We start from the raw sequence: 69,618 nt of genomic DNA, 5'->3' as shown, positions 1-69,618 counted from the left end.
CAGTAGGACATGGTGAGAGAATCTTGCATTCATTCCAGGAGTAGAGGTTATTGTAGAGCAATTGTTCTTTATCCTCCTTGGGTTCTGAATCCTTTTGTGCCTCTGATGGAAGGTATAGGTCCTCTTCCTGGAAAAATGCTTGTGAGCACAACACATATCTTGTGCATAATTCCTGGGGACTTTGCAATCCATATGTGGACCCACCCCCCTTAAGAACTCACCTCTAGGGCAGTATTGTCCAAGTGTGGGACACATATCACTAGTGGGGTCCCAGGTAAGTTCAGCACTATGAAGACAGAACCTTTTATATTCTTTTAAAAATTTCATTAATTAACTATTGGCTGCACTGTGTCTTCTTTGCTGCATGTAGGCTTTGTCCAGTTGTGGTGAGCGAGGGCTGCTCTCTAGTTGTGCTACATGGGCTTCTCATTGTGTGGCTTCTCTTCTTGTGGAAGGGCATGTGGGCTTCAGTAGTTGTGGCCCATGGGTGTCATTGCTTCACAGCTTCTGGAATCTTCCTGGACCAGGGATCAAGTCTATGTCCCCTGCACCAACAGGAGATTCTTCATCACTGGACCACCAGGGAAGTCCAACATTTTATACTCTAATATTATTTATATTTTACAGCTATCTTTTATTTATGATGAATGAGACTAGTTTTCCATTTATGGAATGATCCAGATTTCCCTTTTAAAAATACACTTATTAAAAATAGGGAGTTTAATTAAAGAAAAATATTGAAGAAATAACAACAGAAGTAGGGTGCAGGTGTGGTAAAAATGATGAAGGTAAAAATCATGATTTAGGATATGTCTCAGGGGATTCCACTTGGTGGAGTCATAGTGGGTTTACTGTAGCATCATCTGAACTTCCAGACGACTGTGGAAATGATCTATTCCTGGTCTCTCTACTTCTGATGACATGCTGCTGATCAACCAAAAATGCTGTTGAGTCTCCACTTTCTTGCCTTCTCATGGAACCTCCCCGCCCCCCCAACCCACCACCAAGCCCTGGTGCTTGTGATGAGCTGAACCCTCCCAGCTGCCAATCAAAACTACATCAGATACCTCTGATGTAGCTCTGAGTGCAGGCATTTTGGTGCTGTACCCACTCATTCATTCAGCATCTATTCAGCAAACATCCTATGCCAAGTAGTCAGCATAGGCCACGCTCCATTCATTTCCAGAAAGTGTGAAATCTCCAGCACCCAAGGGTAAATAAAGCCAATCTGTGTGATGTGATGGAAAAAACACTAGGTTTAGAGTTAGATCAGGATCTTCAAAATCTGGTTCCATAACTAACTCACTGTGTAATCACAGGCAGGTCCCTTCGTCCCTTCCCTTCTGTGGTGTCTTTTCTGACATCACTTCTGATGCCATGTTTATTTATTTATTTATTTTGCTGTGCCATGGGGCTTGTGGGATCCCAGTTCCCTGATCAGGGATTGAACCCACTGCCCTCGGCAGTGAAACTGTGAAGTTCTAACCACTGGATCACCGGGGAATTCCCTGTTTGTTTTTATAACATGAAATACTTATTTTTCCACATCACTTCTCCAACAACAACTAGATGTCCAACAATCCCATTCTGACACTAATTCTCAGTGTTAGTGCAGACCCACAGGCTAAAGGCACAGTCCCACAAGACTGCCCCCACTTCAGATGCCAGCTGCAAACAGCGTTCCCAGGTAACCATCACTTTGCCCAGCTAACTACAAATTTGGGTTCCCACAATTGCCTCCTCAGGTGTGATAATTCCCTAGAATGACTCACAGAACTTAGGAAAGTAGTCTACTTACTCTTACAGATTTATTATAAAAGATACAACTCTAGGAATAGCCAAGTGATGGAGATGCATAGGCAGGGTATTGGAGTGGTACAGAGCTCCTATGTCCTCTCAGGGTGCGCCACCCTCATAGCACTTCATGATTTTGGAGTTTACATGGAGAATTCAGTACATGGGTATGGCCACTGGTGACTGAACTCAATCTCCAGCCACGCTCCCCTCCCAGCAGGTCAGGAGATGGGTAAGAAGGGGAAGGGGACATGGGAAGGAAAACAGGGCTGAAAGTTTCAACTCTCTAATCACATGGTTGTTTCTTTCCTTTGGTGACCAGCTATCCAGATATCTGAAACTATATGTATATCCGAAAGCATCTTACCCCCCTCCTCACAAAGCGTCACCACATTACCTAAACTCCAGTCTAGTTGATAGGGGCTCATCATGGTAACAAATGATGCTCTTAGCACTAAAATATTTTCAAAGGTTTTAAGAGTTCTGTGCCAGGATCCTTGGACAAAGACCAAATACACACACACATATATATATACATACACACACACACACACATATATATTTCAGTTCAGTTCAGTTCAGTTCAATTCACTCAGTTGTGTCTGACTCTTTGCAACCCCATGGACTGCAGCACTCCAGGCTGCCCTGTCAATCACCAACATCCGGAGCTTACTCAACCTCATGTCCATCAGGTTGGTGATGCCATCCAACCATCTCATCCTCTGTCATCCCCTTCTCCCGCCTTCAATCTTGTACAGCACCAGGGTCTTTTCTTCCCATCAGGTGGCCACAGTATTGGAGTTTCAGCTTCAGCATCAGTCCTTCCAATGAATGTTCAGGACTTAACTTCCTTTAGGATTGAATGGTTTGATCTCCTTGCAATCCAGGGGACTCTCAAGAGTCTTCCCCAACACCACAGTTCAAAAGCCAAAAGCATCAATTCTTCGGCACTCAGCTTTCTTTATAGTCCAACTCTCACATGCATACATGACTACAGGAAAAACCATAGCTTTGAATAGATGGACCTGTGTTGGCAAAGCAATGTCTCTGCTTCTTAATATGCTGTCTAGTTTGGCCATAACTTTCCTTCCAAGGAACAAGCGTCTTTTAATTTCATGGCCTCAGTCACCATCTGCAGTGATTTTGGAGCCCAAAAAAATAAAGGCTGTCGCTGTTTCCATTGTTTCCCCATCTATTTGCCATGAAATGATGGGACCAGGTGCCATGATCTTAGTTTTCTGAATGTTGAGTTTTAAGCCAACTTTTTCCACTCTCCTCTTTCACTTTCATCAAGAGGCTCTTTAGTTCTTCAATTTCTGCCATAAGGGTGGTGTCATCTGTGTATCTGAGGTTATTGATATTTTTCCTGGCAATCTTAATTCCAGCTTGTGCGTCATCCAGCCCGGCATTTCGCATGATGTACTCTGCATATAAGTTAAATAAGCAGGGTGACAATATACAACCTTGACATACTCCTTTCCTGATCTGAAACTAGTCTGTTTTTCCACGTCCAGTTCTAACTGTTGCTTCTTGACCTGCATACAGATTTCTCAGGAGGCAGGTAAGGTGGTCTGGTACTCCCATCTCTTGAAGAATTTTCCACAATTTGTTGTGATCCACACAGTCAAAGGCTTTGATGTAGTCAATAAAGCAGATGTTTTTCTGGAACTCTCTTGCTTTTTTTATGATCCAACAGATGTTGGCAATTTGATCTCTGGTTCCTCTGCCTTCTAAATCCAGCTTGAACATCTGGAAGTTCCCAGTTCAGGTCCTGTTGAAGCCTGGGGGCACAGAGGCTCATTAGTTGTGGCTTATGGGCCCTAGAGCGCAGGGTCACCAGTTGTGGTGCATGGGCTTAGTTGCTCTGAGGTACGTGGGATCTTCCTGGACCAGGTATTGTACCTGTGGCTCCTGCATTGGCAGGCAGGTTCTTATCCTCTGTGCCACCAGAGAAGTCCTGCACTGTGTTTTAAGAGATGAATTTATGACCAATATTTGAAAATGATGGTATTTACAATAAAAATAATTCCAATTTCTGGTCTCTCTTGAAAATCAGATGATTTAGCAAAATTGTGTCAATATTCCCAAGTGGCAACATGGCACCTTTATTTTTTTGGCCCCACCGCTTTCAGGATCCCCGACCAGAGATTGAACTCATGCCCCCTGCAGTGGAAGTACAGAGTCCCAACTGCTGGACCACCAGGGAATTCCCTGCTTGGCACCTTTATTTATTTATTTTTGCTTGGAACCTTTAAACAGGTTTTTCTGTTTGCCACAGCCCCCTCCACTCCCTATTCTACCTCCTCCCTCAGCTCTTTCAATGTTACCTGTTGGAAAGATTAGGTTATTGTGAACCAAAAACTCGAGGATGGGGCTGTAACTTACTCTGGGTGAATATTTCAAGCATCCAAATCCTGCACAGTACATTTAATTTACAACTAGGAGATATTTATTGCCTGCCTCAATAAATATCCTATAAGCAGATAGTAAATGAGCAATGATTTTGGAAAAATAAATGGTAAAGGAATGAAAAAGGCAGTTAGTTCCTAGAAACAATAACCCCCAAAAGATCTCTTGGAGTTAAACACAGGCCAGAAAAGCATGAGTGTCTGACAGTGCTCTTCCTTCAATTACAAAGGAAATAATTAGGGTCAAGAGCTGGTTGAGATGGGCAAAAAATACAGGAGACTCTGGGGAAGGCAGGTGCTATAAATGGGAAAAAACCTACAGGCATTTATTGAACAAATCCTCTTATCTGTTAGAAAACCTTAATATCATCCCATTTCAATCTCCTTTTCTTCAAACTGCAAGAAAAATGCACACTGTCTCCTTAGCTCCTTAGCTAAATGTATTAGAGTAATATTGAAGAGAAAGGATTTTAGGGTCATCTAGACCTGGAATTTATTCATTAATTAACAGTTTGAGCTTTTAATGAAAGTCAGTTTTCTAATCTGTAAATGGGGAAATAAGACCTGGTGTTTTTAAAAAATATTTATTTATTTGACTGTGCTGGGTCTTAGTTGTGGCACTTAGAATCTTTAGTCACATTATGCGGGATCTAGTCTCCTGACTAGGGATAGAACCTGGGCCCCCTGCACTGGGAGTGCAGAGTCTTTGCCACTAGATCACCAAGGAAGAACCAAGACCTGGTATGTTTAATTCAACGAATATCTAAGTCAATGTATGCCATGTGGCAGACGCTGAATTCGATGCTGAAGATGTACCAGTGAACAAGACAGGCAGGGAGAGAGAGATAATAACCAAGCAAATAAGTACATGAGATAATTCACGTGAATTTATTCTGAAGGAATAAATGAGGCAAGTACCATAGAGGAAATAAATAATAAAGTTATTTCACTGGAGAGCAACTGAATGTGGTGGTAGAGGGTAAGTAGAGATGATTCCCTAGGAAAGGAGGCATTTGTGCCTCCTCCTGCTCAAATCTAAATGAGCAGAAGTTATGGCAAGAGGGAGATGGGAGCAAGGGGTCCTAGGCACAGCTGTTGTGAAGAACAACTAACTGAATGAAAGGAAAGCACTGGGTGGAAGGCAACCACTCAATACACAGCTGCTGTTTTACCTCATCCCTTTAATGACTCTCAGCTCCTTCTGTTCAAACAAGGAGAAGCTGGCCAAACCATAGATCACAGGGAGTAAAACTATATCTGTGAAAAGTAAAGGTCCCCAAGCGAGATTCAGGCTCTGGCATCGTAGTTAGACTCCATAGCTCTGAATCATACACCCAAGTCAGGTAGAAGCACTAACCCAGCCTCACTCCTGTTGCCAATTTAACTTCTTCCTCAAGAGTGACACAAGGTAGAACTACATTAACTCCTCAAATAAATAACCCCACCATTGGAAACCTGAAACTGGGGAAAGCCTCCTAATTTAATTGTTAAGCGAGTGTCCTACCAGAGTTTCTGATTATTCCCACCTGTTTCTCTTTGACTCTTATGGGCCTTTGATCAAATTGTAAGGGGCTCTGGATTCCCTGCTGGTTCAGATGGTAAAGAGTCTGCCTGCAGTACCAGAGACCCAGGTATGATCCCTGGGTCAGGAAGATCCCCTGGAGAAGGAAATAGCAACCCATTCCAGTATTCTTGCCTGGAAAATCCAATGGATGGAGGAGCCTGCAGGCTACAGTCCATGGGGTAGCAAAGAGTCAGACAGGACTGAGCAACTTCCCTTTTCTTTTTTTTCCCCCCTGGATTAATGAGAGTGGGTGGTCAAGTAGAAATAGGCAGAAATATAAACAGAAAGCTTTTGGTTACATGGTTAAACTGTTAACTTGTTTATGGAAGTTGAAAAACACCTTATAGGCATTGAAGTGTTAGTTGTTCAAAACCTTGTCATGACTCTTGGGACAGTTTCCTAAGTTGACAGTTATTGGCAAAATTCTTCCAGCCCTGGCTATGTGCAGAGTACTTCAAATGCATTGAACAAAAGCGTGAAAACGTTAGTCTCTCAGTCATGTCTGACTCTTTGTGACCCTATGGACTGTAGCCCTCCAGGCTCCTCTGTCCATGGAATTCTCAGGCAAGAATACTGGAGTGGGTAGCCATTCTCTTCTCCAGGGGATCTTCCCATCCCAGGGATTGAACCCGGGTCTCCAACATTGCAGGCGGATTCTTTCCCGTCTGAGCCACCAGGAAAGCCTATAAACAAGTTACCAGTTTAACCATGTAATCAAAAGCTTTCTGTTTATATTTCTGCCTATTTCTACTTGACCACCCACTCTCACTAATTCAGGGGAAAAAAAAAAAAAGTGAAGTCGCTCAGTTATGTCTGACTCTTTGCGACCCCTTGCTATGTGAGAGAACTTCAAATGCACTAGTTTATTTAATACTCCCAAAATACCTATGTAGTGGTTTCCTTTTATATTTAGTCCCTTTATAGATTAGAAACCCCGAGGTCCAAAAATCTAGTAAGATGACAGGTCTAACATTTAAATATTTAAAGCCAGACTTGACCCTGCTCCCAATCCCCCACCCCAAGTCTTTTTTTTTTTTTTTTTTAACCACTTAGTGGTTAGTCTCCCTAAACCAGAGGAAATACCTCTGAGGGATGCCTTTCTATTTGTTAGGACACCACTGCCCTAGAGGTAAATCGCCACCAAGAAACTCCCACACCGGAAAAGACTACCTCATCAGAGCAAGAAGCCCTACCCTGGTCACAGCCCACATCAGCACTCCCAAATCCACCCAGAGGGTCCCCCACGCCCTTAACGGAGATCAGCATTGCCCAGCCAGGAGATCCCACTCTTGGGAATAATCTTTAATTTATAAGGAAGCCCTCTTCCATTCCTGAGGATCTCCGACACCCACCCCCCTTGCCCCCTCTATTTCAGAGGCGGTCCGGCTGCATAATTTGCATGGTGCAATGCAATATAAAAATGTGGCGTTCCTTGTTTAAAAAAAAATAAAAAAATTTCAACAGTGAGACACCAGAGCACTAAACCAAACCCTAGGGCTTCTTTTCTGAGACTGCACCGATCACTTGCCCACGAAGCCTTCCCAGCTTAAGAGATACCCTTTAGTGAAGGAACTGACTACCTCAGTCGAAAGGGTAGTTCTTTCTGACCTGGGGGGGCGAGGGGGCACGTAGGATCCCCAACTTTCAAAGACTATCTGGGAATGCATCCTGGGACAACCTCCGAAAATTTGTAATCATTTCTCTCGGCCCTGGCGGAAGCTCCCTTTGCATCTCTCTAGTCCCAGGTACGTCCTCGCCACCCCGCCCCTGCACCATCTTCGAGATGTTTGGGCCTCGCCTCGTGCGGCCCATTGCCGGGGTAACCGACGCCGAGAGCGGTGCATTGTGGTCTGCAACAAAATGCAGGAGAAAGATCCTGAGGGAACCATTGAGTCTATGGGCCAATGGGAGAGTTCTAAGGGCTGCGTCAAGCCAATAGGAACGTTTGGCGGGGGGCGGGGTCGCCGGGAGAAGGGCGGGGCTTAGGTACTAGGCGGCGGCGGCTGGCGTGGGGCTCCTTAGATGCGCCACGGCTTCGGTAGCGACCGCCTCTCTACGCGGGTGTGAGCTTCGCCAGCCCCTCCCCCAGGAGACCGTTGCAGTCGGCCAGCCCCTGCTCCTTGGTGAGAAACTCAGGGGGCTCCGCTCTCTAGCTTCGTCCCCTGCAGGACTTCTCCCGCCTTCTGTTCGCGCGGTCCGCGCTTCCTGAGGAGTGGGGTGGGGGGCGTCGTCCCGGGGTGGCGTGGGGGCGGGCGGAGTGGACCGGGGAAACTGCGCCTCAGCCCATACTCCCAACTCCTCATCCTTTGCCTCGGCCTCGCTCCTCAGGTAACCATGTGTGACCGAAAGGCCGTAATCAAGAATGCCGATATGTCGGAGGAGATGCAACAGGACTCGGTGGAATGTGCTACTCAGGCATTGGAGAAGTATAATATAGAGAAGGACATTGCGGCCCATATCAAGAAGGTGAGGACGGGGCGCGGGCGGGGGGCTCGGGCAGTTTGCGCACTGTTGGGGCGAGTCACAACTTCCTTCCCCTCGATAATGCGTCCCCAGAGCGCTGGCAGAGATCCTTGGGGGCACGCAAGGTGGCGCGGTGTAGAGGTTTCCAGAAAAGGACGCAGATGAATTTTGCACTTCTCTTGAAGATCGGCCCCTCAGCGCCCGAAGTTTTTTTTTTTTTTTAACCCAGCTCCACGGGGAAAGCGCCACCTAGCAACGGTTTCTAGGATCAGGGAGCAGCGGTTCCCCCTTCTGCAGGATTGCTGCGCCCAGGATCCATCTGGGTGTTGGAGAAGGGGGAGCTGCGTGGGTGTTTCCAGCAGGGCCGGAGGGAGATCTTGCCAGCCTCCATTGGGGAGTCAGTCGGCAGTTGAGGGAAAGTGGGTGGTGGTGGTTGGGGACTGGGTTGGGGGATTGATAAATGGCAGTCTGTAGAAAGCTGGTAGGTCTGCCAACTTCTCGAGCTGTGTTTTCTAGAAGGGAAGAAAACTGGCAGCCTAAGTCGTGGGAGGGTTCCAGTCGAGAATGAGAAGATGAAAGATTTCAGATGGAACAGAAATAAATACCTTTTCTGACAAAGGCAGCAACAGCAGTGCGTTTGTCTGGTCTGTAAGAATGTTATTTACCTTAATCTGAAAGACTTTCCCACTGTGTACAGTACAGTAGTAGCCAAATTTCGCCTAACTGGTCAGAGACTCGTAATACTGATTTATATAGAGAAAGATTTCACAGAGAAAGACTAGCGCTGACCCCTACCTAGAGCTACCTAGTGATGAAGTTAACACAGGCATTCTAGTTCCTAGAGCTTCTGGGGGTGGGGAAAATAGGGGAAAGTTGTTAGTGCCATTTGCTAGCTTTGAGGACCAGGTGGTAGGGTAGATTGGCACCATCAGGATAGATGTGGGAAGAAGGGCTGTTGACAGTAAAGATAAAATTTGCCCAGGTGGCTGTCAGGTTTTGCTTCCAGCTTTCTTTTTACAGGGACAGCGGAGCGCCAAGTGTCTTGCCTTTAAATTTTGATCTCCAGTGGTTAAGCTGCTTACTGAGGCTCTGTTCTTTCTGAAACCTTTTCTTTTCAGCAATACTAAAATGAGTTACAATGGTGGTATTTTGGGCTAAATACTATTCTCTTGGATTTGGGGGTACATGTCATACAGTAGGATAGCTTAGTTCTTTTAGACATAAAACCTAGAGGGTAAACTATAACTGATGTCACCTGCTGTCCCTGAATATTATAGAAGTTAGAAGGTGTAATTACCATGATAACAAAGCACTCTCAGAGGCTGCCCTTTCTGACTTTTACCTCCCCAGCCCCCATTCCCAGTTTAGCTCAGACTGCAAGTATGTTTGCATTAATGCACTATGTAGGCGATTTGGAGCTGGGGAACATTCTTTCATTCTAAGAATTTGCAGATGCCGAAGTTCCTGCTTTCTGCTCCTACAGGCTCTGTTTATCTAGGAGGCAAACTCTGACCGCAGGTTTAGCACTAAAATTCTGTTTTTTTTCTCCACCTCCTCCCCCCAGGAGTTTGACAAGAAGTACAACCCCACCTGGCACTGCATCGTGGGGAGGAACTTCGGTAGTTATGTGACACATGAAACCAAACACTTCATCTACTTCTACCTGGGCCAAGTGGCCATTCTCCTGTTCAAATCTGGTTAAAAGCATGAACTGTGCCACACACCCAGTGATCCATCCAAAAACAAGGACTGCAGCCTAAATTCCAAATACCAGAGACTGAAGTCTTCAGCCTTGGCCTAAGGGAACACCTCCATCTTTGAACCTTTATTGTGTTTTGTACAGGGCATTCTCTGTACTAGTTTGTGGTTATAAAGCAATTAGTAAAACAGCTTACATTTGTATTTATTTTCTATTCCATACCTCTCTGCCCCATGTTTTTTCTCTTCAAAATCCATTCCTTTAAAGAAATAAATCTGTTGAAGTGTGCGTTAATTACCGTTTGTTCAAACAATCTGTTGAAGATGGCCTATTACTTGATCTTGGGTAGGGTTGGTGGGGGTGTTTCCTTGGAGTTTCTGTGGGATGTAAGACTAGCCTATTCAGCACTCTTGAGTTTCATTCTTGCCCATCCTGTTCCTGTTGTGCATGGAAGACTACTACTCAGAAATGCATGTTGAGGAATGCATGGCAGAGAAACTACTGAATTAACTCTTACTCCTAACCTGATAAATACATTCCTTAAGTGCTCCTTTTGTGATAACTGCTATAGAGTGTTCTAGGCCTTAGGCCTCAAGAGATGATGAATGTGTTGTAGAACTCCTTTAAGTTTACTGTGGCTGTAAAATGGAAATAAGCTGGTGAGAAAGTTGGGCTAATGAGAAATTTGTTGGGCTCTAGACATTTACCCTCCTCTGCCTTGGCCAAAGTATACTCTAGAGATTAAAGGTGAGCTTAAAGGGAAAAAGCTTTTGAGCAGCAGTCCTCCATGTGATTCTAGTAAAGTGCAGGAATTTAAACTTAGAAACCTGCTGTGCTGTGCTTTTAACTAGCTGTGTTCACATGTGAACTGAAGCTTTCATTAAAAGGCCCAATTAAAGTTGTGGATAAGTAAAAGTTTTCCTGCTATCAGTTTTAGGAAGACAGATTTCTGAATAAAAGCAAGTACAGCAGACAGCTTTTGTAGATAAAGGAAATGATCCAGAGCCTAAAACAACCCACACCATCTTGGGAAGCTGCAAGGAAGGTCCTGGCTTTTAGTTTGCCTTTGTTTTCAGTGTTTTTGTTTTAGACCTTGCAGCCAGGCTACAGCTACACAGAGGAAGTGATAGATCTGAATTGATCAATGACTCCATCTTAAGAGTGGAATTAAGTCTGTAACATCTTTGGGAGACTTTTTCTTAATGAGAACTTGGGGTTTTAGAAGTTCTGATGAAGCTGAACAATGTTAGGACTGGGAAAGTTTCAGGGTAGAAAGCAAAGAATTGTTTTAGGATGATAAAAATGGAAGAAGAGTTTTTCCTGCTTTCTGCAGGAAAAAAATAAGGAGGTGCTGTGGAAAGGGGCTGCAATTGGGGTGATTTAGGTTTGGATTTATGTGAACAGACTGAAAGGGTTCCTGTAATTCATCTAGCTTCTTTCCCACTTTTGTGATCTGGCCATATTTGTTTGAAACCTGACGGGTATTAGGCCTCCAAAGCTGCATCAATCTTGTCGATTTTAGCTCTTCTTAGAAGTAGTCCAGCAAAGAGCCTAAAGCTGCTTTCAGGCCATAAACAGCTGGACAGTGGGAGTTCTAATTTGACCTGGCCCATATCACCAGGAAGTGACAGCTTTTATTTCTTGATTCAGATATAAGAATCACTGCCACTGAGATAGGACTGGGTTGATGGCCTATGAAAATTTTTCAGCGCCTGATCCTTGTTAATTTCAAAGGCTCCAACTGGCTGAAAACGAAATCTAAGCTGAAAGTTTTTCTAAGGTTTAGCATTTTATCTAAAGTTCTTAGGTGCTGTTCTTTGAGACACTTGTTTATAGAGAACTGTATCTGGAAGCTTTTCAATGACAGGGCAAGATCTTGTGAGTCAGTCAGTCAGTTCAGTCGCTCAGTCGTGTCCGACTCTTTGCGACCCCATGAATCGCAGCACGCCAGGCCTCCCTGTCCATCACCAACTCCTGGAGTTTACTCAAACTCATGTCCATTGAGTCAGTGATGCCATCCAGCCATCTCATCCTCTGTCGTCCCCTTCTCCCGCCCCCAATCCCTCCCAGCATCAGGGTCTTTTCCAATGAGTCAACTCTTCACATGAGGTGGCCAAAGTATTGGAGTTTCAGCTTCAGCATCAGTGAGGGTACATAAATGACCCTTCTGTGCTGGGGCGAGAGGTAGCACATCTGAAGACATTTCAAATAGCCTTGAACCGAGGTCTCTGCAGGACCTCCCTGGTGGCTCAGCAGTAAAGGATCTGCCTGCCAATGCTGGAGATGTGGGTTCGATCCCTGCATCAGGAAGATTCCTTGGTGAAGGAAATGGCAACCCACCCCAGTATTCTTGCCTGGGAAATCCCATGGAGAGAGGAGCCTGGTGGGCTAGAGTCCATGGGGTCGCAAAGAGTTGGACATAACTTTAGTGACTCAACAACAATAGCAAGCTCTCTGAAATTAAACTGCCAGCAACTCCTAGGTTGACTTCTGTAATTTCTTACCAGCCCTTCTCCCACCCCTACCCCCTTGCAAAAGAGAAAACCCTTAAATTTCATCCACACTGAAAATATTTATGGTTTGATTTTAACATCAAACAGTGGACTGTATTAAGGAGACAAGCTCTGCCCAGCTCTGCTGAGTACTGGAGGGGGCTTCGCTATATAAATAGTTACCAAACTTTCTTTTTTTGGCTATAAGATCTTTCTTCAAATGTATTCTGACAGGCTCTCAATTTTTTAGATGTGAAAGCAGAAGTCTGCTGGTACATTTATTCTTTCAACAAGGATTTGTCAAGTTGTTTTCTTCATGACAGGCACTGAGGACACAATAGTGGCTTTTGGTGGAAGAGTGCTGAATGAATGATGAAGAGAGTGTATTTCTTTCACCTCCCTCAAGAAGAAACTGACAAAATCCATGAAAATTGTAAACTCATTTAGTGTTTCAACTGCACAGTTCTAGTTGTGATCCTTAGCCCTATACTTTGGGCCTTGGCTTTTGGCCCCAGACTTAGTCCTAGGCTGAAAGGTATAGCTAGCAAGTTTTCTGGTTCAAATAATCATTGAATTCAAATAATTCATTATCCCTCTGGAAGGCAGCACTGGCAGAGAAACTACAAATACACTTCAAAATTGAGTTTCAGTGCTGGTTTTACCTTAACCACATACTGCACAGCCAAGAGAAAATAGGACTTTAGCAAAAGTACAGACAAATAACCCTGGGAGAAGGCCTGAAGCAGCCCCTAAGGAAAGCTGCAGTCAAGTGACAGGAACTTGTTTCTTTCACTTCGAGATTGGTCAGATCAGAACATGGGTCCAAGGCACACAGCCTTACGCAGAGATGTTCTGCTGCTGGTCACACTAACCAGATTATCCTCCAGCTCCAGACTTCTGACAGGATGTGACTGGTTCACGCTTCAGAATCTTAAAGGAGTTACAGTTTGAAACCAGAATGAATGGCTACAATGCCTGATGTGAGATTTTCATAAGTCACCTTCTGAAAACCTGCATCTTCTATCATCTCCTTGAATTCCTCCTAAAACACAAAGAAAGATACAGCAGAAATTACCTGGATTTTAACTGTGGGGCCTTGGGTTGTAAGCTATAGATTTTTTTGTACCTGAGATGGGAACTGTCGGATACTCTCTACAAGGTATTGGTAGGACTTCCAATCTCCTGCAATGACTTCTCCCAGGACAGGAATGACCTGGAAGCTATATACATCATAGAGCCTAAAAAGGCAAAAGATTAAGATTAGAACATGACCGTTAATAAGCAAGAAGGTCTAAGCCTGCAATTATAAACTCAAAAATGCCTATAGGGGTCAAGCAAGTACCTGAAATAAGTGACCCAGTTGAGGGTGTGGTGACAGGCACAATTAGGAAGGTCCAGAAAAGTGGGGAAGGGGCAGCTACTACCCAGCTCTGATTATTGCCATGTAGGAATATGGGCTTAACCAGGGTTGCCATATATCTGATTTTTCAAGTGAAGTTGGAAATCCAAATTTTTATGTAAAATTTCTCAATTTTAAAATACAGACATCTGGGACTTCGCTGGTGGGCCAGTGGCTAAGAATCCATGTTGCCAATGCAGAGGGGCCCAGGTTCCATTCCTAGTCAGGGAGCAAGATCCCACATGCTGCAACTAAGAGTTCTCATGCCACAACTAAAGACCCTGCATGCTGCCACTAAGACTGGTGTAGCCAAATAAATAAATATTTAATAAAAAAAATAAAATAAAATAAAATACAGACATCTAAGTCAATTTCTAAAATAACCATGAGCCAAACAAAATACATATGCAGGCCCACTTGAGTCTCTGGTTACTGGTTTGAGACTCTTCTGGTCTAGGTGTTATCATTCAGAACTGGCTGACCATAGAGATGGCACCGTCCCTCAGGGACTCAGGGACTTTGAGGTTCGTGCTTAAAGCTACTGGTTATTTTCTATCCATTTGGGGATAGGAAGCCCTTGGCTGGATGGTGAAAATCAAGTCCTGTTAACAATACCAACCTGGATACAAGGGGATTGTTTACTTGGCTGAACTCCAGACAGAGAAACCTTCCTCCTGGTTTCAGGACCCGATGGGCTTCCTGTAGTGCCTGAGCAAGACAAGAACAGGACACACTCCTCAGCAGCCCTCACTCATCTCTGGGAGGCTGAGGCGGCACTAGCTTCTGGGGGCATTATAAAGAATGTTTCCCATAGATCCCATGTTCAATCTCAGCTGGGAAGCTGTAACAGCAGAACAAACCCACAGTCTCCTAAATCTTTTAGCCATTCCGCTGCCCATGACTAGAGAAGGTTACCTGGAGTAATCTAAACTGACTCAGATTGGGGGAGGGCAATTTTTGAATTACTTCTCAAGATCACGATGGATATCCCTCTTTGACCCAGCAATTTTCCTTCAAAGAGTCCATCTTACAGAAATGCTTCTACTGTGGAAATGACGTGGGGTTATTCATTACAGCACGATTTGAACAGCGTAAGAGCAGAAGCATCTTAATCATCAATGAGAGACTGGTTATATTAGGGAATATGTATACAAATGGAATCGATGAAGCTATTTAAAAAAGGAAGAGCAAGAGTTCTTTATGTGCTGACATGGAAAAGTCTGCAGACATAGATATATATTTTTTGCAGGTATATCTTTAAGGGGAAAAAAAAGCAGTGGGCAAAATATTTCATATGCTAATATTTGTATAAAAAAAAAGAAAGGAAATGAATACACTTAATATGCACAAGACATCTTTGCAAAGATATGCCACTCGGAAATTGGTGATCACAGAAAGAGGAGGCACTGAATGGTTAGCACACAGGGATGAAGATTTTTTAGTGATATATCCCTTTTGTGCTGCTTGAGCTTTGAATTTATTAAAATTTATTTTTTTTAAATTAAAAAATAATAATAAATTGGCTATGGACACAGGAAAAAAATGAAATTAAAGTACCCCATAATCGACATCCCACCCAAGGCAGGCAACCACGCAACTGGAGTCCACGTTACAGAAATGAAACTGGGGGCCTCGCCTGTCATCTTCAAATGTTTGGACAGAATGTTCAAGTAGAAATAAAAGAAGAGCTGCATCAAATTAAGGGCTGAACATTCCCTTCTTCCAACAGAGGATCTGTGAATCTAGCCACCTTCTGCCAAAATAGGGGCTGAGTGCCTTTTCCTGTGTCAGCCTTGGGAATTGCTCTGATCTGCAAATTCTGAGTCAGGAGGCTTCATGGAGAGAGAGGAAGCAGATGACATGAGTGAGCAAGACTGACAGGCTCGAAGATGTGAATACCGACTCAAGCAACAAAGGCTTCTATGGGGATCTGCTCTGTGGTTTTGTTTTTTTCAATTTTGTGAGCAGGAAAATTGGCAGTTTAAAGGATTAAGACCTCTCAGCCTGAAACATTCAACTGAGGAGCTGGGCCTGGAGAAGAATCTCTCCCTTTCCTCATTCACTGTGGAGCTACCCCCAGAGAGCTAATATCCTGGGTCACGCCAGCAGAGGCGGCCATTGGTTACCTGATCAATGTGTGTGACGTTCCGGATCCCGAAGGCAATGGTGTAAACATCAAACTTGTCATCGTCGAAGGGCAGTTCTTCTGCATCTCCCAATATCCAGGCAAGTCCTGAAAGAGAAAAGCAGTTCTGGCCTCAGCCTGGGCTGCCGTCTCCTCTGCACCCAGGGAACTGTCAAACCTGGGTAGGGGGTTGTGGGAACCCCTGAATTTGTAGTCAGCTGGACAGAAGTGTGGGTACCCTGAACACCCTGTTTGTGGCTGTCTTGTGAAGTGGGGGCAGTCTTGTGGCAATAAGTCCTTAAACCTGTGGAATCTGATGCTAACTCTGGTAATTAGTGTTAGAACTGAATTGAATCGTTGGACAGCTGGCTGGCGCTGGAGAATTGGAGAACTGTATGGTGCTGGGGGAACATCACACGTGCGGTATCTGAAGCGGTGTCAGAAAACACACACCTGCCTTCTCCAGTGGATTCCTGGCCACCGTCTTCAGGGTGTCCTTCAGTCCTGAACACTTGAAGTTTCTGGTGTCCTTGAAGTTTAGAAGAAAGTTTCCCCCAAGGTTCTCAGAGTAGACACTGGTTACTTAGTTATGCCTTACTCTTAAGCAATTTTTATCCAACTAGGTGTAAAGCATTGTGGTTAAGAGCCCAGGTCCTGGTGTTGCCTGGGTTCTAATGCCAGCTTCCCCAACTATTAGCTATATAACCTTTTTTTTTTTTTTTAAATAATACAAGTTTTTGAATAGAGTTACTTTTTATTTCTGGCTGCGCTGGGTCTTTCTTGCTGTGGGGGCTTTTCCCTAGTTGCAGAGAGCAGGGGTTACTCTTTAGCTGTGGAGCACGGGCTTCTCATTGTGTGGCTCCTCTTGTTGCGGGGCGCAGACTCGAGGCTCCCAGGCTTCAGTAGTTGCAGTCTATGGTTTCAGAAGCTGCAGTTCCCGGGCTTTAGAGCACAGGCTGAGTAGTTGTGGTGCATGGGCTTAGCTGCTTCACGGCACGTGGGATCTTCCCGTACCAAGGATCAAACCCGTGTCTTCTGCACTGGTAGGCAGATTCTTTACCACTGGGCCACCAGGGAAGCCCCTAGCTATATAATCTTGGATAAACTATGTTGCCTCAGTTTCCTCATGTGTAAAGTGGAGTCAATAATAAGTAGTACCTACTTCAGATAGTCATTAGAATTTATTCTAAGTACATAATTTGGCATAGTTATTCATTCTACTGGACTCACAGAGAAGCAGGGTGTCTTGACCCCAAGTCTGGTCATGAATTCAGAAAACACCCAAGGGAGCTCCCTATCAGGGTAGCTATATCCTCTGAGAATCCTGATTCAGCTTCAATATTATTCAACCTGCAGTGAATCAGACACGAAGTATGATTCAATGGAGAAGGAAACGGCAACCTACTCCAGTACTCTTGCCTAGAAAATCCCATGGACGGAGGAGCCTGGTGCAGGCTACTGTCCTGGGGGTTGCAAAGAGTCGGACACGACTGAGCGACTTCACGTCACTTATGATTCAGAAAGGAGGCTTCATAGAGGAAGGTAAATGGAAATAATCTTCCTGGGAAGCACGCTAACAGTATTTAACAAGAGCCTCAGCAATGAGCATGCCCTTTAACCTAGTCATTTGGTTTTTTGGAGGAAGACATTAATGACATTATCATCAAAGCTACTGCTTACTAAGCCCAGGAGGATGAGGTCTGTGTAATCACTTTACATACATTATCCTCTACAGGCCCTCTGCAGTGAGAATGCAGAGTCCTAACCACTGGACCACTGGAATTCTTTATTGAATTTGGTTACGATATTGCTTCTGTTTTATGCTTTGATTTTTTTGACTGTGAGGGGCATGAGGGATCTTAGCCCCCTGACCAAGGATCGAACTCCCACCTCCTGCATTGGAAGGCAATGTTTTAACCCTGGACCACTAGGGAAGTCCCCAGAAATTTTGAATAACATGGAAAAATCTCATGATACAATGCTGAATTAAATAAAGCAGGATACTAAATTGTATCTCCAAGATGTTGTCAATATTATAAAAAGGAAATGATTGGGAAAAAGATAGGGAGGAAATATACTAAAATATTGAGGGTCATCTTAGGATGCTGGAACTATGGTTAATATTTACTTCTTCATACTTTTTCAAATGTTTGATTTCTTTTTTTTTTTTTTCCAAATGTTTGATTTCTAACATCCCAAATTTTCCCGAATATATCACTTTTATAACCCATCAAATCTTTTTAAGGTTTCTGCCCTCCAAGCTTCTACTTTGGGAGGAAGTGCTACATGTAAATAAAACACATAATAGTGCTACACAAAAATGCCTTTATAAAAAAAAAATGCCTTTATACATTAACTTTTATAACTGTTAAATCATTTCTAGGATCCTTCTACTTCGTTTCAACTTTATTTTGGCATGATATGTGTTGCAAAGGCATTATTATTGGAGACTGGTACCTGGTAACTCAGCTGGTAAAGAATCTGCCTGCAATGCAGGAGACCCTGGTTCAATTCCTGGGTTGGGAAGATGCCCCGGAAAAGGGAAAGGCTACCCACTCCAGTATTCTGGCCTGGAGAATTCCAAGGACTCCATGGGGTCGCAAAGAGTCGGACATGACTGAGTGACTTTCATTTCACTTTCAAAGCAAGGAGGAAAAACAAAACCAAACTAAGAAGCACGTAATGATTCTTACACAGGTGGATCTGTCTTGGCTGTTAGGAGAGCCTGAAGGGCAAGCTATGCTATGGCAGAGATGATTCCAGAAGTGGAACGTTACCCATCATTCCCATCTTTGTTCTCCACTCTTCATGGCTGAGCACCAGAGAGAAGGGAAACACGTTTCTCAGTAGGAGTAAGAACACAGTGCCTTTGTCTAGAAACACTAGTGACTGTTGGCCTTCTGATCAGTGTTGATGGTTAACAAAAGAGCCCTTCATCTGTGGGGCCAAGTGGGCTGCAGTTCGTCTAGGCAGCTCGTTCTGGGGGTGGAAGTAGGAGGAGGAAGAATTGAGCTAAAATAACCATAGACACTCGTGGTGGGGAGGTGGTGGGGGAGGAGAGAAGTGCTGATGCTGACCCAAAGGCCTTGGGTTCTTTGTTGGGTACCACTGCCTCTCACCAGGGCTGCCTGCAGCGCTCGGCCAGGGTGGAAGAGGGCAGTACAGTGACTCTGAAAAGCCGGGTAAACATGCTGCAGCTGCCAGATCAGTACGTCTACTGGGGCAAAATACTGGGGGCAAAAGTATTTCAAAATATTAAAAGAGAAAGCCAAATATAAAACGGGTATCTTTAAGCTAGAGCAGAAACTGTCTATTTGGGAGCTGCAGCAGCGGCCTGGAGACACCCAGTCCCTTCCCCCTTGGCTGTAGAGTGGACCGTGCGAGGGAAGTTTGAAGAGTACCATTTACGGCTGATTCTTCAACTGCATCAGTTGCGCCCTCTGAGAAACCCATGCTGAAACAGAGGTAGGAGGGCAAAGTTTTTTTTTTGGTGGGGAGTTGGTTGGGGGGTGAGGGGAGGCACCTGGAAAAAAAATAAAAAGAAGAGGAAGCAAGCATGTGTGGGAAGAGCCATAAGACCTTGATGCAGACCTGAGAAAGCCCCAGCCAACCCAACAGGGGGCTCTGGAACAAAGACTGCCTGTGAAGAGAGCCCCACGTGGCATATGTTCAGGCCCAGGAGCCCCACTGTCCTCAGTCACTGGCTGGGTGCTGCCAGGGTGGAAAGCTGAGGCAGAGCTTAGTTTTGGAAGGGGGATGAAACAGCTCAAGAATAGGGCATTGGGGTCATTGGAGAGCTGCTGGAAATTGAAAGCCAAACTTCTGTCTCAGGGTTCAAGAGCTGAGACCCAAAGAGTCAGTCCCCATTTTGGATCTTCCATTTAAACTGCATGACTTGAACAAGATACTTAACCTCTTTGGGTCTGGGTTGTCTCCCCTGTCACTTGAGGCTGATAACTGGTTGCTGAAATAATGTATGTAATAGTACACATGCTGGGCTCGGCCACACAAATTATCTTCCACTCCTGTGTATCTGTAAGTTTTTGAAATCTGGAAAAGAAAGCACTGCAGCACCTGTACACCTTCCATCTTATAAACATCTCCTCCAGGTCCACTTTCTGCAGGACTTACCAGCTTTGTATCCTTGGGCACGGGCTTTCTGTTTTCCAATCTTTAGCATCTCCTTGTTGATGTCACAGACCATGACACGAGAACCGCCCAAGGAATCCTCTTCATTCTGGTACTTTCTGGCAATTTCTTCCCAGGATAAATTTTGTTGGGCCCTTAACTGCTTCTTCTGCTTTCTCTGATGCTGCGCCTGAACATAATTAAGGAACCGGAATGCAATGTCACCTGTGGGAAGCCAACAGGAGGAAAGATCAAACACAACTGCAGCATTTCTTAAACCCAAAAGGAGCAACAAAGGTACGGGGTTGAGGAGTGTATGAAAACTGAAGGTTGTACTCATTTCAACAGTTAATGTTTTTTTTAACAGCAATTTTTTTTAACTGCTAAGATTCTTTAAATAAAAAACCTTTAAAAACTGCATATGTAATGCATGGACACATTCTTACTCTAAAAGCCTCAAACTTAAATATATAGAATAAAACACAAAAGTTGCCATCTCTGTCCACACTCTCCAGATACAACAAGTGTGAAGAGCTGAGTGTACTGCTTCCTAGTCTTTTTCTAATAATTTTTGTGATGGTAACATGAAGGTACACTCACAAGCAACAACAGCTCACTGCCCCACCACTTCCCATAGCCAGCTCAGTTCCTCACAGACTGTCTTTCCCAATCCCTTTAGCGGTTTCTTCTGTTGGTTACAGCTATTTCTTTACTCACAAAATTTATAAAGCGATCCCGCCCCCATCTCTGCTTGCCTCTGTCCTCCCAATATATTTATATCACTTTTAATAGTTCCTCACAGATACCTTTGTAACCTAGAGTAATGAATTAATATGTATTTTCTTTCTTTTTTTAAATTTTTATTTTTAAATTACAAGTACAGTTGATTTACAATATTTCAGGTATATAGCAAGGTGACTCAGTTATACATATATTTTCATTTTCAGAGTCTTTTCCATTATAGCTTATTACAAGATATTGAATATGGTTCCTTGTGCTATATAGTAGGTCCTTGTTGCTTATTTTATATGTAGTAGTATATATCTGTTAATCCCACTCCAAGTTTATCCCTCCCCCCTTATTTTTTTTTCTCCCCCCTTATTTTATTATTCCATCAACTATAGATAGTATCTCTTGACTCCTTTCAACCTTCCATCATATATATATTTGCTCACATATATATGTGTGTGTATATATATGTGTATATATATATATATATATATGTTCTATCAAGCCTGATAACATTGTATTTGTTCTATAGCTCTAAGGTTTCTGTGCTTTGTTGATGGTTTGAGTTTAAAAGCAGAGAATGAAGTGTTTACATTATTGTGACCATGTTGTAAATACTGTTTAGGCAAAGCCAGTGCTTTCAGGTTCATATTTCCCTTTTTATAATGCTGTTTCCTTGTCTTTGTTTTCTTCTTACACTGTTTGTAAGAAATACAGCCTTAGGTTTTTCCATTTTCTCCATACAATTAGGTATTCTCCAGTCACTTTCCTATAAGTTTAAATATATGTACTCACATGAAACAACTTAAAAATATAAATGAGGGTTATATTATATCCATTGTAAATAACTTTTCTTTTTTCTTCCCACTTAATATGTCTTTGATACTGTTCCATCAGTATTTATAGGCTTTTCTCATTCTTTTAAATAGCTACCTATATAGTATTGACGTATCTTAAAGTCATTTCTTCATTGAGGTAGAAATAGGTTACTTCCAACTTTTCACTATTACTAAAAATTATGCAGTGTGAGCATATTTGTTACTGTATGTTTTAAATGTCTTTTTAAATATATGGGCTTACTTTTTAATTGCATTTTCTAAATGGGCAGTTGTTGGCATGTGGTAATGTTACTGGCTGGGGTGCACTGGAGATGGTGGCAGCTCTGACTGAAACTTTTCTGTAGCCATATCTCTGTGCAAGTTTTTTTTTTTTTTCTTTTCAGATTAAATGTCTAGGATTGGAATTGTGGGATCCTAGACTAAAAAGCATTTTAGATTTTGACAGATTCTGCTAATGTCCTCTACCTCACTGCTCTCTGTGCTTCCTTTTGGGGAGAGGACCACACCAATAAAGCCAAACATAAACATGGACATTATTCTATTGCCATTTATTATTATACATTATTCTATTAGTATAGATTATTACATTATTACATTATATGACATTTTTCTCTCCAAATGCCTAGTGTGTACCAAGAAACAAAGGACCATGCATAAATAAAAAGAGGTTTTTTTTTCTCCCCAATAAAAGAGCTTTTGATATCTGATATGATAGTAGATTAGGCAGAAAAGGCTGCCTTGAAAACTTATATGATAAAAGCCCCTCCCCTCCTCAGCAAAGAAAGAAGGCAAGTGGGCTAAAGGTTAAACAGAAAGCAAAAATAGTTGTTTAGATGGGGAAGGGACACTGGAGGAAAAAAACTGATTAGTTTACTTTGTAATCCTCTGAATTTTAGAAAAATGACAGGCACAAAGTTGATATTCTGTGTTTTTGATTGGCATTCAGTAGGGCTTCCCTGGTGGCTTAGTTGTAAAGAATCTACCTGCCAATGCAGCAGACAAGAGTTCACTTCCTGATCCTGGAAGATCCCACATGCTGTGGAGCAACTAAGCCACAACTACTGAGCCCATGCTGTGGAGCCAGGGAGCCACAACTGCTGAGCCCACGTGCTGCAACTAGTGAAGTCTGTGCACCCCAGAGGCTGTGCTCTGCAACAAGAGAAGCCCCCACAGGGAGAAGTCCATGCCCACAGCTAGAGAGTAGCCCCTGCTCGCTATAATCAAAGAAAAGCCTGAGCTTCAGTGAAGACCCAGCACAGCCTAAATAAATAAAACTAAAAAAAGAAAAAAGAAAAGAGTAAATCTTTCTGAGAGGTGTATTGATTTTCAATCACCATGTTCAGCCTAATGGAAGGTGAGCTAGCTCATTACAACAAGAAAAATTAATTTTTGTAAGAGGAGCTCAGTGTTACCCAAGGAGACCAAACTGGACATTACCTGTGCCTCCAGCAACATCCAGCAGCTGGGTCCCAGGAAACGGGCGCATCTTCCAGAGCAGCAAATCCTTCCAAACTCGATGGATACCAAGACTCATCATATCATTCATCACATCATACTTCTTGGCCACACTTTCAAACACCTGATAGACTTGACATGAGAGAAACACAGCATGACTGGGCTACTAATAATATTAACCTGGAAAAGTCCTAAATGTAAGAAAGTTCCCCATTCCCCCCATAAAATAACTATCTGCAAGGTGGAGCCAAGTCATAATGCTTGATGCCCAAATCTGCACGTTACCACTTTAAAAAAAAAGGCTTAACTAGGGACTTCCCTGGTGGCCTAGTGGCTAGGACTCCACACTCCCAATGCAGGGCACCCTTGTTTGATCCCTGCTTGGGGAACTACATCCCACATGCCACAGCTAAGAGTTTGCATGCCACAAGGAAGACGGAAGATCCTGCCTGCCGCAACTAAGACCCAGTGTATCCAAAAAAATAAAGAATTTAAAAAGGCTTAAATTTCTTCAAGTAAGAAATAAGTCAACCTCTTTTCTGTTATCTTAGCTTCACATAGGACCATTACCTTGCAATAATGCCATGCACATACTTAGTAGTAAATCGCTTTCTCTTTTGGCCACACTGCATGGCTTGCGGGATCTTAGTTCCCTAACCAAGGATCAGACCCAAGCCGAGTCCCAGACCCAAGCCGAGTCCTAACCACTGGACCGCCAGGGAGTTCCCCAGTTTCCATTTCTTAGAGGAAGGGGCGGGGGGATTGGAATTTTTCTAACAGTATCATGATTAAAGACAACAAAATCCATTAGAAAGACATGAAAAATGAATGGGAAGACCTCAGCTCATCTCTGCCTGTGTCACTGAGAAAAACCTCAGGTTCAACTTGGTGGGCAGATGAATGGTAGGATGTGAGTCAGGGCCAAGTTGAATTGTAGAGGGTTCTCGTGACTCTCCACAGGACCAAGGAAGAACGTGGAATATGGACTGGCTGAAGAGTTAAGGAATTTACTATCAAAGATGCTTCAAAGCACAGGCTACATTTAACTTCTTTGTATCTCCATTTCTGTTCATGAGATAACAATATCAGTGCGAGCCTCCTACCTACCTGCCAAAAGGACTGAATCAGGTAAAGAAGGGGAGATATGTTGAGTTCCTCAGATGAAATGTGCTGCTAAGACCCAAAACATTACTGTCCTCTGCTGAATCAGCAGACAATAGAGCCCTCCTCCTTTCATTCAATTTTGAACATCTATTCTCAACCCTGGGATCCTATAAGCTTGCTCTTTGCTTTTGAACATCTGGGATATTTAGAGGGACACTGAGGCTCAACCCACTGAGTATAAGCCCTTCTTGCTTTATGTGGTTCTAATATGCAAGAATTTCAGTTATTGTGGTTTAGTTCAATAACAACAGTCCTCTAGCAACATCATTCAAATACAAAGGTATATTAACTGTGAGTAATTGCATGAAGTACAAATCTTGCTAGTAGCCCTTCATTCCACAAATCATGCATAAATAGATATGCATCATGATCAGAAACCAATTACATCACTTCCCTCACAGTTTGTAGGGGGTTGGTCACTATACATCCCTTATTCACATGCAGACAGCAAAGCATGTAGCTGTGTGTGTTACCTTCTGATCTCAGTTGTGACTCTCTGTGGCATTTTACAAAACTAGATAATTGAAAGAGGAAACTGGACTACAAAAATGAAAGTGCAACAAAATAATGAAAAGGGATAAACTTGGAGGTGAAATTTGAACAGAATGTCAGTGGAATCATAGGAGAAACATGACCATGGGGATGTCGATACTGCCACCCCAGACATTTTGGAATTGCAGCCACAGGAACTCTGGGCAGATGAACTTATGAAGTTTACTATCATTTTACCTGGCTCCACTTATTTCACCCCACAACCAGTTATCAAGCTCCTAATGTGCATCAGATGCTGAGAACACAGTTATGAGCGAGTCTTAACTTTCTGGGGATTCACAATGAAATGTGTTAATTTAAATTTGATATTCAAGGAGTTATAGTAGAGCTATGCATTTAGTAAGGTTGAGGTAAAAGATAATAAAATATACTAGCCTATAAGAGGATAAAAAATTCAGTGGTAGGCTCTTTTCTTATTTCCTGGGTGACTACAGGCCAAGTTAACAAATCTCTCAGAGCCTCACCTTATCCATCTGTAATGTGAGCATAATACCTTTCTCATTACAAATGGTACAGCTGGAATTTTAAAACAGGTCTTTTCCTTTCCCAAGTCTTATGGTGAACACAAAAAAGTGCTGAACAATATCTAACACTTATTGAGCAATTATGAAGTGCCAGGCATTATTCAAAATTCTTCAGTGTATGAAGTAACGTAATCTTCACAAGAACTCTATGAAAGAAATTACTATCTTCCCTATCTGGCAAATTTGGAAGCTGAGGCACATATTAACAGAAAATAGTTTCCTTCTTTCTTTCTATAAAAGACGGCCTATCCCTTTAGCAAGAGATTAACAATATGGGCTCAGTAGTCAGACCGAACTGGGTTAGTGCCACCACTTACTATGTTAAACTGGGCAAGGTTTTGCTTAACCTTTAAGTCTCTATTTCCTCATGAGTAAGATGGAATAACAATACTCACCATCAGGAAGTTGAAATGAGAATAGTAAATAATGTCTGCACTCTGCTTGGCACATCATAAATGCTCAACTGATGGGGTTCTGTGATAATTACTTGAAAAGAGGAGGCTCTAAGTTTGGCAGAGACAGACTAAGGGTACTCCTTGGAGGTCAGGACTGCACAAGTTAATGCATCAGAGGCGCGTGCGTGCGTGCTAAGTGGCTTGAAGTAGTCGTGTCCGCCTACCAGGCTCCTCTGCTCACGGGGATTCTCCAGACAATAATACTGGAGTGGGTTGCCCTGCCCTCCTCCAGGGGATCTTCCCGACCCAGTGGATTCTTTACCACTAGCGCCACCTGGGAAGCCCCTCAGCGGAGCTCACAGGACTTCAAATCAACCCTTGGTTTGGGCAGAAGAAACTAGATCGTAGACAGTCAGATCCTCCCCATTCACCCTCTCACCCCTTTCACCTTTGCCTCCCTTCTCCTCTTCCGACACAGTCTCAAACCCGAAGTGCGTTTCGGTTGCCTCCTTCTCTTGGGACAAGAGCCGTGCACCCAGGGGGCCCCTGGGCGAGGAGCTACGAAGCCCAGGGAGCCTGCAGCCCGACACTGCCCGCGACCACCCACGGCTGCAGGAGCTCCATAGAGCCCAGCTCCCGAGGGCTGCCATCTTGACAGTCGGGTGACCGCTGTCAGACAGGACGTAGCGTTGCATCGCTAGACGGCTGACGGCGGCCGACCGGAGACACTATTAGCTGAACGCGTCTTGAAACGTGATGTTCAGTAGCTCTGAAGGATCTCTGGGATCCTGAGGCTATTTCGTCTTTGAGTACGCGAAATCCCTTTTTCTCTGTCTTCAAGTTAAATATAGAATTCACAAGGAATCAGCGGACCTTAGGGAGAGCCCCCGGTCACCTGGTCGACACCAGGTCTCTGAATCCTGCCCATCTGTAGGGTGTTCGTGTCGCTCAGTCGTGTTCGACCTTGCGATCCCACGGATTGTAGCCCGCCAGGCTCCTCTGTCTGTGGAATTCTCTAGGCGAGAATACTGGAGTGGCTAGCCATTTCCTTCTCCAGGGGATCTTCCCAATCCAGGGATCAAACCCCCATCTCTTACATGTCCGGATCGAATCCGCGTCTCTTGCGTCTCCTGTATTACAGGCGGATTCTTTACCATTTGAGCCATCAGGGAATCTAACTCCGGAGATACCAAGTAGCTCCCTTTTTCCGGTGCGGAAGAGGGCAAACAGAGCTTTTTAATCAGTAAATGACACTGGGAATGGATTCTAGGAATCCCTTTGATCGAAATTCTCTGGTGATTCGTATGAGAGGGATGTGCAGAATAATCTTGAGAAACATATGCTAGGTTACTCTGAATGATAGACATAGGAAAGACAGTTCTTTGGTCTTTCCATCTTATGAACCTGGGAAGTTCATAAATGGGAAGGAAAGCTCTGGTATGTATTTAACTTACTTTTATTTATTTACTTTTTGGCTACGCCCTGCAGCATGCAGGATCTTAGTTCCTGGACCAGGGATCCAATCTGTGCCACCTGCAATGGAAGCTGGATTCTTAACCACTGGACCACCAGGGAGGTCCTTCTGGTATCTATCTATTTAGTAAGTCACAACCAAGCACCATTCAGCCTGTCTCCTACTATCACAAAGCTACATTTCTAGCTCCAGCTGGCACAGAATGAGTGCTTTCCTTTAACCTCAGACTTTCCCATTATTTTCTATGGAAAGGGTAACATAGACCATCTTGTGGAAAAGAGGATAGAGGTGGTGAGTTTTATTTGGATTTCTATGTGCTTCTGCTTTACTTCTTGTAAATGTATGTTTCCTGTAAATGTTTCACAAGGAGAAAGTGCCAAGGCCCCTAAGAAACTACTTTGAAAGTGGAAAATCTTTTCTTGGTTTAATGTAGCCTAACAGATGGACACCTACTGCTTATTTTGGAAGAACTGCATGGGGCTTTCTCTCTTTTTCTCACTTTTAAGAGTGATAGAAGAAAGAAATGATTTATCCCTGTCATCAGAGTTCCCACACCTTTGTTAAAGGAAATAAAAAATCACCCAGGAATCTTAGTGTATCTTCCAAATCTAGTCATACATAAAAATGGACTTTTAGGGTTTTCTAGACTTAATTTGCGGAGAAGGCAATGGCACCCCACTCCTGTACTCTTGCCTGGAAAATCCCATGGACGGAGGAGCCTGGTAGGCTGAAGTCCATGGGTCGCTGAGAGTCGGACACGACTGAGCGACTTCATTTTCACTTTTTACTTTCATGCATTGGAGAAGGAAATGGCAACCCACTCCAGTGTTCTTGCCTGGAGAATCCCGGGGACGGGGGAGCCTGGTGGGCTGCCGTCTATGGGGTCTCACAGAGTCGGACACGACTGAAGCGACTTAGCAGCAACAGCCTCAGACTTAATTTGATGCATCATGTAGCCACTCTCTCATTTCACTATGATTTGTGGGGGGTGGAAACTGGAAAAGAAAAAACAAGATAAGGACTGGTGGAGGGCGTTTAAGAAACGTTAAAATATATGAGATTAGTATCTAATTTCTTTTATCCCAGCTAAAACTGTTAAGTTCAAGAAATTGACTTCTATATACTTATTAATGTTTTGTATAACATATGATGATTAAAAAGAAACCCCAAAGGGCCTAATTAGGTGATGTCTAGGATTTTGTCTGTTTATTTATTTGTTCATGTATGACTGCCAAAATTCCACTCATCTTTCTATGCTCAGCTCAACTAACATCACCTCTGGGGAAGCCCTCCTTTATTCCTAACTTTTCGTACTTTTCTCCTTCAGGCCTCTCCTCTGGTCAGCATTTTGTGTTAACTTTATTATAGTCTTATCACATTCTCCCATTAATATATTTTGGAATTCTTTGTTCTCAGCACAGTGCCTGGCATATAATAGGTTTCTAACTAGCTAAGGTTAACCTTATTTACTGTTATAAGAATTATTTATCTTTTTCACAGTGTTTTTCTGTGATCCTTTGAATCTCAAACTGCTGTGGTTGGAAGGAGTCATTTATAATGTTTCAAAGTATGGGTGGGTGTCATATGATTTCTAAAATACCTATATAATTTTCTAAGTCTCAATGTCCTTATCTGTAAAAGGGAGAACAGCTTATCTTACAGGTAGTTGAGAACATCACTTATTAGCTGTGTGATCCCATTTCCTCATCTTTAAGTTTGAGTTATTGTGAGGAAACATGTGATACTTCATATAAACTGCACAGAGCAGTGTCTGCTAATAATAAGCACTCAGTGATAACTATTAGGGCTTCCCTGGTGGCTCAGATGGTTAGGTGTCTGCCTGCAATGACGGAGACCCGGGTTCAGTCCCTGGGTTAGGAAGATCCCCTAGAGAAGGAAATGGCAACCCACTCCAGTACCCTTGCCTGGAAAATCCCATGGACAGAGAAGCCTGGTAGGCTACAGTCCATGGGGTCCCAAAGAGTTGGATAACTATTATTATTAACAACAAAATGAAATATTAATAATGATTTATATTAATAAGTGACAATAATAAAATGAAGTAATTGTATAAGGAAGTGATATTAAATGTATTGTCATTATTGTCACTATTATCACTATTATTAGGAGATTGAATAAGATCCATAAATAAATTGATATTAATATTAGAATAAGAACTATAAAATAATGAGTCAGTAAAGGAATTCCACGGTAGTCCGATGTTTGAATGCATTATTATAAGGCCTGATGCTGAAGCTGAAGCTGCAATACTTGGGCCACCTGATGCAAAGAACTGACTCATTAGAAAAGCCCCTGATGTTGGGAGAGATTGAAGGCAGGAGGAGAAGGGGACGACAGAGGATGAGATGGTTGGATGGTATCACCGACTGGATGGACATGAGTTTGAGCAAGCTCTGGGAGTTGGTGATGGACAGGAAAGCCTGGCATGCTACAGCCCATGGGGTGGCAAAGAGTCGGACACGACTGAGCGACTGAACTGAACTGATTAGTAGTTTATATTATTATTACGTGCATTAGTGTAATAAGACTAAAACCTGGGCTGCAAGTCCAATCACTCTGTAAGCTCTCTCACACATTGAGGAGGAAGGAAAAAAAAAAAGTCACTGGACCCGGATGTAGACAGAAAACTACATCTCCCAGCATGCTTCACTCTCACACCTCCACTATATATATAGTCCATCCGGGTTCTTCGAGATGCTGTTTGGCGACTCGTCGCCATTCCCGGAGCAGCTCGGCCTCGGCCTAGAGGCGAGTGTCGGTCGCTGTGTCGGAGACACCTGTCCCCGACACCAAGACAGCCAGCCCTCTCCGCTGCCCCGCGGCGGGAGAGCGTGTCCGGCCGGCCGGCGGGGCTCGCGCACCCTCCCTCCTCGCCTCCCCTTCCCCCGCAGCCTCCGCCCCGCCAGGCCCGGCCCGGACCTCCGAGCCCCGGCCTCCTCCTCCTTCTTGGTTACCGCCGCCGTCGGGCTCAGCAGCCCCTCCAGCCGCTTCTCCTTCCAGTTTGAGAAGCCGAGAAAGGAAACAGGGAAAAATGTCGCCATGAAGGCCGAGAACCGCTGCCGCCGCCGACCCCCGCCGGCCCCGAACGCCATGAGCCTGGGTCCCTGCCGCGCCCGCTCCGCTCCGACCGCCGCCGCCGCCAAGGCCCCCGTTGATGCCGCAGAGCTCTCCCAGCGCCGCCGCCACCGCCTCCGACATGGACAAGAACATCGGCTCCAGCAGCTCCTCCGCCTCTTCGGGCAGCAGCAAAGGGCAACAGCCGCCTCGCTCCGCCTCGGCGGGGCCGGCCGGCGAGTCTAAACCCAAGAGCGGTAAGGGCGGGTTCCCAAGGCGGTGGGGGGGCGGGGGCGACTGCCCCTAATGCCGGGGTGGGGGTGCGGAATCCTTCCTCGGATGTCTGCTGGGTCACCTAGGGACAGGCTCCGCTTTCTACTGTTCTGATCTCTTTTCCATGGCTTCCATTACTTCCAGTTAACACTTAATGAGAACTGCCTGGTTTACATAAATCCTTGCATTAAAGTTGTAAACACCTCGGGGAAGTAGTTGCTGTTTCTGTTCCCATTTTGCGTATGTGTAAACTGAGGTTCAGAAAAGGTCAGGTCACCCAGCTAGTCTGTGCAGCCAGGCCCGAAGACCGGTTTGCCTGACGCATCAGTGTACAGCTCCTAAAACCACCAAGTTGATCTACCCTTAATGTTGAGTTAGCATTGAATAGTATTCAAGTATAAATAGAGGAGGCTGGCCTAAATATTTGTTAAACTCAAATTTTCGTGTGGAATAACTTGACCCCAGAACCGCTCAGACGAAGAGAACTCGTCTTAGAATGGCTTTGTTTAGTGTGGAGTAGGAGTTAAGAGCACAGGCTCTGGATTCAGTCTTTTTAGGTTGAGACCCTGAGTGAATGTCTCAGTTTTCTTACCTGTAAGTTGGAGATGGTGAGAAAATAAATTAGCAAACAAATGAACTAACTGATGGCTCAGGAGAGTAGCTGACACCTGTTAGGCACCAAATATACATGGACACAACCTGTTAGGCTAGAGTTGTGTCCTTGTATGGGAAAGATTTTGTCATTTCTGAAACCATGTCTCTCAGTATTGAATTTCGACCATCATGATGGTTATAGCTACCATTTATTGAGGGCTTACCATGTGCCAGTACTGGACTAGGCTTTTACGTGTTTTTTTCCAATACTGCAGTCACTAACCTGTCCAGCAGGGTGGAATTGTTCACATCTAAAGAAGGAAAAAGGTGAGAGGCCAGGAGTTCAGGAGTCTGGAGTTGAATATTCTCTGCCTTACTTCAAAGGCAGAGACACTTGTCTCTGCTCTTTTGTATTTCTGATTATATTAGCAGTAATAGGCAAATGTTTTCCGTGGGAATAGGGGGGATGTATGGCAGAGAGGGGAACATTTGGAGCCCTGAAATGTGGAACTCCGGTTGTTTAAAGCATAGAAAGATTAAGAAAACTGCAGAGCTAACTTAGAAACCACATAAACAGCTGTAATGTTGACTTTGGTTCAGAGTTAATCCACTTGATAGAGCGAACTTGTTTACCTGGTATGTTGAGGGTTTCTAGAGCTTGCTTTTGGAACTCAGGTGGAAACCAGTTGTCTTGATAAGAAATGAATGCTTTTAATATCTTAAGCAGAGATTAGTGTAGATTCTCAGGCCACATCAGGCAGTATTATGGAGACTGCTTTTGGAATTTTACACATGTATAGGTTTATCACAGATCCCCCAAGATCTAGAGATTTGCCAGCCCTCTTGGCTCATGTTGGAGCTGGTTTAGAGTGAGTGGTCATTGTAGTTGATAAATTACTTTTGCATTCTGTTCCTAGATGTTAAAGATTCTGGTTCTCTAGCTATCTGAATTCTCAGCTGATTTTTTGGGGGGCTCCTGTTTAAGCCACTAACATACGGTCATGAGTCAGTTGCAGTAAATGCCTGAAGTTGTTCTACTGTTCCGTGAGGTGGCAGGTGAAAGTTTGCCAGAACCTAGACAAAGTAAATTGGACAAGGAAATGGCAACCCACTCCAGTACCCTTGCCTGGAAAATCCCATGGACAGAGAAGCCTGGTAGGCTACAGTCCATGGGGTCGCAAAGAGTCAGACAGGACTGAGCGACTTCACTTTCACTTTGACAAAACAGCAACAAAAAACGGAGGCATGTAAGGCATTTCCCTCTTGTGATCTCTGACTTTGTGACTGTTGACTAGTGCAGCTGTCCTTAACCAATAGGATGATAACAGTTCTGTTGTGGTTTGACCAAAGCAGGTATTTGTCAGACTTGTACAGAGTAAATATAAGTTGTTGGGTTCATTCTGACTAAAGTGAAATTTTTTTTTAACAAATACATAAAGGGACTTCCCTGACTGTCCAGTGGTTAAGACATTGCTTCCACTGCAGGGGCACGGATTTGATCCCTGGTCTGGGAACTAAGATCCTGCATGCCGTGTGGCACGGCCAAAAACCAAAAAACTGCCCCCCCCCCAAAAAAAAAAAAAAAAAAAAACACTCTATAAAATACTCTTAAAACACTATTCATTCTATTAATTGAAAGCTTCTGAGGAAAGAAGTAGAAACTCAGTTCAAGGAGTTCTTTGCTGGGTTTTGTGCAATACACAGGCGTCCCCTTGTAGCATTAGTTTTTCTTTAATGTGTTTGTGAGAGAGCTTGAATGTTTGCCATTGCTATTGCCCACTTTTCTGACTACTGTTATTTATTAATACATTCCCTTAGCAAAAAGGAAGGATAGGTCTGTAGCTAAATAGAATTCTTCATAGCATATTCTGCTTTAAGAACATTACAGCTAAGACCAGTGCTACCACAGCAGATACCACTCAGCACCTCTTACTCAGTGACTTGTAGGTGGCCACTCTAACAAAACACTAGATTCGAATTCGGCACAATTCCGTAAAAGGATTTCTGTAGGATTTCAAAAGCTGACTCAACACTTGATGTACTTGATTCAGCTGGAAATTGTTGAAAGGACCTCTTGAGTTTAAGAGTACTAAGTTGAAGGAAGAACAGGAAAAGGTGAAAAGACATAACTTGTCTTTCTGTCACCAAAGTAACAACAAGTTTTTCAGTTTTTAACTATTTAATTCCCTTTTCCGCTTCCCTTTCCCTGCTTGCCATGAGAAAAAAACCTTTGGTTTCTAGTCTCTAAACCATGCGTGTCATAAATGGTTATTTGCTTCCTAGTTACACGATTAATATACTTGAGGTTTTGTTCCTGCAATTGGCTCAAGTTTGTCTTTCATGCACACAGGAAATAAGTCAATTTGGCTACCAGGATTTACTTGATCTTTCCGGCCAGATTGGCATACCAGTTTCTTTGCTTTGATTAATTGCTTCAAACAGTCACATGATACTTCTTTACTTGGCTCTCTTCCTACAGTTTTGTTCCACTAGGGTTAAGATGTAGTTCTAAGAACATTCAGCAGTGAATATCCCAGGATGTAGCCCAGAGGAGAGAGGTGGGTTAGAGTTTGGGGAAGGTTTAGAAGAGCAAAGAAAGCAAAAAGAGGCGAGAGAGACCTGGATGTTTATGGGCAAACAATGGACCCTGGCTCAGAACCAGGTTCTTGCTTCATCCTCTTGGGTGGGGGATGGTACTGCCATGGAGGTTAAAGGAAGGTCAGGTATTATGAAGCAGTTATTTTGAGGTTGGCAATATGAAGCACTGTCCTGACCGTCTTCCTCTTGTTCTGGTACCAGAAGCCGGGTGACTGGTGGTAATCTACCTTGAAGAAAGCCTTTGAGCTGTAAATGGACCTGGAGGTTTAGATGGATTTAAAAATTGAGGTGACTTGAAACCTTCAATAAACACCATTTAGGGAAGTTACAAGAGTTTGCAAGCTGCAACAGCAGGCTTTCGGGAAAAAAAAATAGTAGACTTTCAAATGATAGTAGCAACTGTGTGCCAGCCACCATAGTAGGCATTTTACAGAAATTTTCTCTTAATCCTTATGACCCAATGAGGAGGGAGGACAAAGGATTAACCCTATTTTAACTGATAAGAAAACCAGGGCTTAGTTAGAGTACTTGTCCAAGTAAATTCCTAGGAAGTCCCAGGCAGTATTCCTGAATACACTTTGTATAAATTCACTTAACAAGCATGTAACTTACTGGCATATGCATATTCCTGATATCTGCCCCGCCCCCTTCCTTTCATTCAGAATGACTAATTTCAGCTGGAGTCAGTTTGTTATCAGTTGATTCTGTAGTAAACCATATACTGCCCCTCTGGAGGTGCTTGTCAACCACTCTGGATGATGGATAAGCAATTTGCTTGTGGCTACAGTATGAATCAGCAGCAGAAACTTCCTGGCTGGTATTCTGACCTCTAGGTTGTGCCACTTGTTACAACTACAACTAGAAATGTTGATGATGCCAATTTTTTTCACTGAAAAATTTATGGGCTGTGATTTGGTAATGGGGAAGAGACTGAGATATGCTTCCTTTTACCTGGAGAGACCTTTCTCGGAGGGAAATGTGGAACAGCTGAGACACATTGGATTAAGTTTTCAAGTCTCTTGTTGACTCTGAGATCCTGAGTGCTGAATTTGAGCCATTTAACTAATGGTCCTGTTTGGAATGTGTCTCGACGGTAGTTTTTGGCAGTTCTCAGCTCTGGGTGTGCATTAGAATCTCCTAAGGACCTTCTTTTTTTTTTAAAGTAAGGATGTGTGGGAATGTTCTCTAGCAGTTTTTTCTGATTCTTTACGTCTAGGTTGGGCCCTGACATCCATAGTTTTATAAGTTTCTGCAGGTGATTTCTCTTATGCAGCTAGGACAACCACTTTGAAATCTAAAATTTTCAGCAGAGAATATGTTTGTCCTAGGAGCTTTAGTTTGACTGTTTTGTCTGTTTTCCAAAATCTAAAGCAGATCATCTCATTGCTATCTCCTATCAGAGAAGGGAGGCCAAGTTCAACCCCCAAGTTATTCACATGTAGATTCTGGCAAGTTGCCTATAGGACACCTCAAAAACAACACTCTTGAGTTTTATCTCTGGGGCCCAGGCCTGACTGTTCCTTCAATCTTTAGCTGCCTGTTGCTTGGGTCTAGAGATAAGAGGCAGCCTCTCACTTCAGATGTCTGACTTCATTGCTGTTGTTCACTTAGTCGTGTCTGACTTTGTGACCCCATGGACTGCAGCACGCCAGGCTTCCCTGTCCATCTGACTTCATACCTGTAGGTAAATATAAGATGAAAGAGTTGGTTTTAGCAACTAAAATCATGAGTCCTTATGTGGTCAGTTGTTGAAATGTTTTAGGAGTGAGCAGTTTTCACCGTCAGAGAGCAGTTCTGTAAGCGTTATGAAACAGTTTCCTTGCAAGTGTGGTAACAAGTGAAGAAATGAAAACAGCCCTTCTTCAGAGTGCCAGCTTGCTTTCTTGAGCCCTTGCAGTGTAGAACCTGACTTTACCTAAATCTGCAGTCTAAGTCTGTTAAGTTTTGAAAACAACAGGGTCAAATGCCAGGTCATCTGAAATAGTCTTGGATAGTAAGGTTTGGGGAACATACGTTTTCTGTATATGCCTGTCCTCTTCATAAAACCTCACTTATTTTCATGGTAAAGTTAACTGGAAAAAAAAAGTTAACTGGAGTTCTGTATCCCTGTGAATTCTCTGTTTATTTGAAATGTTACTATGAACTAATTAATTCCATGGGTTGAGAGCAAGGCAAAATTTGTATGAGATTTGAAGCCTTACTTTGTAGTTGTTACTGCTGATGGCCATGTTTGACAGTAACTGTTGCTAACTGAAATAGTAGGTAAAAGTCTAGTTCTTAAATTCTAATTTAAGATTAAACTCTGGTCACTTTCCCTGACTGGGATTAAAAGGTGATGGACAGGAGTGAACCCTAGCCTGGCAGTGTTTCTTGGACCATCTGTTCTGTTTATAGTGCTGCCATCTCACGGGACTGTTTGGTCAGGTTGAAGAGGATGGCATACCTCTCATTTATTTTCTATGCTTCTGGCAAACTGAGTGTGAGGTGGTTGCTTTCAAAATATGGATTCTGGTGAAGATATGCTTCACTTTGGATTTATTTAGTCTGCTGTAAAGAAGCTGGTCATCTTGTTAGAAATAATTTCTTCTAGGTACTTACAGTTACTAAATTATCCAAATTATTAGTACACAGAACAGTAAGACTTTATTTAAGTCAGAATCTTAGAGGGTGAGGCCTCAACACAAGAATCCTTTGAAAGCTCATCTCGGTGATTCCTGCCAGCTGTCAGGATTGAGAACTATTGTATTAGGCCAAAGTGAATAGTTTTGTTTCCCAAAGGTTACTGTCATCAACAGCCTGCTGTGTTGTCTTTGCAGACATGTTTCTATTAATTGTACATTTTAACATAAACAGGATTAAACTATGGGGTGGGGGGTGAGGATTTGTAGTTTCTGAGGCTCATGCTGGAGTCTCCTTGATGTTGAAATTAACCACCTCCTTAAAGTTTGAGGGTAAGCCTAGTGGATTTCATTAATTGTCCTTCCAACTTCTGGTTTCTGTTTCTGTTAAATTAAAAAAAAAAAATCTGTTGAAGTATAGATGACTTACAATGTTTCAGGTGCACAGCAGGGTGGCTCAGCTGTACAAACACACGTTATTTTTTAAACTTATTCTCCATCATGGGTTATTACAAGATATTGACTATAGTTCCCTATGCTATAGTAAACCTTTGGTGCATATCTATTTTTTAATTAGTAATCTAGCATTCTATTCATACTAAGTCAAACAAAAATTGGTAAGTTTTCTAAAGTATATATATTATACATATTTATATACTTTTCTACTACACTTGATAAAGGCTTGAGAAAGAACATCAAAAAAAGAGAAATTGGAGAACATAAACTAAATGAAAGGGGAGCACTGAATATGAAATAGAAAAATGAAACAAATTAGATAAAAGTAAAATGTCATATAGTCCAATTTAAACATGACTGCTCATTAGAAACATATCTGGAGCTCTGGAGAAAAAAAGCGACACCTGAGTTTGTATTTTTCAAAAGTTTCAAGTTAATTCTGAATCTGTTTTCACAATCAATATCTAGAGAAAAAATAAGAGATAGTTACAGTTGCACGCCATAATCAGAACATGATTAACTTAACAATATAATTACCTACATCTTGGAGGGGGTCAAGCAGAGTGATGTGGTAAGTGGAAGTGCATACATGCACATGTTTTCATCCACCCAGCCAGTCTGTGTCTTTTGATTGGTGCATTTAGTCCATTTACATTTAAGGTATTTATCGATATGTATGATCCTATTACCGTTTTCTTAATTGTTTGGGGTTTATTTTCTGTAGGTCTTTAACTTCTTTTGTGTTTTCTGCCTAGAGAAGTTCCTTTAGCATCTGTTGTAACATTGGTTTGGTGGTGCTGACTTCTCTTAACTTTGCTTGTCTGGAAAGAAAGCTTTTGATTTTCCATCAAATCTGAAGGAGAGTTGCTGGGTGGAGTCTTCTTGGTTGTAGGTTCTTCCCTTTCATCACTTTAAATGTATCCCACCATCCTCTTCTGATTTGTAGTTTCTGTTGAGAAATCAGCTAGCCTGCTGGGAGTTCCCTTGTATATTATTTGTAGTTTTTCCCTTGTTGCTTTTAGTATTTTATCGCTGTCTTTAATTTTTGTCAGTCTTTGTGTGTTCCTCCTTGGGTTTATACTGCATGGGACTCTCTGTACTTCCTGGACTTGATTGACTCTTTCCTTTCCCATGTTCGGGAAGTTTTCAGCTCTTATCTCTTCAGATATTTTCTCAGATCCTTTCTCTTTCTCTTCTCTTTCTGGGACCCCTATAATGCGAATGTTGGTGCATTTAATGTTGTCCCAGAGGTCTCTTAGGCTGTCTTCATTTCTTTTCATTCTTTTTTCTATATTCTGTTCTGTGGCAGTGATTTCCATCATTCTATACTGCAGGTCATTTATCCATTCTTCTGCCTCAGTTATTCTGCTGTTGATTCCTTGTAGTGTATTATTCATCTCTTTGATCTTTAGTTTGATCTTTAGTTCTTCTAGGTCTTTGGTAAACATTTCTTGCATCTTAATCTTTGCCTTTATTCTTTTCCCGAGATCCTGGATCATCTTCATTCTCATTATTCCGAATTCTTTTTCTGGAAGGTTGCCTGTCTCCACTTCATTTAGTTGTTTTTCTGGGGTTTCATCTTGTCCCTTCTTCTGAGACATAATTTTCTGCTTTTTCATTGTGATTAACTTTCTGTAATATGGTTTTTGTTTTAGCTACTGTGAGATGGTGCTTCTTGCTTCTTCTGTCTGCCCTCTGATGAATGAGGCTAAGAGGCTTGTGTAAGCTTCCTGATGGGAGAGACTGGTGATGAGAAAAACGGTCTTGCTCTGGTGGGTAGGGCCTTGCTCAGTAAAGCTTTAATTCAATTATCTGTTGATTGGCGGGGTTGCACTCCTTCCCTGGTAGTTGTTTGGCCTGAGGCGACCCAGCCCTGCGGTCAGCGGGCTCTATGGTAGGGTTAATGGCAAACTCCAAGAAGGTTTACGCCTGGGGGGACCTTCCAGTGCCCCCGTCCCTGTGGTGAGCCCCTGCCAACCCATGCTCCACAGGAGGCCCTCCAGCACTAGCAGCTGTGGGGTCACTGCTCTTCTCCTCTGGGTCTTGGTACATGCAAAATTTTGTTTCTGCCCTCTGAGACTGGAGCCTCTGGTTCCCACAGTCATGAGGGAGTCCTATAATCAAATGCCGCTGGCCTGCAAGGTCAGATTTCCTGGGGATTCCCAGTCCTTTTGCCGGATCCCCAGACTGGGAAGCCTGACTTGGGGTTCAGAATCTTCACAGCAGTGCGAGAACTTCTTTGGTATTACTCTTCTCCAGTCTGTGGGTCACCCACCCATAGGTAGGTATGGGATTTGAGTTTATCGTGATTGTGCCCCTCCTACCATCTCACTGCGGCTTCTTCTTTGTCTGTGGACGTGAGGTATCTTTTTTTTGGTTGGTTCCAGCGTCCTCCTGTTGATGGTTGTTCAACAGCTAATTGCTGTTTTGGTGCTCTTGCTGGAGGAGATGAATTCATGTCCTTCTGCTCTGCCATCTTGAACCAGAAGTCCTGTTTTTGCTTTTGAAGCCATTGAATTAGTGTACAGAATTGATTTGGTCAGATCTCTATGTTGAAATAAGGCAAACTGGAGTGAGTATTGAAGGGACAAGAAAAAATTAGTCTTTTTTTTTTTTTTTTTTTGTCCAAAGACTAATCTGGGTTCCTTCCACCTTTATCCACCTTTACTTACTTGGTGTGGTTTTCAGGTTTTATTTTGCCCCACTTTAAGCTGGTAAACTTTGGCACATGTTAACTGTGTCTGGTCAGGGTTATTTGTTCAATTTGGGATGAAATAATCTATGCAGTTCAGCTCCCCAGTAGAAAAAAATGGGGCAAAAATTACAGACGGACTCTACACAAAATACAGATGGTTAATAGAAAAAATGTTTGTTGCTAGTCTTCAGAAATTCACATTTAAAACATTATTTTGACCTTTCAATTTAGCAAAGTTTATCCAACTCAGTATTATAAAGAGTGCAGTAAGATATTCTCTCTTGTAGTGTAGTTAGAATATAAATAAACTGGTATGGTGATTCTAGAAAACAACTTGAGGATTTTGTAAAAGGCTTTATGATCATACTTGATCTGATAATTCTACTTTTGAGACTTTGACATAATCATGCACACAGGTCTGTGTATGAAGAGGCTCCCAATACTGTTGATGGCCTCGTGGTAAAAGAATCCGCTTGCCATGCAGGAGTTGCCAGAGACATGGGTTCGATCCCTGGGTCAGGTCCCTTGGAGAAGGAAATGGCAACCTACTCCAGTATTCTTGTCTGGAAAATTGCACGAACAGAGGAGCCTGGCAGGCTACAGTCCATGGGGTCACAAAGAGTTGCAGCCCAAAGCTACAAAGCAAATTGGTCATGTTACACTGTAAGCATACAGTAGGTACAGTGTGGCCGTTAGTCTTGCTTTTGAAGCCTGGGGCTGTATGAAATAGCTCATGGATTAATAAGTGGAAGACAGTATATCTTATATGCCTATCATTTTTGGAAGTGTGTGATGAGTGTGTAAAATGGAGAATAAAAGGAAATTAAACACTATAATTTGGTATACTGTGGGCACTGGCGAATTTTTTCTTTCTGAATTCCAAAATTGAACATATGTTCTGGAACCTGGAGGAAAAAAAGCAGGGAGCAGTTTTTAAAAGGCCATAACTTAGGCTGATATACTGTTGGAGTCCTTCGTTTTGTGAATTTAGTAGCCTCTCAGTTTGACCTCTAAAACATTATGTAATTATTGTTTTGTTTTTGTGCCTCTTGAATATATATGTGCTGGAAACTAGACCACACTATTGCAGTATAGGATCTACCTGTGCTAAGAATGTTTTTTTCCTGCCTCCAGATAAAGTACTTTTTCCTGATACAGACAGACTGTTCCTTTTCTATCACTGTGTCTGAATGGACTTTTGCAAGAGCAGTGGTTAAGCTCTGTTATAAAGAAAGGCATTGTGAACTGAGTCTACCTGGTTTGATCTGTAGTGTGTCCCTTCCCAGGGAGGGACCCTTTAGGCTTCATTAAAATAAAAAAGGAAATCCACCTTACTGTGTAATGTCTTGTCCAAAGCACTAATGGTCTGGGCCAACCCAGATTTCTTGGAGGTCATGGAAGGGACACAATTTCATTGGGAGGTGGAGGGTAATTGGCCAAGTATGTGTATCATTTCTTTTTTGGTGTGTGTGTATCATTTCTTAACTAATTTTTTCATATTTCTTGCTTTCAGATGGAAAGAACTCAAATGGATCCAAGCGTTATAATCGCAAACGTGAACCTTCCTACCCCAAAAATGAAAATTTTATCAACCAGCCCCGTCGCTCCAATTCACAGAAAAGCAAAACTTTTAATAAGATGCCTCCTCAAAGGGGCGGCGGCAGCAGCAAACTCTTTAGCTCTTCTTTTAATGGTGGAAGACGGGATGAGGTACGGAATTTTAGAATGTCCTTTCTACAGCATAAGGAGCATGAAGTCTGACTCCCCCACCCCCAGTTTATTAGTGGTTGGAGATGTGGAGCAACAGGTCCCCATTTCACAAACTGTTTGAGTAGTTGAGGAGCCAGAGGAGCACTCTTGAGTAGTTGAGGGTTAACTTGGTTTGGAACTTTGCCTCCTTTCTTCTCTTAAAGATTATGAAAATTTTCCTCAGAGGAAGGAGACGTATAATCATGGATTGTGAGACATTGTAGCAAGTTTGTTGTTGTTGTTCAGCGCCCCAGTGGTGTCCGACTCTTTGTGACCTAATGGACTTCAGCACGCCAGGCTTCCCTGTCCTTCACCATCTCCTGGAGTTTGCCCAAGTTCATGTTCATTGCGTGGTGATGCCATCCAGCCATCTTATCCTCTGATGACCTTTGTAGCAAATTTAGGGCACCTTAATTTGTATCATCCTTTTATTACTACTCTTGATTTGTAGGTACCCTTTGGAATAGGTAATAAAATAGCATTACTTAATGACATTAATTTGCCATATGAAGTGAGGTGAAAGTATTAGTTGCTCAGTTGCGGTCGACTCTTTGCAACCTCATGGACTAAAGCCCACCAGGCTCTTCTGTCCATGGAATTTTCCAGGCAGGAATACTGGAGTGGATAGCCATTCCGTTCTTCAGAGGATCTTCCATGATCTAGGGATTGAAAGTGAGTCTCCTGCATTGCAGGTGGTTTCTTTACCATCTGAACCATGTGTAGTATCTAGCAGTCCCAGGTACTCTGATTTTAGGAGTTCCTTAGATATCTTCTGAAAGTGCATGAAGATTTATGTACAAGGGTGCTCACTGCCACATGTAATTGTATGATTTAGGAAACAGCCTAACTGCTATCAAAGTTAAATATATTATTGGTTAAATATATTATCCTGCTGTTCCATACTGTGTTCCATACGTAACATTCCATACTGTGTAGCCAGTATAGAATAAGATTTAATGGAAGAATTCATTCATTCACCAGAAATTTATTCCTCACTTACTGTGCACTAAATACCATTTACAGCTTGAAATACAACATTGGGTGGAGTTTATATTTTAGGTTGGGGAGACAAATCATTTTGTAATAAATATAATGGTAAGTGCTTATTAAATTGAAAAACAGTAGACTGAGAGGTAGAAGGATAGAGTAATAAAGACAAGTTTTAGGAGGTGAGCGAGGAAAGCTGCCCTGAGAAGGTAAGAGCTTCTCTGAGGATTCTGAGTCCTGAAAGAAGCAAGGAGCACACAGTACAGTTTTGAGGAAGGGTGTGTTAAGCAGAGTGAATTTATAAGTACATAGGACCAGATTTGGTAGTGTTTTTGCTGTGTTCAAGGTAAAGCAGATAGGCTACTGTGGATGGAGAAGTGGAAATGAAGCCAGAAAGAGAGAGAGAAGGGTCAGATCACATGGGCCCTCAAAGAACTTTGGCTTTTGTTCAGAGAGATGGGAAACTGTTGAGTGCTTCAGAAGAGAAGTAAGGTAACCTGCCCTTGAGTTTAAAGGGGAGAGTGGGAACAGGGAGACTGGTTAGGAGCTTATTAAGGCATCCCTGGTTCGAGTGATTAAAGCAGAGTGGTAATGATTAGAGATGAGCAGACTTGGGGAGATACTTGCAGAAAGAGCCAGAAGAATTTTTAGATAGGCTAGGTGTGGGGTCTGAGCAGAGAAATAGTGACTAATGTTTTTGACAGGGGCCCGATTCGGGTACCATGTGCTGAAATGGGGGCAGTTTCAGGAGGTACAAGGTTTTGGGCTGGGGAGGAGAGAGGGTGTTGAGATAAAGAACTTCATTTAGAAGTGTTGCCTGTTGGATAGTCACTGAGTCTGGAGTTCAAGAAGACCTTGGCTAGAGAGCTGTCCAGGCACACTTGGTGTGTGCAACTGTGGAACCAAGTGTGATCATGAAGGAGTGAGTGTTGCAAAAAGGGAGTGGCTTCAAGGACTGAGGACTGGAGTCAGGATGATAAGGAACCTGCAGAAAAGGGGGAAGAGAACTAAAAACCATTTGGAGAAAGTGATCAGTTTCTGTCCTGTGCTTCTAGGCTGGGTAAGAAGATTGAGTTGGAAAGCTGACCATTAGATTTGGAAATATGAAGGTGGATTAGGTTGTTGGCCTTGTGCTGCTTTGGTGGAGTGGGCGAGGACAAAAACCTGATTGACAGATTTAGAGAGACTGGGAAGAAGAAAGAGCAAGTTTCGATCATTACTTTCTGGTGGTTTTGCTCTTGTAGGGGACCAGAGAGGTGAGGCAGTGGCTTGAGGGGAATGTGAGCTCAGAAGATATTTTAAGGTTCAAGAAATTGCAGCATACCTCTGCTCATGGAATTGTTCTGGTGAGAGGGAAAAGGTGATGGAGAGAGAAGGGGAGAGAGTTGCTGAAAGTGACCCTGAGTTTTTGTGGAATTGGCTTAGAAGCTTCCCCAGTTCATCCACAGTAATAGAGGAAGGCAAGCAACTGGAAGGAAGGCGTAGGAGTTCTTTGATTGTTCTTATTGTCTCAGAGACATATCAAAGAGGAGCTGAGAGAGAAGGTTTGGAAACCTGAGGACTGGAGGAGTTGTCTCGGGGACTGGGGGGAATCAGTGGAGCACAGAAGTGTAATCGGATTGTAGTGTGACTGCCGAGCAGCACAAGAGTCTGCTTTACTGAGGCTGGTTGGCACGGTATGGTTGGCACAGCACAGCTTCAGCTGTGTTTACTTGCTGTGATGCTGGTGTGGATTAATCAGGGGGAAGTTTTGCTAGATGAGTACAGTCAACAAGGAGAATGGGGCAATGGACCATAAAATCAGAGCCAAGGAAAGAAAATTTGGGGAGAAGGGGATTGGATCACTGGTTTGGAAATCCCACTGGAGGTGAAATTGTTCTCAGAATCAGAAGTAACAGAAAGAAGCCGGGAAAGGAGTGAGATTCTGGTAGGGTGCTCAAAGCTAAGATGGTAGAAGAGGTGGAATTGCTACCACCATGGTCTGGACTGTAGAGCAGTACCGTCCAGTTGAGATGCTAAGCCATTGGGGGAGGGGAGGGAGGGAGACTCAGGAGGGAGGGGGTAGATGTATACTTACGGCTGATTCATGTTGTTGTACAGGAGAAACCAACACAACATTTTAAAGCAATTATCCTCCAATGCAAAAAAAGAAATGAAAGGCTAAATAAGCCACATATGTAACAAAGTTTTCTAGTTGCCACAGTAAACAGTAAAAACAGTGAAATCAGTGTTAATATGTTAATCCCGTTTAGCTAAAATGCTGTTTCACAATGTGGTACTGGCCACGTATCAAGTGCTCAGTAGCCAGCAGGCCTGGATAGCAGTGGCTGCTTTATTGGCCAGTGCAGCTCTAGGTGGTGTGCTCGGGGGAGTGGGCAGCAGAGGTAGGGTAGAGGGGGTGAGCAGTTCAGAGGAGATGTCAAGGGACTGAGAGGTGACAGGTTGGAAGCTGTAATCAGGAATTATGATGGGCAGTGTCAGAGACAGTGGGCCAGTTAGAGTAAAAGATGAACGTAGAGGATGAGAATGTGGGGGGTTTTGTTGAGTAAACACAAGCTCTTATCCAAGTTTGGGGCATTGGAGTAGAAGACTGATCAGGGGAAGTGGAGCCAATTGGAGATGAGAATCTAGGGAGTAAGAGAGAAGGGATGACCAGGAAGTCCTGGGCTTCCTGTGGTGAGTTACATAAACAGTGATGGGGTGGATGGGTGTGTGGGTGTGTATGGTGTTGTTTCCCAAGTTATATTGTTATGATAAGAGCTTGTCTGACTGTATCTTGTGCTGCTGTATTTAACCTGGGCTTCCTGTGGTGAGTTACATAAACAGTGATGGGGTGGATGGGTGTGGGGGTGTGTGTGTCTGTCTGTGTGGAGTGTTGTTTCCCAAGTTATATTGCTACCATAAGAGCTTGTCTGACTGTATCTTGTGCTGCTGTATTTAATCATAAAGGTCATATACTCTGATTCCATAAGCATAAAAGATCTCAAGAGGGTATATTGGTTGCCTCTGGAATGGAAGATATTTTCAACTGTATCCTATCTTGTACTCTTTAGATTTCTTTATCATGTATGTGCAAGTGCTGCTTATACACTAATAAGCAGCAAAACCCTTAAATTTGAATTTCCTTTGATTCAATAATTCCTACTATACAGTCAAAAGAAATAATCGTAGGCGCTCAAATATTTCTGCACAAAGGTCTGTCAAGTGTATTTATCATAGCATTATTTTGTTAACACTGGAGAAGCCATGAACAGTCTGCATCCGATACTAAAGCATAATAGGAGACTCATGTAATGGTATATAGTCTTGTAAGGCGGCTGTTTACTAGTATTTAGTGACAGGGCCAAGTGCTTTTGACATTTAAGTGGCAAAGTGGGGTTAGAAAATGCACTGACTGACTCACAGCAGGTACCTGTACCACTTGAGTCTGGGAATTTCAAGTGGACTGAGAAAGCCCCTGCACGATAAAGATTCCATCTCTGCGTGCAGCGGCATTTCTTATGGCTGGTTTCTTGCTAAACTGTTTTGGAATGTGCTGATTGGATTTATTTCTGGACACAGAGCTAGTCTGCCTACGTGTTCTAATTCTGTCAGTTTTAATTAACAGTGAATAGCAGTGTGTGTCTTAGATGGGAGGTCTCTGGCAGGATCCTGAAGCCTTTGGTAGTTAGCAGCTGCCTGCAGGCCGCCTCCAGAGTGTAGTTCCACAGACTCAACGTTGGCCAGAAACAGACCAGGGAGCAAGTAGCTAGCAAGAGTGAGGACTGTGGAAACATTAATCTAGTAAGTAAATCTCTGTGCTTCAAGATAGCTAGAGGAGTTCATGCTGGGTTTTGTCATGTAGTGGTTAATTGCCACTTAGGGTAGACTAAATAAGCTTATAAGTATCTGTAATTGTATGTTAGAGGCTCTTTTTCTCTTTTTCCACCCCCATCTAGATCTTGGGTGGCCTTTTCATTACCCCCTCCTAGGAAGATTGTTTACTAAATACAAGCCTGTGTTTTACTTAGTTCATAGTTTAAGCCGTGTAGGAGGAGGGGTGCCCTGGCTTCTGCTGTCGTGTAGCAAGTGTCATCCTAACTGGAAATCCTCTGCTTCGCTCTCATTCTCTCTAGGTAGCAGAGGCTCAACGGGCAGAGTTTAGCCCTGCCCAGTTCTCTGGTCCGAAGAAGATCAACCTGAACCACTTGTTGAATTTCACTTTTGAACCCCGTGGCCAGGCCGGTCATTTTGAAGGCAGTGGACATGGCAGCTGGGGAAAAAGGAACAAGTGGGGGCATAAGCCTTTTAATAAGGAACTCTTTTTGCAAGCCAAGTGAGTACCTCTACTCTTAGGAGGGGAGTGAAATGGAGCCTCTGGGCGTTTGTTGTGCTGAGAGGCTTCCTTTAAGCAACTTTTGGAGAGAGGCGGAAAGGGAGTTGATTTCTCCGTCTCTTTCTCACCTGGCCTTGAAAACGCAGATGTGTTTCAAGCAGGTGTTCTTGGTGTTTAAAAGAATATAATACTTAAATAAATAAAGTAATGCTTCAGTATTGTGATGAGGTAGTAAAAATGTTTCCTTTGGAATTGAATCCAGATTTGAATCTTATTTGGCTTTAGACCTTGAGTAACTTACCTAACCACTTTGAGATTCAGCTATTCCTCATACATATAAAGGAGGAGAAATTACTTAAGGGAGAATTGAATGCCACGCTGGAGTGTTTGGCATGCCTTTGTTCAAATACTGATTCTCTTTTGTTTCCTTTTGTGTTACCTTAGTTCATGTAAGGTTTGACCTTGGGTCTAGACTGAAGTAACCATTTAGTATTCTATGTAAAAAAACTGGTGGGAGTTTCTGGTGGTATAGTGGTTAGGATTCTGGGCTTTCACTGACGTGGCCTGGGTTAAATCCCTGATTGGGGAACTGAGATATCCCCAAGCCACAGTGCGCGGCCCAAAAAAAACCCCCAAACAAACAACAACAGCAAAATCCTGGTACTCAAATGATTGAGTGGGGATAGTCGTTTCTACTGCCTTGAAGACTAGTAGTTTCTGGTGGTGAGGAATGACATCTGGCTTCCCTTCTGTTGATGGAGCCACAGTCTGGGTTAATTTTAGTTCAAGGGGAGGGCCTGCAGGCAGCCTGGCTGGGCCTGGAAGCAGAAGAAACAGTTCATGGATTTGGACTCCTACCCGCTGAGTCTTTGGATTCCCTCCAGAGCCAGGACTTGGAACTCAGGCTGAAGTCCTAGTTCAGTGCTTCACAAACCCTGGCTGCTAATTCCTGCGTTTGATTTCTAAGTGAAGAGATGGTGACTTTCTGCTGAGGGCTTGTTGATGATTTCTGACAGTCCGCCCCTTTCTTGTCTGTCCCTATTTCTAGCTGCCAGTTTGTGGTGTCTGAAGACCAAGACTACACAGTTCATTTTGCTGATCCTGATACCTTAGTCAACTGGGACTTTGTGGAACAAGTGGTGAGTAGCTCAGCTCAGCTTGTGAGCTGAGAGTGGCAGAGTGAACTAAAGAGAGGGACTGTGGTGACAGCAGCTTTTGGCTGAGTTTACTGCTGATCCATCTTTCTGTCTGGCCTTACTGTGGGCATTTTCCAGAGATCACTGCTGGTTTCGTGTAAAGTTGATTTTCTGCTGATTGGCTCCTGCAGGACTTGGCTGCTGCTGCTGCTAGGTCGCTTCAGTGCAGGACTGGGCATTGGAGGGTAATAGGGTAATAGCAGTCCTGTCTGCTGCCTCCTCTCTTCTGGAAAGACATAACCAGGGGACTAGAAAACTCTGGTTATCCTCCTGACCCTGGATGGGTTCATTGCATGGGCACTGCTTCATTGGTAGCCATGTGTAGTCATCAGTATGAGATCGGCCTTGGCCTTGTGACAGGTGAAATGAGCCCCACAGCTGTATTTCCGTCCAAGCTACTGCTGCATTTGTCTTCTCCTGAAGTTACAGGCCCTGGGTATCCTTTTGTCACTCCTAGTTATATGATGTAGAATACCTTTCAAAGTGGTAGACTCCAAGGCCTGCACTCTCATTACTGTGAAAATTCATAAAATCATCTGAAAGTGACATGGAAAGCCTATGAAACTTAAGTTCTATATGCATTGGTTTAGGGAAAAAACAGACATAATGTGGAAGTCTCACTGACTCCTCTGTTGGAAGTTACTGGTACATTACTTCTAGACACTTTTTATGCATGTGTGTGTGTGTGTGCGTGAGTCTCAGTCGTGTCCAATTCTTTGCAATTCCATGGACTGTTAGCCCACCTGGCTCCCCTCTCTGTGGGATTCTCCAGGTAAGAACACTGGAATGGGTTGCCATTCCCTTCTCCAGGGGATCTTCCTGACCCAGGGATCAAACCTGGGTCTCCTGCATTGCAGGCAGATTCTTTACCATCTTAGCCACCAGGGAATCCTGCCTTTATGTATGTGTACATATAAGTCTTTTTTGTAAATGGGATCCACTTTGATTGCCATTTTTTCCTTTTGATGCGGAACCCTGAAAATACCTGCTATATGGTGGTTTTATTATATTATTATTTTGGTTTCCTTAATGACTTGCTTGAGGTGCTCTTGTGCATATCCCTGCACGGTTGAACAGTATTATGAAGATGTGTTGTTAGAGATGTATAGGGATGAGGAGGAGGACGGAAGAGGCTTTAGCAGTCCCCAGTCGGTTCTGAAAGCAGTTTAACCTGTGGTGGCGTCTGTTTCAGCGCATATGTAGCCATGAAGTGCCATCTTGCCCAATATGCCTATACCCACCTACTGCGGCCAAGATAACCCGTTGTGGACACATCTTCTGCTGGGCATGCATCCTGCACTATCTTTCACTGAGCGAGAAGACCTGGAGTAAATGTCCCATCTGTTACAGTTCTGTGCATAAGAAGGATCTAAAGAGGTAAGATGGAGGTGTTTACTAGATTAGACCCCAATCTGCCAACTGCTTGCCCTCTGCATATGAATGTCCATGTTACAGTGTTGTTGCCACAGAGTCACGTCAGTATGTTGTTGGCGATACCATTACAATGCAGCTGATGAAGAGGGAGAAAGGGGTGTTGGTGGCCTTGCCCAAATCCAAGTGGATGAATGTAGACCATCCTATTCATCTTGGAGGTGAGTTTCGTTAATTTGGGGAACACATAATGGGTATATCCGTTAAGGCTACTTGAGTATGTCTTTCTACTGTCAAAAACTGAGCCTTTAAGCTAGCCATTTCTAGCATTTCCAAATTAGACATAGGATTCCAGTAGGTTGGGGGTGAAGTTTGCAGAAAATGATATAACTTTTGATTCGAGTTTAGTTCATTTGTGAAATGAAAAATTAAAATACATATAAGGCTTTGTTGAGTAGTGTCGAGCACTGTGCCCAGTTTTGGGGGGATTCCACAGTCAGCCAGTCTTGGCACCTATCATCAAGGAACTTGGTAGTCTAATTGAAGAGACAGACTGGTAGCCAGACATTGGATCTAGAGTGTGGTCAGTGCTTATGGTGGGGAAGTGCAAGGGTTGTATTCTCTATGTTCCATATGGAGATGAGCATTAAAGTGACATTTCCATTTTTGGGCAAAACAGGATTTTCAATAAATAGTATTGAAACAATTGACTCTTACGGAAAAAAAATTAGATCCATATCTGGTACCATTCATAAAAATCAATTCCTGATGGATTATAAAATCAAGTATAACAAAATTCAAAACTTTTAAAAGAAAATATAGGAAAATATCTTTATAATCCTTGGGGTTTTACCTGGGAGGGTGTTTGAACCAAGCTGAAACCATCAGTGCTATTAAATAAAAGATTGATGTTTGATTTTATGAGAATTAAGATTCTACAAAACTCCTAAAGTCAACAGGTGATAAATAGGGGAAGATTTTCACGTTTAAAATACAGATTAATGTCTAGAACATACAGATGTTCTGTAAATTAACAGTCTAGTAGAATAGGCTAAGCATGTGGCAAAGGATTTCCCAGGAGAGGATATCTGAATAACCTCCCAAGTATCTACAGAGGTTTAACTTTGCTTAGAGTTACACAAATGCAAATCAGAAAAATGCCTCTAACAGTGACACACACACACAGGTTGAGGCAAATACAGGCATACCTCATTTTACTGTGCTTCACAGATACGCAGTTTTTACAGATTGAAGGTTTGTGGCAGCAGTGCATTGCCAGATGTTGGTTAGCGTTTTGCTGCTTTTTGCCTGTGCCGCGTCTTCACTGCTGCGTGGGCTTTTCCCTAGCTGTGGTGCACGGGCTCCTCATCGTGGCGGCTTCTCTTGTGGAGCACGTGCTCTAGGGTGCTCAGGCTTCGGTGGTTGCGGCACATGGGCTCAGCAGTTGCAGCTCCCAGGCTCTGGAGCACAGGCTCAGTGGTTGGGGTGCTTGGGCTTAGTTGCTCCGAGGCACGTGGGATCTTCCCGGGCCAGGGATTGAGCCTGTCTCTCCTGTTTGCAGGTGGATTCCTTACCACTGAACCACCAGGGAAGCGCATGGTTAGCATTTTTTAACAGTGTTTTTTAATTAAGGTGTCTACATTGTTTAGACATAATGCTATTGCTAGCATATAGACTACAGAATAGTGTAAGAATAACTTTTGTATGCACTGGGAAACAAACAAATCTGTGACCTACTTTATTGTGATGCTCACTTTATTACAGTGGAACCAAACAAGCGTATCACTGAGGTATGCCTGTGCTGGGTTTTGGCAGGGGTGGGGAAGTGGGTACTCTTGTTCTTGGTAGGAGTTTAAATTGATATAGCCTTTAGTGTGTATGTGGGGGGTGGGTAGTATATAAAATAGACCCAGCATTTGATTCAGTATTGTAAAGAAATCATTTGTACCAAAGAGCACCTATAGGGATTTTTTTGTTAGAGGAGTTTTTCTGTTTGTTACAGTCGTAATAGAAATTGGCAATAACCGAAATGTCCACAAGAAACTTACTCATTAGAGTATATCTTCATATCTAGCACAATACAGAAGGTAAAAAAAGAAATAGGTCTAGACCTTTATTTATGAACGTGGATATGTAAATGTATAGGAAAAAGTGTAACAAGGACACACATTCAGATTTGTAAATAGTTATCTCGGGGTTTTTTAAGTCCATAAAATATGGGAGATGGACATGAAGGAGTAAATCATCCTTGATCCTTTTACCCAGAGGTACCCCAAAATGTTAATTGTAGAGTTTTTTCCTATACATGTATGTTTTTGTGAGATTGGAATTGTTTTCTTGTTTGGCATCTGTTTTTATTCCCCCCCCATGTAATGTGGATATTTCTCGATGTCACCAAATGCTACTTTCTTAGAAAAGCATTTTTAATGTCTGCAAAATTCTCTTTAATGAATATACCATCATGTCACTATTTCTTTATTGGACTTACTAGTTGGTTGCAGCTTTTCTGTTACTAAAGTCTTTTTTGTGGGGGGGCGCGGGGGCACATCATATTACCTTTTGAATCTTAGTTCCCAACCAGGATTTGAACCCAGACCTTCAGCAGTGAAAGTATGAACTACCAGGGAATTCCCAGAACATTAATTTTTTCCCTACATCTTTGGTTTTCTTAGGCTAGCTTTCTTGTGTTACGGAGTCAGAGTTGTAAACTTAAGGGTCATTTCTAAATATTTTTCTTTTAAGGAAAGCACACTAAGGCATTCTATTTTCACCTTAGAAAAAAAGCTGTATATGAAAGTTGCTATTTAGCCACACAGCCGTGGGCTCTGAGTTTTGCCTCTCTTGACCTCGTTGGCATTGTTGCAGATGAACAGCACAGCCAGTACTCCAAGCTCCTGCTGGCCTCCAAGGAGCAGGTGCTGCGCCGGGTGGTGCAGGAAGAGAAAGCGGCACTGGAGCGGCAGCTGGCAGAGGAGAAGCACACGCCCGAGTCCTGCTTTATTGAGGCAGCTATCCAGGAGCTCAAGGTGAGGGGAAGCCCTGGAAGTGGGGGTAGGGGGTGGAAATTAGCTACTTCAGCCCCACCCACGTTTGAGATGATGAGCAGGGAGCAGCTAAGAAAGCAGGTTTGCTTTGGGCTTTGGTGATAGGAGGGAAGGGGTGACCTAATGGGACAGGTGCTCCCTGGAACTGAAAAGATCAAGTCAGGGTGATCTTCCACCTCTGGAGTTTCTTAGATTAGCTATGTTCTTTTTTTTGTTTTAAGATTTATTTATTTTTGGCTGCTCTGGGTCTTCATTGCTGTGCGTGGACTTTTTTGTAGTTGTGGCCAGGAGGGGCTACTCTTCACTGAGATGTGTGGGCTTCTCATTGCAGTGGCTTTTCTTGTTGCCGAGCGCAGACTCTACAGTGCTCGGGCTTCAGTAGTTGTGGCGCACAGGCTTAGTTGCCCCGTGGCACGTGGGATCTTCCCTGACCAGGGATTGAACCTGTGTCCTCTGTACTGGCACATGCATTCTTAACCACTGGACCACTGGGAAAGCCCTAGCTGTGCCCTTAATTAAGCAACATACGCTTTTGTTTGTTTTTTAGGAATGCGCCTGGATTAATTTTTGGAAATGTTTTATTTAAGGAACATTGTGAAGAAATTTTTATGGCCTCTCTAGCAGGCTCTACCAATGCCTGCTGAGGATTTTGGAGCAGCAGTATCCAAATACAGAATTCCCTATGTCCTGTGTCCTCTACGATAGGAATTTTTAAACTTTAAGAGGCCCTGCTGGCTCAGAGGTTAAAGTGTCTGCCTGCAATGTGAGAGACCTGGGTTTGATCCCTGGGTCAGGAAGATCCCCTGGAGAAGGAAATGGCAACCCACTCCAGTATTCTTGCCTGGAGAATCCCATGGACGGAGGAGCCTGTTGGGCTACAGCCCACGGGGTCGCAAAGAGTCAGACACGACTGAGCGACTTCACTAAGAGGCAGCAGAATCGCTAGTTGTTGGGCTCTACCCTGAGAGACTGATTCAGTAGGTCTAGGCTCAGTAAGGTTAATAATTTGCATTATAAGAAGTTCCAGGGGAGTCTGGTGCTGCTCACCCCCAGATCACACTTTGAGAATCACTGATCTGTATCAGAACAGTGGAAGCCCTGATGAAAGGGCATGTGACAGGCCCTGTGCTGACATACTGCTCTTGTATTTATCTCATGTAAGCTTCATAACCGGGTGTGATAGAACAGCTGTCCCCTTTCACGGATAAGGAAAGTGGAATCATGGGTTAGGTAATTTACTTGAGGACATACAACTAGTAAGAGGTGAAGCTGGTATTTGAATTCCTCTCTCTCTGACTCACAAGTCCTCTTTGGGCAGGATTCTGTATTTACTTTTTATTTTCTTTCTGTAATGCAGGGCATTAGTTCAAATGCATTTCAGGGAGAAGGAAAGCTTCATATAAGTAGATCTGTCCAGGTTGAGGTGGAGGTTGCCCAAACCCTTGTTTTCCTCAGTGGTTCTCTCTCTCTAAGCTTAGTTCATAAAAACTAGAAGACCACTTCTGTGTCCTTGAATTTCTGTTCAGGAAGCTTTTGTGTAGTGTTGTCATTATCACTTGTCAGAGATGGTAAGCAGAATACCATCCCATTGGAGTACCAGATGCTTTTGCTTCCTGCTTTCTTTAAAGATTGAGAATTTTAAGTACTTAGACTCGTTCTTTTTGCCTTTAACTTTTGTCCTGTCAAGAGGCTGTTGTAAACTTTGGTCCTTCAGACTCAATACGTTCCTGGTTTTCTCTCTGGTGCTCTAGGCTCGGGAAGAGGCTCTGTCAGGATTGGCTGAAAGCAGAGGGGAGGTCCCTGGTGTCGTGGCTGCTCTGGAACAACTGGTGCTGATGGCTCCCTTGGCGAAGGAGCCCGTTTTTCCACCCAGGAAGGTTGGTGTCCTTGTTTTACCGACTGAGTGGCCGCCATTCTTCTCCAGCTGGTAGGCACTGTTAGATCTGGAGAAAAGGGAACTATGAGTATTTCCTATGTGCTTTTTTAAAAAAAAGTTATTTTTAAATTTTCCCTATGTGCTTGTCCCGTGTGTGTTCTCTCCTCCGCAGTGTTAAGTCAGTGACAGCTGAGATAGACCTCGAGAGCTCGGCTTCTGCCTTTGCCACATGTTCTTTCTGTAAGCCGCAGTTTGTCCCTACAGGGCGTGTTGGAGTACCTGTCTGCCTTTGATGAAGACACCACCGAAGTTTGTTCTCTGGGTCCTCCTCGTCCTGTTGCTCTCCCTCTGGTAGAGGAAGAGGAAGCAGTGTCTGAAGCAGAGCCTGAGGGGTTGTCAGAGGCCTGTGAGGACCTGGAGTTAGCAGAAGACAATCTTGGAGAAGGGACCATTTGTACCGAGTCCAGCCAGCAGGAACCCGTCACCAAACCAAGCATCACACACCTGAGCAGCTCTCCTTGTTACTACTTTTACCAAGGTGAGCCTCCCTGAGGGGGACGGCTGGGTGCCGCTGGATGCTTCGGAGAAGTGGTCTGGCTCTCTGAGCAGAGGGAGGGAGCGGCACGAGACCCTGGGTGGTGGGGCCTGTTGTGCCTTTCGGCCTGGGGAGGGAGAGTCGGGCCGGAGTGAGGAGGGCCCTGACTTGAGGACTGGCCGAGACCGTGGTGTGACGGGTCCGCTTGTCTTCAGCGGAGGACGGGCAGCACATGTTCCTGCACCCCGTGAACGTGCGCTGCCTCGTGCGGGAATACGGCAGCCTGGAGCAGAGCCCCGAGAAGATCTCGGCCACGGTGGTGGAGATCTCCGGCTACTCCATGTCTGAGGTAAGGGCCTGCCTTTCGAGGTGGAGGGGCAGGGAGCCTCATTAACCTCATCTCTCTGTGCTGGGCCTAGCCGATACAGGTTCACAGACCTTCAAAGACCTTTAGTTTTTGTGTGTGTGTGTGTGTGTGTGTGTGTGTTTCGGAGCCTGTGAATTTTTAAAAACTTAAATGAGGCTCCCCTGCACGCGGGGGTTCTGTTAGGTCAGTCCACCACTGCTGTCTGTTTCACAGGTTCCATTATTGTGGTTTGGGGGTAGAGATGTCTCCTGCTTTCATTTGAGATGAGTTTGTTTTTGTTTCTCTTTCTTCCTACTGCTTGGGAGAAATGGCTAAGAAAACAAAGTCCTTGGAGGCTTTAAAGATAGCTTATGCATTTTGGCTTAGCAGATACCTGTGAATTATTATCTGATAATTTACATATGTGAATATTTGCCTTTCAAGAATTACCCTTGTATTGATCACAGTTTAAAAGCTTAAAATTACGAGACTTTTTATGTACTATAACCTTTCCATCAAATGTGAAGAAAAAGGATAAAAAGAAAATTAAATCAGTGAGCTTCATTTTTTCATTATTGTTTTAGGCCCAGCTTTGTTCAGTAGGGAAACCTGCTTTATCTGCCTTCCCAGTTGCCATTAATTCTGTTGGTAGTTCCCAGATTTTTTGCCAATAAGTAACTCTTGTCTTCCTTATTCTCCCTGTGTGTTGTGGACCCCCAGAAAATCAGAAACAGCTGATCAGCTTTAGATCATTCATTACTGGGCTTAATTAAATCATTTGCATTACAAACTCAATAATTGCTTTTGGTAGCTTATTCTACCTTATTGTAGGTTAATTGACAATTTCTGTTCAGCTTTGAAAATGGCGATAACTTGAGCACTGCTCTGAGCCGCAGTGCCATCTGAGTGAGTGTGTTTCCCTGCTGGATGTCTGAGTGGGAACCTCTGCTCTCAGAGTCATGGCTGGCCTTAGTGGAGCATCGGCCCCCTTTCCCTTGTAGGATGTGCGACAGCGTCATAGATACCTCTCTCACTTGCCGCTCACCTGCGAGTTCAGCATCTGTGAACTGGCTCTTCAGCCTCCTCTGGTCTCTAAGGAAACGCTAGAGATATTCTCAGGTGAGCATGCTTTCTACTTTGCTTCCCTTTTTTAGTGTAATTCAGGGATTCTTATATGACTAAAAACCCAGTGTAGAAGGAAGTAAGGACTTCCGTCATGAGTCTCCGAATCTCCTGATACTCTCCATGCATTCATCCAGTCCAGCTGGGCCCTCCCTTGTGCCCTTAACTGCTAGTCACCTGGGAGGAGTTAATTGCCAGGTTGTCCTGGGTCTGCCTCCTGACCACCTCACCACCCCACAGATGACATTGAGAAGAGGAAGCGGCAGCGCCAGAAGAAGGCCCGGGAGGAGCGCCGCCGAGAGCGTCGGATTGAGATGGAGGAGAACAAGAAGCAGGGCAAGTGTAAGTTCAGGAACGCTCCTCTGTGACGGGCACAGCTGTGCATCATTGTGCAGAGGCCCCAGGCCTGGCCCCGTCAGAGCTCGGCTCTGCCACTTGCTTTCTTCAACTCTTAAACATGAGTTGTGAGAGTACCTCCCTCACGGGCTTCCTGAGAGAATTGGAGTTGGCGCTGGTCAAAGTGTGTAGCATGTAGTAAGGAGTAAGAGTAAATTCACCCTTGGCAAAGTGGGTGAAGAAAACCTGGGACGGGGGTGTGGGTGGGGAATTGGGCGTCTGCTGAATGCTGGGGATGGTTGGCTGGTGTGCTTTCCGGGTGCATTGTTGGCCTCGCCTTCAACTCTGGAGACATCTATACATAGCTCGTCTACCAGAAGAGTCTGAAATAGTAGAAACCTGTTGACATACTAGGAAATACATGCAGGGAGTTAGACTTGAGCTCTTTCATACCAGTAAGTAGAGTCTTTTAATCTGGTTCTGCAATATAAGCTTCACTGAACTTAGGATTGTGTGACATGAGGGCCTCCTTAACCTCCAGAAACAAGGAGTTGAATCTTTGGCTAGGGAAAAGACTTGACTATTTTGACTCCACGTGGTATGGTAAATATAAATTTTACTTCTCTAACTGGATAAGTATGTAGCTGGCATCCTGGTCTTGTGTAGCTGTTTGGCACAAGTCCTAAACAGTTGAGAAAACTGATGTTTCAAGAACAAAGACTTTTTTATTTTAACTTTTTTATTATGGGAATATTCAAAAACAATTACGCAGAACAGTATAATTAACCCCCAGGTTTATCACCCAGCTTTAACACGAATAGTTAAAACAGGGGTTTTATATTAAAGAAGAAATATGACAGATTTGGGTTTTAAAGCCGTCCCCACCCTTCATACACCTGGGAGATTCATATTCACCACCCGTAACTGTTGGAGAAGGTTCGACGAGTTCTGCAAATGGGCCTGCTGTTCTCATCTTGTCTTCGCAGATCCGGAGGTCCACATTCCCCTGGAGAATCTACAGCAGTTTCCTGCCTTCAATTCCTACACCTATTCCTCTGATTCTGCTTTGGGTTCCACCAGCACTGAGGGCCGTGGGGCGCTCTCCCTTTCTCCTCTTAGCAGAAGTCCAGGTTCCCAAGCAGGTAAATGGAGTTGGGATTTAGAGAGTAAAGTTGACCACCAGCTGTAGACCTTAAGCCGAGTCCTAGTGTATGAATTTACAACAGTGACCTCAGCATGGTGGGGTCTCTAGGGGACTTGATTTTATTTGGGTAGTTAATAGATTCCTGAGATACACTAAATTCTTACCATTGGATTCACTTTTCCATTGGCTGTACCGACTGCTTTATGCCCTGCTAGCTTCTAAATACCTCAGGCAGCCCGTACAGCAGGACAGTTAAACCTAGATTCTTCTCTGCAGCCCAGCTGCTTTATTTCTAGTTCTGCCTTTGAAGTACTCCCTCTGTGTGTGTGAACATCTTTATATATGTCTTATTGTAACATTGTGTATGGTGGGGGGTGGAGGAAACAGCCTATGAAGTCTACTGGTAGGGAAGTGGCTCAATTACAGCATTTTTACTATGAAATTCTTTACACCTACTGAAAAGGGAGATAGCTCACTTCCTGAACCTTTAAGATGAAAGGAATTTGTGGAAAAAGACAAAGCATGACACCATTTTTGTGTTAAAAAAGTCACACAAAACAAAGCATTTCAATGTAGGTTTATGTATCTAAATGTATAGAAAAATCCTGGGATGAGTGTGTTCCGGATCACTAACAGTGTTCCACTCTAGGGACTGAGCTCAGGATTGAGAGGCTGTCACCTTCTTAAAAACAGTTTTGCTTATATATAGAATATATTATTGTGTTATGAAATTAAACAGTTATGATTTCAGAGAGCTGTCTTCTGATCTTCATCCACCTGGCAGATAGTTTTCGATACTTAAAATTTATTTTTCTCAGGCATTTTCAGTGAAATGTCCAAGATCAGAACATTTTGTGACTCTTGTGATCATTTGCCTGTCACTTTGCAGATTTAGGAGCCTGAGACGAAGGCCGGGGCTTGGTTAGTGGCAGGGACTGGGACTAGAGTCTAAGGGCTACGCAGCCATCATGCTCTTCAGTTTAACTGAGATGGGAGCTACTGTACAAAGGAACATGGCAAAACATTGACTGCATCATCTGTGACACAGAGATTGTGTTTTCACAGACTAGCTTTCCTGAAGGTATGTGGGCTTTAACACATTCAGGCAAGAGCAGTTGGACAGGCCTAGAAATAAAAGTACCACAGTGCCCTGGCTGACTGTGGACAGGCCTCTACATACCAGCAGTGATCAGGGCAGTGGGTGGGCTGATCTGTGGGAAATGTTCAGCTCTGGGTCAGAAAGGATGGAGAAGATGACAACCTAGGGAAGGGAGTAGCAAGGAAAAGCTTGCATTTTGCTGGATTATGTTGCTGTGTATGTTTTGAATTCTAACTGAATATTCCCTAGGTCATAGACATCTGCTGGCTAGAACATAAAGGCTGACCTGATTACATTTCATTTCTTTTTCTTGAAGCTTTTTATCCATATAAAACTAGTCCATGACATCCAATTCCTACGCCTTGAGAGTTGGCTCACGTGGAAAGGGTTTTTCTTACTGTGGGAAATGGATTTTGCAATGCCTTCTAGTGTTCTCATAACCTTGAAACTTGTCTCTCCCTATTCTGATCACTTATGTGAACAGTAGGCCATATTCTTGGCTTTATAAGCACATGGCAGAGTTGAAGGTAGATCAAGGTTTAGCTTTTTGAGGCAGTGTTGCTGATTATCCAGACCTGATTCGGTGTTAACCTCTTCTGTTTTATTAAGTTGACTTGTATAATCAGGTTTCTGGTTCCCTTTCAGACTTTCTGCTGACCCCTCTGTCACCCACTGCCAGTCAGGGCAGTCCTTCATTCTGCGTTGGAAGTCTGGAAGAAGACTCTCCCTTCCCTTCCTTTGCCCAGGTAAACCCTCTGCTCGTAAAGCAGCCCACGGGCGTTTAACGTGCGCTTTGCTGCTTGTTCTTCCTGGAAATCTGTCTGCTGGAGACAGATTCACAGGCTAATGTTGCACTGACTTTCAAAATCATGGAAGGCTTTTTAAAGAGAAGCTCATGGATTTAGTCTCAGATACTACCGTTTTAGCAAGGAAAGAAGCAAAGAATAGCTGAGGAAGAATCAGAGTTTTAATTATTTAACAAGTCACTAGATTATCCGTGTACTAACACTGATCTAGGGGCTGGGGATATGTTAGTCAATTTTAACTGGCCCCTAGTTCTGGGACCTCTGACTTACGTGGTATGTATCTGTTACATATAATAAACCATTCTTTGCTTTGGGAAAGGGAAGGTTGTCTTGGTTATCCTGTAACTAACTAGCCAAAGTGGCTGTCTTGAGATGGGTTGAAGGGAGCACTAGGCTAGTAAGAGTTAATGTCAAATCAGTATCAATCTTTAAGCAAATAGTCAGCTTTCCTGCATTTGATAACTGAGGAAGATAGTCAGACAGGTTGACAAGTACCCCATAGGAAGTTAGTGTTCACTTCTTTGGGATTAGTTTGGACTCATTTGCTTACCAGTTCTTAAACATCTGAGGTTGATACAGATATTTCTCACATATAGATGGCAGTTTGTGCTGAGAAATAAGCAGGAATTCAGCTTTGGTGAGGAGAGTCCTTGAAATCAAGGATGAAATAGTTGAGAGTGATCCTGAAAATGAACTACTTGGTTTCAGAGGTTATAAGCAAGTGACTCCCAGGAGTTAGGTCAATGCCTGAGTTGTTTTTTTAGCTAGGTTTTACTGCCATTGTGTTTTTCATCTTTATATTTTGAAAAACTTCAAACTTAGAGAGTTGAATGGATAGTGTAATGAATATTCATACTTTTTACTCAGATTCATCAGTAGTTACTGTTTTGCTGTGTTTGCTTTTTCTTTTTTTGCTGTGTTGAAAATAAGTTACAGACCTCATGAATGACATTTCACCACTAAATACTTGAAAGATACATACCACTCAAATGACATTCTCCTATATGCCCACAATTGTCATGGTTACATCAGAGACATTCAGTGGATCTAATACTGAGATGGCACATACTTCTGTTTTCCCGTCGGTCTCAGTGTCCTGTATTGTTTTCAGTCAGAGTTAATCGGACTTTCATTGCATTTAGTGTGTCAGCTTTCCTCAGTCCCCTTTGGCCCACAACAGTTCCCCTGGCTTCTGTTTTGTTTTTTTTTTAACATGTGGCATGGATATTTTGAGGGCTTCCCTCATAGCTCAGTTGGTAAAGAATCTGCCTGCAATGCAGGAGTCCCTGGTTCGATTCCTGGGTCGGGAAGATCCCCTGGAGGAGGGCATGGCAACCCTCTCCAGTATTCTTGCCTGGAGAATCCTATGGACAGAGAAGCCAGGCAGGCTACTACAGTCCATGAGGTCACGAGAGTTGGACACGACTTAGTGACTAAACCACATGGGTATTTTTGAAGCATCTAGGCCCACTGTTCTATAGATGATCCTACACTGTAGATTTTCTGATTGTTTCTTCATTAGTGGACCCAGGCTAAACATTTAAATATTTTTGGTGAGATTAAAATATAGGTGGTATTTTAGTGATCTTATAAGATGATTCAGATGTTGTACTGTTAGACCCCAGACTCTTGGGGACCAAGGGAGCAGATTCTCACAGTAGTACATGATGAAGAAAGTTTATCAGTGAAATCAGTATCTGCCAGTTGAATTCATCTTGCACAATATTCAAGCCCCAGTTTGGGACACATTTGGGACAGGCATGCTGATGTGAATCTTGTGGGGTTTGTTTCTTAGTACAATGCACCCTGCTTTAGGTGGCATGGCATGTGTGGTAGATAGGATGCAGAGTGACCCTCAGCATTTCCAGAGCTGGCCTTGGCCAACTGAGGTGAAAAATTCCTCTTTTGGGAGGGACTGTTCTGCTGTTACTATACTTTCAGGAATCTGATTTATGGCTGAATCTAAACGTTAATAGTTAAGGAGCTATTGAAAAAGCAAAGACTGAAAGGTAATGAGGGCTGTGGGAGCAGTTTCGGGATAAAGTTAAATTGGTTTTTGTGGCCTTGGGTAACTGAGGTTTGCTCGGCAGGTGGTTTGTTTTAAACTTGGAAGGTCCTGTACACTCCTTACTGCAAGAGGAGTAATGTTGATGTTTTTAGGCGTCTCCAGAAGAGGAAAATTTTGTCCAGAAGAAAGGAATGACATGAAGTTGGGATTTCCCACTTCAAAATCAGAGTATAAACCTCTTGTGCCTTCTTTGCAGTATTCTTTACCTGTTTCCTAAGGAACAGAACAGCTTCTGGTTTCCCACCTTGTTAGTTTCACTGCCAGTTCAGGATATAGGGGACATGATGAAAACACAGTGTTAGGAAAAGAAGTATCCAGAAAATTTTTTCCCAGTGTGGGTACTTGATTCTGTGTCTCCCGTACCCATCAGTGTCAAGGTAGGAGTCTGGAGAAGAAACAGGATCAGTAACTTAAATTCTTCCCCTTCCTTTTCCCACTTTGGCAGATGCTGAGAGTTGGAAAAGCAAAAGCAGATGTATGGCCCAAAACCGCTCCAAAGAAAGGTGAGAATGGCCCTCTGGTAAAGGGGAAGCCTGGCCCCTTTCAGAAAGTAGGTTCTGGAGTTGTATCTGCAATTTTAACACTGGTGTGTTTTAGATGAAAACACCCTAGGTCCTCCCGCCCCTGTGGACAGCGATGGGGAGAGTGATAACTCAGACCGCGTTCCGGTGCCCAGTTTCCAGAATTCCTTCAGCCAAGCTATTGAAGCAGCCTTCATGAAACTGGACACACCAGTGACTTCAGATCCGCTCTCTGGTAAAGGCACAGGAGCGGGGTGCTCGGCTCAGGGCTGTGGTTCCCTCCTGGATCCAGGGGCACTGATCACTGATCACTTGGCTCTTTCCCTCTGAGCCTCAGGGCTCACATTCTAGTGTTAACTAACATTCCACCTGGTATATCAAATGGCTCGTTTTTGCACCCCAGATTAATTCTTGAGGCCTTTGTGAAGTTCTGCGTACCTTTTTTCCCCCAGCCTTATAGATTTTTGAATCCTGAGGTGGTGAAGGTGGCTGATAGATGGATGTCAGACTCAAAGCACACCCCCACTCTGTGGTATTCACGACTAGCATTTATGATGTGCTTCCCACATGCCTAGCATTGTGCTAATTTTATTCTCCCAGTAACTGTATTAAATGGGTATAACTACATTACAGATGAGCTGGGCTGGGATCGAAGTGATGTGTCTGAAGACAAACACCCAGAGAGTGCAAGGCCGGTATTTGAATCCAGGCAGTCTAATTCCAGAGCCTGCATGACTCTCATCAGTGGAAACTGGCCAGGGGGCAAAGCGGTGGCATTCTAAGCTCTTTCTGTTTTTTGTTTAGAAGAGAAAGGAGGAAAGAAAAGAAAGAAACAGAAACAGAAGCTCCTGTTCAGCACCTCCGTCGTCCACACCAAGTGACACTACTGGCCCAGGCTGACTTCTCCATCTGGTTTTCTTTTTATTTGCGCTTTTGTTTTGCTGCTGTAATTTTTAAGTATTTGAGTTTGAACAGATTAGCTCTGGGGGGGAGGGGGTTTCCACAATGTGAGGGGGAACCAAGAAAATTTTAAATACAGTGTATTTTCCAGCTTCCCGTCTTTACACCAAAATAAAGTATTGACACTCACAAGAGAGCTCTTCCTGCCAAGGTTTTTAGTTTGTTGCCAGGTAGTCTTTTTGACCCACGTGTAATTAGTTTTTCTCAACCCCAGCTTAAGTTTTAGTCTCCTGGAGCAGCCCAAACCAGTGTTAGGGCACCTTGCTTTCAGCATATCTATTGGTATGTCTTTTAAAAATAGTTGAATCTTTTCTATCTGTTCAGTACTCCTCTCATTAAAGAAACAGAGGGATGGGAATAAATGGATGTAGGATACCCAGCTTGAATTGTAGTTTTTCTTCTGACAACCAGGCTGTGGTGTCAGACCCAGGTTGCACTTGTATGTGTGATAGAGGGTTTTACCTTCTGTTTGGCACAGAAAGTAACTGTCATTGGCTCAGGAGGCCCTAGGACCTGATAGCCTTTAGGTCAAGCTTGTTTCAAGTGACAGTGGCCTGAATTACAGAAACGGAGGAGTCTGGCACACCCGGAGGCAGAGCAGGACAGGTTTGAAAGCAGTGGGGATACCTCCCCCAACCCCTGCCCCCCACTGCTTCCCTGTTGTCTAGAGCAGTCTTATGCCTTGGTTTGAGCTGAATTTGAGTGATGTGAATTATTTTGCTGCTTAATAAAGTGACCTCTAGGTATAATAGACTATGAAGGCAAATAGTTGCAATAAATCTCCTGCATAAGCATTGTGAGCTTTCTGGTTTCTTTAAGATTTATTTCAGGTCAGCTAGACATATACTTCTTAATAGGTTAAGGTAACAGCTGCTGTGAACTTGAGCCATTCTGTTTTCATGGAGTCATGTCTTTCCTAGTGTCAGGCCTAAAGGGTTCTTGATCTGGGCTTATTTTATTAGTTCTAACCTCCCATTCTTAAAATGACAAATGTTTGTTAAACGTATTAATATGTAAGGGACTTTCGAGTGATGTCCATTTTATAAAGGAGAGAATAGGTCCTTGAAGTGTGTTTAGTAGGTAGCAAATCAAAACGGGTCATGTCTCCTGTCTCTCCTAATTCCTGTGAGTGCATTGTCTCACCTGCCTTCAGGTGCCAGGTAGGTATAAGGCAGTAGAGAAGGGTGGAACTGGAGAAAACAACCACATGTTGGCAGCTGCTATTTGACTTTGTAATAATGAGGTCAGGTAACATTATTACAAAGATATTTTCCCCCACTCAAAAGTATAAGAATTGTATTACTATTATTTTTTGTCAGGTTACCTGGTCAAGTATTGGCCAAGAATCTGTTTATTTTTAAGGTCCTTGGGGTCACTGAGACCAGCTCTAGATCTGTGCTGGTTTAGTTGCTGTGTCTCACTAACACTATTACTCTGAGGACTTCCCTAGATGTCCAGTGGTTAAGACTCTTGAGTTTCCACTGCGAGGGGCCTGTTACCAATCCCTGGTTGAGGAGCTGAGATCCTACATGCCCCACACTGTGGACAAGTAAAGGTCAAAACTGCTACTCCGAAATGACCTGGATTGCTTAGGGCCCAACCAAGGGGCAGGGCTATCGGGTCTCCAGTGGGAGGCTATACATCTAGTACCACACAGGGAGCTGGTCTTGCTACTGAGGCCAGGGATGGAAGGAGAAAGAGACTAGGCCAACCATGAACTTCACATGTACACTAAGTGCTAAAAGAAGCCAAATACATTTATTAAACCTGCTCCCAGCCAGGCAGTTAGATACAAAGATGGCTATAAAGACAGGGGCTTCACAACCTGCAGAACCACTTAACCAGGCAATGCTGGGTAAAGGTGACTTCGATTAGTTTTACTAAGTCCATTTTGAGCTGGTCACCTGGCCTCTGGTCAGCAGTCATCCAGTTTGGGAACTGCAGAAGATGCTGCTGCCTCTCAGAATGTCCCATCCCAGTGAGTGGACCCCGAGGCCTGGGCACAGCACAGCGTGCAAAGGTTCACTCCATTGGCTCAGCAGTCTCCTCGCCGCCACTATTGGAAAGCTCCTCCCCAGCCGACTCCTCCTCTAGTAAACAGCTTTTAGTGACAGACTTCTGGATAGCCTCCCGCTCTCCTGGAGAAAGAGCAAGGTGAAGAGCATGAGTGACCTCTCATTCAGCCAGAGGCCATGGCCAGTCCCTGCTCAGTGGGCACAGGGCTAGCATCCCTTACCTTCATCAGTGCAGTTCTGCAACAGGATCAACAGCTGTCTCCTGTTGTACTGAATCAGGAACTTCTGGCATGTTCTAATTGTACCTGGCACAGGTAAGAGCTTTGTGGTCAGCAGCTTGTGGAAAGTATTTGCCTCAGAGTCTTGCAGAGCTCGGAAAAAGTATCTTGCTCTTAGCAAGAGAGCAGGAATACCCATCTACCACATAAGACTGAATGCTGAACCTGCTACAAAACCAGCCATATCCCATGCACCCCTACCTCCCACGTGTAAGGTGTTGAGAAAACACGGGTAGCGGTGTCCTTTGTTTTCCAAGTATGTGATGAAGGGAAGAGCTGACCACACAAGCCGGTAGAATTCCTTCCTGCATCGCAGTAGCACTATTCCGGTATAGGCATTGAGGTATCGTACTACAGCAGGGGAAAAAATAAAAATCATTTGGGGAAACTGGACTGTTAGGGATGGGTTAAAAATCTTTGCCTAATTAAGCACCTATGTGCTAGAGATCAGAGATGGCTCAAGACAGTGGCACTTCGAATGCATCAGTAAGTAAAAACTTGATTTCTGAAGGGGGAAAAAAAAAATTAGTAGGACAGCCCATTTACAGACAGTAAAGAATCCCCCTGCAATGCAAGAGACCCAGGTTTGATCCCTGGGTTGGGATGATCCCCTGGAGAAGGGAATGGCGATCCACTCGAGTATTGAGAATTTCATGAACTGGACAGAGGAGCCTGGGTCAGACAGGACTGAGCAACTTAACACTTCATTTATGGAAGGGAGAAACATCCAGTGCCTTGCACACCACTCAGAAGTGGTGAATTTAGAATTTAAAATGTTCTTCTAATGCATTGACTAGTTAATGCATAAATTGAGTTGGGAGTGCAGAGATCCACCTTCCTCAGAAAACCCCTGGCTGAAAACCACGTTGTCCTGTAACTGGGCTATGTAGGTTTTTCAAACAGTCAACTGAGTCTCACCTGAGGTAGGAAAGCTATGTATATGTGCATCACCTCTGGAATTCAATTTCAAAGAATATGGTAAAAGGGAACGACAGTAGTGTAGCTGTTGAGAGGGCCTGCTCCTATCTACATACACACAAGTATGCGTCCTGAACAGGCCCTTTTCAAGGGTAATTAGATACAAGGGGTTCTTGCCCAATGTCCCACTGCCTAAGTCGCTTCACTCGTCCCGCTCTGTGACCCTATGGGCTGTAACCCGCCAAGCTCCCTCTGTCCATGGGATTCTCCAGGAGATCTTCCCAACCCAAGGACTGAACTCGTGGCCTACTATTAGCTAGCTCTCCGCCTCACTGGATTCACCCAGACCTCGGGATGCGACCCTGCTAGAAAGAACGGTATCTTACATAGGACAGTACACAAGGCTTGGCAGTTCCCGGGGTCGTTCGTGCCCCTTTCTCCCTCCTGTGGCCACCGCCCCTTCCAAACCCCGCCGTCCGCCCGGTTCCCAAGCACCCTCGCACCCGCAAAGCCGATGGAACAGGCGGCAGCGCCGAAAGTCCCGTGCACGCGGGCGATCGTGTCCCGCACCAGGGTGCCCAGCACTCGGTCCTCCAGAGTCAGGCGGCAGCGGGGGTCGTCAGACACCACTTCGCAGAGCAGGTACCTGCGGCGGGCGAGAGGGAGGTGAGCCCAGGGGCAGGCCCGCGGGGACCGGGCAAGGGGCTGTTGGCGAGAGACTTGTTTACCTGTGCTTGAACCGCACCATGGCTGCCTCCACCTCCGGCGGCCAGACGCGCAAACCGGATGTCTGCTTTCGTCGGCGGCCAATAGGAAGTTGGCCCGGCAGCCACTCAGGGAGGTGGAGCTAGAATGTAGGCGGAGCCCTGTGTCAGTCTCCCCCGAGCTCCGCCTCTTCTCTGCGGTGCGCAGGCGTCCTTGCTCAGTACCGAGCTGATGCAGTTGAGAGCTAGGCTGCGCGATTGATGGATTTTTGTGCCTGTGATGGGTGGTTGTGCCCACTCATTAATTCTGTATGCGGCATTTGGAGCCTCCACGATGTTTACTTTCTAACACAGTCGTGCGTGCATTTATATTTTCTCCCCAAGTCTTGAGGGCAAGATCTTGCACTCACAAGCCAAGGATTCACAGAGGGGAAATTGGGACTCATATTCAGATTACAGCTCGGTTCAATTTCCCCTTACAGCCAAATACTTTATTACTGTTTAGGCCTTTTAACAACCTTATGGAGTCAGGTGTATTGTCTCATTTTTTGTGCAAAAACCATCTGTGATCATTATATTTTGTTTCTGTTTATTCTGTGTGTACTCGTTTTTTAAACAGAAAAGCACAAAGAAGCGAATAAAATAAGTTATAACCCCAGCACCAAGAGAGAATACTTTACCATGTAGTGGGTTTTTTCCCCTAGTTTTACCCCTATGCCTGCAGTTCTCTATGTGAGGTCCAGGAACCACTGAGTTTTCTGAGATTCTTTCAGAGAGTCTCCAGTATCAAGTCACTTTCATAATACTACTAAGATGCTATTTGTTTCACTCTCTCAGAGTGGACAGTAAAGTTTTCCAGAGGCCACATGACATGTACTGACATTATTGTTCTGATGGTGAAACGAATTGTGCATTGTGTTTTAAACATTTCTCAGTTTTAATAAACATGGTAAATATTAACATATTCCACAAAGCAAAAGCTCTTTGGGATCCTCAATAATTTAATGAGTGAGAAAGTGTCCTGAGACAAAAAAAAAAAAAAAACAACACAAAAAACTGAGATGAGAACTTCTGCTGTATGTTAAATTATATTTTTCCTTTTATTTTCTTTTTAAGAATAGAATCATACAGTTTAGTATTCTTTCCCCCACTGCCCGAATATCCTTTAAAAAATAAACGGTCTTATCTTAGTGAGGCATAACATACATAAAGGGCATATTAAGTGAATTTTTACATATGTATAGACTTTTGCAACTATTGCCCAGATAAAGAGAAAGAACATTTCCAGTGCCCAAGAAGGTTCCTGTGCCCTCTTCTCAGCCAAAAACCTTCCCAGAAGTGACCTCTATTCTGATTTCTATCATGATTGATAAGCTTTGCCTGTTCTTGAACTTTGTGTATGTGTGTGTGTTAGTCGCTTAGTCGTGTCCGACTCGTTGTGGCCCCATGGACTGTAGCCTGCCAGGCTCCTCTGTCCATGGGATTCTCCAGGCAAGAATACTGGAGTGGGTTACCATGCCCTTCTCCGGGGGATCTTCCTGACCCAGGGATCGAACCCAAGTTCTCTGGCATTGCAGGCAGATTCTTTACCACTTGAACTACAGTTTTCCCATGTTCTTGAACTTTACATAAATATAAATCTCCAACAGCATGTTTGTGTGTGCCTGTGTGTATGGCTCCTTTCTCTCAACATATTGTCTTTACATTCATTCTGTCATTTGACTATACTTTCATGTCAACTGTTTACAATTTAGTGACTGAGCCACAACAACAATTCTTCAAGGTTATTTTTCAGCTGCCCCAGACGGCTTTGTTTAGATGCCCCACTGCTAAACAGGTCTATATTTCCATGATGGACATTTAAATTTGTTCAAAAATTTCTTGTTATACCCAGTGCTTTGATGCTCAGCCTTATATCTAGCTCTTTGTGGCCATCCTTGACTATTTATTTGTAGACCTGTCAGGGACCTGGCAGGCCCTGTGAGAACCGTGAAGGGAGTCGGATTTCACAACCGATTGTTTGCAATATTTGGAATGAGTTCTCAATTTTTCCACCTCTCATTCTAAATCACCTTAAAGGAGGGACGCTGAGGAAGGAAGGGGAAGAGGGACAGCCGTCGCCCTGTCTAGGTCTCTTCTCACCCAAGAACCACCTTATTATCTAAAAACGGTCCCCGCCCGCGTCCTCCTTTGGCCAGCAGGGGGCGGCAGATGCTCATAATGTGTGGAGAAAGTCTCTGCCTCTGCGCTTCCCGCCTCCCCTTCCACCCTTAAAATATCTCCCCTAACTTCAGCCTTCAACTCATTTAATCCCCAAATCGCGCCATTTCATAGATGCAGCTGGGGCTCTGACCCAAGTCACACGTTCAATAAGGAGCAAGATCAGAATTCCAACTCCAGTCCATCCGACTTCAGGGTCCCGGCTCTGGTCTACACCGCTGAAGTATTCCTGTGAGCGGTTTCGCCGTCCACTTTGTATATACATTGGAGAGACTACAGGTGTCAGTTAGAATCTCTTCTCCGTTGTTTACCAGACACGTGCTGTCGGGGCGATTAATTCATGTCTCCAGATCTCAGTTTCCTCATCTGTGCGATGGGGTAATAATGGTTCCTCCCTCGTGCGTGCTGCATATGAGATTTAAACGAGATACCACGCGCAAACGCCTAGCTAGCACCTTGAGTGCACTGTAAACGTGATTTCGAGCGAATGATTTA

General features: G+C 43.8%; 4 protein-coding genes across 5 annotated transcripts; 2 read left to right on the top strand and 2 right to left on the bottom strand.

The window, feature by feature from the left end:
* The first annotated feature begins 7,735 nt into the window (after positions 1-7,735).
* DYNLL1 (dynein light chain LC8-type 1) lies at positions 7,736-10,222 on the top strand. The gene is made up of 3 exons (XM_043438963.1): positions 7,736-7,889; positions 8,095-8,232; positions 9,794-10,222. The coding sequence occupies exons 2-3, from the start codon at positions 8,101-8,103 to the stop codon at positions 9,929-9,931; spliced, it is 270 nt and encodes an 89-aa protein (XP_043294898.1). The 5' UTR covers positions 7,736-7,889; positions 8,095-8,100; the 3' UTR covers positions 9,932-10,222.
* Positions 10,223-12,845: 2,623 nt separating this feature from the next.
* COQ5 (coenzyme Q5, methyltransferase) lies at positions 12,846-26,427 on the bottom strand. 2 transcript variants are annotated; one of them, XM_043438950.1, is made up of 7 exons: positions 26,170-26,427; positions 23,078-23,227; positions 20,076-20,297; positions 15,946-16,052; positions 14,439-14,527; positions 13,547-13,658; positions 12,846-13,462 (listed from the first exon to the last, which is right to left on the bottom strand). In XM_043438950.1, the coding sequence occupies exons 1-7, from the start codon at positions 26,423-26,425 to the stop codon at positions 13,361-13,363; spliced, it is 1,038 nt and encodes a 345-aa protein (XP_043294885.1). In that variant the 5' UTR covers positions 26,426-26,427; the 3' UTR covers positions 12,846-13,360. The 2 variants fall into 2 exon arrangements, with proteins under 2 accessions (XP_043294885.1, XP_043294893.1); XM_043438958.1 differs by having other exon boundaries at positions 26,179-26,426.
* Positions 26,428-30,312: 3,885 nt separating this feature from the next.
* Positions 30,313-63,124, top strand: RNF10 (ring finger protein 10). The gene is made up of 17 exons (XM_043438926.1): positions 30,313-30,536; positions 41,027-41,223; positions 46,365-46,564; positions 47,613-47,703; positions 48,953-49,137; positions 49,216-49,352; positions 51,997-52,157; positions 53,927-54,052; positions 54,316-54,589; positions 54,802-54,935; positions 55,934-56,051; positions 56,295-56,396; positions 57,377-57,532; positions 59,279-59,379; positions 61,953-62,010; positions 62,105-62,263; positions 62,833-63,124. Exons 1-17 carry the CDS (start codon positions 30,380-30,382, stop codon positions 62,907-62,909), a joined length of 2,433 nt encoding a protein of 810 aa, XP_043294861.1. The 5' UTR covers positions 30,313-30,379; the 3' UTR covers positions 62,910-63,124.
* Positions 63,125-64,727: 1,603 nt separating this feature from the next.
* POP5 (POP5 homolog, ribonuclease P/MRP subunit) lies at positions 64,728-67,016 on the bottom strand. Its single transcript, XM_043438937.1, has 5 exons — positions 66,928-67,016; positions 66,703-66,845; positions 65,483-65,632; positions 65,225-65,308; positions 64,728-65,126 (listed from the first exon to the last, which is right to left on the bottom strand). The coding sequence occupies exons 1-5, from the start codon at positions 66,945-66,947 to the stop codon at positions 65,011-65,013; spliced, it is 513 nt and encodes a 170-aa protein (XP_043294872.1). The 5' UTR covers positions 66,948-67,016; the 3' UTR covers positions 64,728-65,010.
* Positions 67,017-69,618: the final 2,602 nt, after the last annotated feature.

This window comes from Cervus canadensis, chromosome 1 (genome assembly GCF_019320065.1).
Source record: "Cervus canadensis isolate Bull #8, Minnesota chromosome 1, ASM1932006v1, whole genome shotgun sequence".
Classification (NCBI taxonomy): Eukaryota; Metazoa; Chordata; class Mammalia; order Artiodactyla; family Cervidae; genus Cervus; species Cervus canadensis.
Note: the sequence above shows the minus strand (reverse complement) of the source record. Positions and strands in the feature narration are given on the sequence as shown.

Excerpts from the sequence above, each read along its gene's own strand:
- COQ5 (XM_043438950.1), bottom strand. The coding sequence starts at position 26,425 with ATGCAACGCTACGTCCTGTCTGACAGCGGTCACCCGACTGTCAAGATG. Across the intron at positions 20,298-23,077 it reads GGATGTTGCTGGAGGCACAG|GTGACATTGCATTCCGGTTC; the intron begins GTAATGTCCAGT and ends GGCTTCCCACAG. Across the intron at positions 14,528-15,945 it reads ACGTCACACACATTGATCAG|GCACTACAGGAAGCCCATCG; the intron begins GTAACCAATGGC and ends TGTCTTGCTCAG.
- RNF10 (XM_043438926.1), top strand. The coding sequence starts at position 30,380 with ATGCCGCAGAGCTCTCCCAGCGCCGCCGCCACCGCCTCCGACATGGAC. Across the intron at positions 54,053-54,315 it reads CCGTTTTTCCACCCAGGAAG|GGCGTGTTGGAGTACCTGTC; the intron begins GTTGGTGTCCTT and ends TTGTCCCTACAG. Across the intron at positions 59,380-61,952 it reads CCTTCCCTTCCTTTGCCCAG|ATGCTGAGAGTTGGAAAAGC; the intron begins GTAAACCCTCTG and ends CCACTTTGGCAG.
- DYNLL1 (XM_043438963.1), top strand. The coding sequence starts at position 8,101 with ATGTGTGACCGAAAGGCCGTAATCAAGAATGCCGATATGTCGGAGGAG. Across the intron at positions 8,233-9,793 it reads TTGCGGCCCATATCAAGAAG|GAGTTTGACAAGAAGTACAA; the intron begins GTGAGGACGGGG and ends TCCTCCCCCCAG.
- POP5 (XM_043438937.1), bottom strand. The coding sequence starts at position 66,947 with ATGGTGCGGTTCAAGCACAG. Across the intron at positions 65,309-65,482 it reads CAACACCTTACACGTGGGAG|GTACAATTAGAACATGCCAG; the intron begins GTAGGGGTGCAT and ends TACCTGTGCCAG. Across the intron at positions 65,127-65,224 it reads GCAGAACTGCACTGATGAAG|GAGAGCGGGAGGCTATCCAG; the intron begins GTAAGGGATGCT and ends CTCTTTCTCCAG.